Source organism: Dendrobates tinctorius, unplaced genomic scaffold, assembly GCF_039654945.1.
Source record: "Dendrobates tinctorius isolate UK_male_01 unplaced genomic scaffold, ASM3965494v1 ptg000192l, whole genome shotgun sequence".
NCBI classification, from domain to species: domain Eukaryota; kingdom Metazoa; phylum Chordata; class Amphibia; order Anura; family Dendrobatidae; genus Dendrobates; species Dendrobates tinctorius.
In genome coordinates this window covers 1,108,712-1,180,800 of record NW_027361859.1, presented here as the reverse complement: position 1 = coordinate 1,180,800, position 72,089 = coordinate 1,108,712, and the positions used below count along the sequence as shown (strand labels likewise).

General features: G+C 46.1%; 1 protein-coding gene across 1 annotated transcript; it reads right to left on the bottom strand.

The window, feature by feature from the left end:
- Positions 1-17,475: 17,475 nt before the first annotated feature.
- Positions 17,476-40,237, bottom strand: LOC141055886 (N-formyl peptide receptor 3-like). The gene is made up of 2 exons (XM_073552596.1): positions 40,164-40,237; positions 17,476-18,523 (listed from the first exon to the last, which is right to left on the bottom strand). Exon 2 carries the CDS (start codon positions 18,505-18,507, stop codon positions 17,551-17,553), a length of 957 nt encoding a protein of 318 aa, XP_073408697.1. The 5' UTR covers positions 18,508-18,523; positions 40,164-40,237; the 3' UTR covers positions 17,476-17,550.
- Between the last annotated feature and the right edge of the window lie 31,852 nt (positions 40,238-72,089).

Genomic DNA, 72,089 nt, shown 5'->3' with positions numbered 1-72,089 from the left:
TGTATGGGGTGAGCAGAGCGGAACCGTGTGTGTACAAGGTGTATGGAGCGGATCCGTGTGTAGTTGGTGTATGGAGCAGACCCGTGTGTGTATGAGGTGTATGGAGCTGAGCCGTGTGTGTATGGGGTATGCAGGCCAGAGCTGTATGTGTGCAAGGTATAGGGAGTGGAGCTGTGTGTGTACGGAGCAGAACCGCGTGTTTATGGGATATGTGGAGTATAGCCGTGTGTGTATGGGGTGTGTGGAGCGGAGCCATGTGTGTACAAAGTGTACGAAGCAGAGCCGTGTGTGTATGGGGTATGTGGAGCGGAGCCATGTGTGTACAAGGTGTGCGGAGTGGAGCCGTGTGTGTACTTGATGTACGGAGCGGAGCCGTGTGTGTTCTTGGGGTATCGAGCAGAGCCGTGTGTGTACGAGGTGTATGGAGCGGAGCCGTGTGTGTACGAGGTGTATGAAGCGGAGCCATGTGTATACGGGGTGTACAGAGTGGAGCCGTGTGTGTATGGGGTGTAAGGAGCGGAACGTGCGTGTATGGGGTGTAAGGAGCGGAACTGTGTATGTACGGCATGTGCAGAGCGGAGCCGTGTGTGTGTAAGGTGTACGGAGCGGAGTCATGTGTGTACTTGGTATACGGAGTGGAGCCGTGTGTGTACTTGGTGCACGGAGCAGAGCCGTGTGTGTACGAGGTGTAAGGAGCAGAGCCACGGGTGTATTGGGTGTGCGGAGCGGAGCCGTGTATGTATGGGGTGAGCAGAGCGGAGCCGTGTGTGTATAGGGTGTGCGGAGCAGAGCCGTGTGTGTACGGAGTGGAGCCAAGTATGTATGAGGTATGTGGAGCGGAGCCGCGTGTGCACGGGATGTGCAGAGCGGAGCCATGTGTGTACGGGGTGTGCGGAGCAGAGCAGTTTGTACAAGGTGTACGGAGCGGCGTCGTGTGTGTACGGAGTGGAGCTGTGTGTATGGGGTGTGCGGAGCGGAACCATGTGTGTATGGGGTGTGCGGAGCAGAGCCGTGTGTGTGCAAAGTGTATGGAGTGGAGCCAAGTAAGTATGAGGTATGCGGAGCGGAGCCATGTGTGTACGAGGTGTACGGAGCTGAGCTGCGCGTGTACGAGGTGTATTGAGCGGAATCGTGTGTACTTGGTGTACGGAGCAAAGCCACGTGTGTACAGGGTGTATGAAACGGAGCCCTGTGTATATGAAGTGTACAGAGCTGAGGCATGTGTGTATGGAGCGGAGCAGAGCCATGTGTGTATGAGGTTTACGGAGTGGAGCCATGTATGTACTGAGTGGAGCCATGTGTGTGCAAGGTGTATGGAGTGGAGCCATGTGTGTACGAGGTTTACGGAGTGGAGCCATGTGTGTACTGAGTGGAGCCGTGTGTGTGCAAGGTGTACGGAGCAGAGCCATGTGTGTACAAGGTTTACGGAGTGGAGCCATGTGTGTACTGAGTGGAGCCATGTGTGACGTGTACAGAGCGGAGCTGTGTGTGTACAAGGCATACAAAGCAGAACCATGTGTGTATGAGGTGTATAGTGGGGAGCATTCATACCTCTCAACCGTCCCGGATCCAGTGGGAGAGTCCTGATTTTGAGAGTCAGCCCCGCTATCCCGGCCGGGAGCTTACTTTTCCCGAGGACACAAGAGTACACGGCGGAGCCCCAAGGAGCACTTTATAACTCACACGTTCCACCAGAAGTGATGTGCTGGATGGTGACTGGAAATAAGGTAATTTCTGGAGGAGATTGTGACGGAACCATGGAGGCACTTCTGGGAATGCTTCAGATCCATCACTATGTCCTCTTCCAACAGCGCGGACAGCAGGATCGCCTTGAAATTGGGGATGCTGGCCATGTGAGCAGATCATGATATGTCCTGCATCGGGAGGCTCAGATGGGCACTAGAGTTGAGCAAAACGGGTCGAAAAATTTCAAAAGTCGCCGACTTTTGGCAAAGTCGGGTTTCATGAAACGAAACCCGACCCTAGGATGAGGTCGGCCACGAGGTCGGCGACTTACGCGCCAAAGTCGCGTTTCAAAAGTTTGTTTTGCGCTCTTTTTCAGCCAATCAGGATCCACGGACACTGTGGGCAACGTGATGACATAGGCACGGGTCACCACCATCTTTCAGAAGGGCATGCAAGTGATTGGCTTGCTTTGGTGGGCGTCACAGGGGGTATAAAAGGGCTTGCACGCCGACCGCCATCTTACTTCTGCCGATCTTAGCATAGGGAGAGGTTGCTGCTGCTGATTCTGTAGGGAGAGCGTTAGGCAGGGAAGAAGAAAAAAAAACTGCTTCTGCTGCTAGCGATTTTGCCTGTACAACACACCACTCACTGTGTGTGCAGTGCAAGGGGAGGCTATATTTTGGTGGATCAGCGGTGTTGGTTGTTAGGCTGCTTTCTAAGGCTTCCTGACGGCTGCATTGCTATTTACCCACTGCTCTGCAAACTGCTTTTTTAAAAGCAATCCCAATTTTTTTTTTTTGTCCTGCTGAGGTACTGAGCGTGCATTTTTTCACACCATACAGCGGTGCACACTCCTCACACAGTATCGTGTAACGGCTGTTATCACAGCCACAGTGAAGCTATCTGTGTGTCACTCTGTGAGAATAAGTCGAGGACATGTTCCATTCTTACAGACCTGCACCTTCTAGTTTTGTCTAGCTTTCAAACAGTTAAATATATTTGCTGTTTGATCACATTCAAAACTATAGAGAGACAGCGTGTGTCAGTCCGTATACTTAAAAAACACGGAGCTTGACAATTTTACGTACACCAGACAGCCGTGTACGTGCACGCTCCTCTCAGTACCGTGTAACGGCTGTTATCACGGCCACAGAGAAGCTATCTGTGTGTCACTCTGTGAGAATAAGTCGAAGACATGTTCCGTTCTTACAGACCTGCACCTTCTAGTTTTGTCTAGCTTTCAAACAGTTAAATATATTTGCTGTTTGATCACATTCGAAACTATAGAGAGACAGCGTGTGTCAGTCCGTATACTTAAAAAACACGGAGCTTGACAATTTTACGTACACTGGACAGCCGTGTACGTGCACGCTCCTCTCAGTACCGTGTAACGGCTGTTATCACGGCCACAGTGAAGCTATCTGTGTGTCACTGTGGAAGGATAAGTGGAGGACTTGTTCCGTTCTTACAGACCTACACTCTAGGGAGATTCCTATTCTGCCCAATTCTATATACACCTTGTAGTTTGTGATACACTAGCCAATTTCTGCCTGTGACATAGCGCTGTGATATTCAGTGGGCCTCACACAATCCAAAAGTGTCCAGTGTCCACAAGTGTGTGCAGAAATTCAAAATCTCCGTGATCCTGTAGTCACTTTTTTCACACCTGTGCCATCGAGCCTGTGACATAGCGCTCTGATATTGAGTGGGCCTCACACAATCCATAAGTGTCCAGTGTCCACAAGTGTGTGCAGAAATTCAAAATCTCCCTTATCCTGTAGTCACTTTTTTCACACCTGTGCCATCGAGCCTGTGACATAGCGCTCTGATATTCAGTGGACCTCACACAATCCATAAGTGTCCAGTGTCCACTAGTGTGTGCAGAAATTCAAAATCTCCCTTATCCTGTAGTCACTTTTTTCACACCTGTGCCATCGAGCCTGTGACATAGCGCTCTGAAATTCAGTGGGTCTCACACAATCCATAAGTGTCCAGTGTCCACTAGTGTGTGCAGAAATTCAAAATCTCCGTGATCCTGTAGTCACTTTTTTCACACCTGTGCCATCGAGCCTGTGACAAAGCGCTCTGATATTCAGTGGGCCTCACACAATCCATAAGTGTCCAGTGTCCACAAGTGTTTGCAGAAATTCAAAATCTCCCCTGTCCTATAGACACCTTGTACCTTGTTTTACATTACTATATAGTTTGTTGGATTTTGTCTACATTTCTACCAAAAATGAGAAAGGCTGGTGGAAGAGGCCGTGGAATTGGGCGGGGGTTGGCAGCTGGTAATGATGGTGTTGGTTGTGGATCTGATGGTAGTGGCAAAAGCAAAATAGGACCGAATGCAGGAGGTGTTGAGCCTGCGTCATCGTCTGGCTCCACAAGGCCTCGAAGGCTTACTTTTCTAGGAGTTGGCAAAATGCTTTTAAAGCCAGAGCTGCAGGAAAAAGTTTTGGCTTACATTGCTGACTCAGCCTCCAGCTCTATCACCTCCTCTTCTGATGTTGTAAAAAGTAAAAGCACTGAGTCGTCATTGGAGGCTCATGTTCATGAACCACACCTTTCCTTGTGTCCTTCACCCCAACCAAGATTGAAGGATGACGCAGGCCATACTACTGATTACTCCATGGAGCTGTTTTCACATACCATGCCTGGATTATCAAGTGAAATGGTGAATTACCCAGGCCAAGATGAATCTGACATGGAGTGCACTGATGCACAGCCACTGATAGATGATTCTGCTGGTACATTCACTCAGAGCACTACATTGTCCTCGCAGTGTACAGAGCCAGATTCTGACCCTGATGAGACTCAGGTGCCCCTTCCCGCACACTATACCACCATACACGGTGACACAGAGGAAGGTGCACATGACATTGAAGAGGAGGTGATGGATGACCCAGTTGTTGACCCAGATTGGCATCCATTGGGGGATGAGCTTCCAATAGCTCAGATGAGGAGCATCCACAGCAGACATCGACATCGCAACAGCTGTTATCTGGCAGGCCCGGAGCACTCCAAAGACAGGTTCCAAACATCAAAAGAGTTGCTGGACAGCTTGTCCAGAGGGTCAAAAGATCACAGCGTGCTAGGCCGCAAAATGTCTGCCAAAGTAGGAAGAGTGCAGTGTGGCACTTTTTTGAACAAAATCCTCATGATCAGGCCAAGGTTATCTGTAAGAAGTGCGCAAAGACCTTTAGCCGAGGGAAAAATCTGAAAAATTTGAATACCAGTTGCATGCTTAGACATTTAACCAGCATGCACTTGCAAGCATGGACACAACACCAAACCTCAAGTACCACATGTGCAACTGATCACAAATAAGGTAGTCAGCAATGCTACATTGTTTCCCCCACTGTAAGCCCACCGGTCAGCACAGCAGCAAATGTTGAGGTGTCGTTGCAAGGCCACAGCAGTCGGGGAATCCCACTGTTATATCAACGAAATACTGAATCTAGGCCATCAGAAAGAACACCAACTCCATCACCATCATCAACCCTCTCTCAGTCCGCCCTGTCCACCGCTACTTCCACCATATGCAGCTCTCAAGTCCAGCTCACCCTCCCAGACACTATGAGTAGGTCAAGAAAGTACTCAGTCTCTCATCCGCGTACACTGGGTTTGAACGCCCACATTGCCAAACTAATCTCGTTAGAGATGATGGCCTATCGGTTGGTGGAAAGCGCAGCTTTCCGCGAACTCATGGCCTATGCAGTACCATGCTATGGCCTACCCAGTCGCCACTTCTTCTCTCGCAAAGCCATCCCAGCCCTCCACCATCATGTGAAAGACCGCATTGTCCATGCACTCAAGCAGTCAGTGAGTGGAAAGGTGCACCTCACAACTGATGCATGGTCCAGTCGGCATGGCCAGGGCCGTTACGTGTCCATCACTGCGCACTGGGTTAATGTGGTGGACGCAGGGTCCACAGGGGACAGCGGTGGTGGGACAGTGCTGCCTATCCCACGGTATAGGAAACAGTTGGCTGTAGGCGTTCGACCCCCCTCCTCCTCCTCCTCCTCCTCCAGAAGCGAAAGCTCGTCCACAGAGCGCAGTCGTACAAGCACTCCATCTGCAGCTGCCACTGTTGCACACGAGGTGTCCCCCTATCGAGCAGCTAGTGGAAAGCGTCAGCAGGCTGTGTTGCAGATGATGTGTTTGGGCGACAGACACACCGCCGAGGTGCTGGCCGAGTACTTTCAGCGACAAACTGAGTCATGGCTGGGCAGTGTACATCTTGAGGCAGGCAAGGTAGTTAGTGATAACGGCCGTAATTTTGTGGCAGCCATAGACCTTTCAAAACTCAGCCACATACCTTGCTTGGCTCACACCTTGAACCTGGTAGTGCAGTGCTTCCTCAAAAATTATCCGGAGTTAACAGCCCTGCTCCAGAAGGTGCAAAGACTGTGCGCGCACATCCGCCGGTCGCCTGTACACTCCATTCGTATGCAGAAGCTGCAGCGATTGCTCCACCTTCCCAACCACCGCATCATTATCGACATTGCAACAAGGTGGAACTCCACCCTGCACATGGTTGAGCGGCTGTGCGAGCAGAGGCAGGCCATAATGCATTTGTGGGAGGATACACGGCCAGGCACTTTGAGAGCAGACATGGAGTTGACAGGTGTGCAGTGGTCGAAGCTGAAAAACCTCTGTAAAGTCCTTCAGTGTTTTGAGGAATGCACACGGCTGGTAAGCGCAGACGACGCCATCCTAAGCATGAGCATCCCACTTATGCATCTACTCATGCAAACTTTGACACACCTTAAGGAGCAGGCGTCTGCAGCCAATGTTGACGAGGAGGGAATCCTTGATGACATTCAGCTATTGTCTGCTCAGGGACCTCTCCTGGACGAGGTGGAGGAAGAAGAGGAGGAGGATGATGATGGGGATGATTACTTAGGGGAGGAGGATGCATCTCGTGGGGCAAGTGAAAATGTTGGCGTGGCAAGGTCTGGTACAGGGTTTGTGCGTGACTGGAGGGATGTGGATTTGCCAGAAAGTGCTCCTCCAACCAGCACTTGCAGTGCATCATTGACACCGGGAATATTGGCCCACATGTCAGATTATGCCTTGCAGATCCTAAAAAGGGACCCCCGCATTGCCAAAATGATGAACGATGACGACTACTGGTTGGCCAGCATCCTGGATCCACGCTATAAAAGCAAATTAGAAAACATCATGCCACAGGAGAACCTTGACCTACTATTGGCTAATAAACAAGCAACTCTGGTAAATCGGTTGCTTGAGGCATTCCCAGCACACAGCAGCGGTGATGGTTCTCACACGAGCCGTACGGGCCGGGGGCAGCTTGGCAGAGGTGTTCGTGGTGCACACAGCAGAACTGGCGTTGGAAACAGGGGTTTCATGACAATGTTGTGGACTGATTTTTCAAGTACCGCTCACACAACTGGTAATACTGCATCGATGGAAAGTGACAGGAGACAGCAGTTGTCAACTATGGTTACAAACTACTTTTCCTCCCATATCGATGTTCTCCCACACAGGTCATTCCCCTTTGACTATTGGGCCGCTAAACTGGACACCTGGCCTGAATTCGCACAATATGCCTTACAGTAGCTCGCTTGCCCAGCTGCAAGTGTGCTATCGGAAAGAGTCTTCAGTACAGCTGGATCAATCCTGACAGAAAAAAGGACCCGTCTGTCAACCCAAAATGTGGATGATCTAACCTTCATTAAAATGAACCATGCATGGGTTTCCAAGGATTTTGTCCCACCTTCCCCTGATGACACATAGGGTGACAGAAAAATGGCTTGCTTTGGTCCACCTCTTCCTGGGACTTGACCTATTTCGCCTTTTGCATCAGCTGAATGTCCAACATCAACATATGCCACTTTCTAAAACTCCCTAACTGTGCTGCCTCCCCCCCATGGCCGAGGTCACCACCTAGCGCACGAAAGCGTGCAAGTGCCGTTGCCCTGGACAGGTGGGTAGGCCGACTCTTGGGCGCGGGCACTGGCACAGGGTCCCTCATAGTGCAATCAAGTGTCTCTGACGGTGGTGGTGCACACCCGCCGTCAGACACACCGCCGTACTATGAGGGGCCCAGTGCCAGTACCGACGCCCACGAGTGGGCCCCCCTTGCTTGGGCAGGGCCCCAGCATTTGCAATCTTTACCTCTCCCTGCTCCTCCGCTGTGTAGTCTGGGCCGTCAAATCCATACTGTGCCTGACACCGTCTGAGCCTGCCTCCTGATGTATAGACATATATTTTGAATGTGTACACTATGCTATCCATACATGTTATCTGGGGATACGGTACCCTTTCTCACCTTTGTGCAATCACGTGCAATCCATACTGGGCCTAACACCGTCTGAGCCTGCCTCCTGATCTATAGACATATATTTTGAATGTGTACACTATGCTATCCATACATGTTATCCGGGGATATGGTACCCTTTCTCACCTTTGTGCAATCACGTGCAATCCATACTGGGCCTAACACCGTCTGAGCCTGCCTCCTGATCTATAGACATATATTTTGAATGTGTACACTATGCTATCCATACATGTTATCCGGGGATACGGTACCCTTTCTCACCTTTGTGCAATCACGTGTAATCCATATTGGGCCTGAGAACGGCTGACGAGCTGTTAAGCAAGCTACAGCACCTGTGGTTTGCACATGTAAGTTTTTCATTTTTTCAGGAATGACAGTTAGGCCTAATTCCGGAACTGCGGTTGACCTGCACTTACTGGGAAATCATCGTTCGCGGGTAATAATTGTAATCACAGATCCCCATCACTAACGTTGTTCAGCGGGTTATCTGCACCTGTAAGCGACAAACGCTGGCCTTTTCAGTGTAGCGCACATGCAGCCACGGACATGTAAGGGCATGACACACCAGTTATTGGCCAATCTCATGTGCCATAGCCTCACGTGTCCCTCTAGTAAGCCGGACTATCAGGGGCCCTGTGCCAGTGCCGTCGCCAACGAGTGGGCCCCCCCTGCTTGCTCAGGATCACAGCACTTGCAAGGTTGAAATACTGTGCAGTGAGATGGAAGATGGGGACGACGAGGAGTCCAGACTAGTACAGGGATTCCCTAGCGAGGAGACTTATTTGATTGTTTTCAAGGTTGGGACAGCAATTTTTGGGGAGCACTATACTCTGGAGAATGATAGATGGGGCCCACCATACACTGGAACATTCCAAAGGTGGACATCAGACACTGGAGCAGCATTTACAGGGCCCATTATACACTAGAGCATTAGAAATGGGGCCCATTATGTTTGGAGCATTATTTGGGCCCATAAGACAGTGGAGCTTCATCCATGGGGACCAACATATACTGTAGCATTATGTGGAGCTCATCATATACTGTTTCAAACATTATATGGGACCAATTATCCTGTATGGAGAAATAGATGGGCCTTGTCATGAGATGTAAAAAGTGAAGTATTTTTCATTGTACTATACTGCTATTTCTCTGCCGTATCGGAGCATGATGAGTTGTGGTATGTGTTAAAGGGGCGCTCTTTCGCCCAGGGCACATGAAAACCTGGAGCCAGCCCTCCCCCCCCACAACTTTAGCCAAATAACCCCCATTTTTCAGTGCGTAACTTGTATTATGAAGTTAATTAAGGTTGACAAGGTTAAGTAAGAAGAATTGATGCTTTTGGCATTCAAATGGGCACTGTAGGTGTGTTTCCTGTCCTCCTCTCACTGCCGACTTTTATTCCCCATTGACTTACATTGGGTTTCGTGTTTCGGGACGACCCCGACTTTTCCCTATAGTCGGCCGATCTTGCTCGACCCGACTTTTGGAAAAGTCGGGTTTCACGAAACGAAACTCGACCCTAAAAAACCAAAAGTCGCTCAACTCTAATGGGCACTACAATGTGAGGCAGGCTACTATAGTATTTTCATAGAACCTTTCTTTCTGTTTCTTTCTTTCTCTGTTCTTTCTTTCTCTCTGTTTCTTTCTTTCTCTGTTCTTTCTTTCTCTCTCTGTTTCTTTCTTTCTCTCTGTTCTTTCTTTTCCTCTCTAAACTTTTTCTTTCTCTCTCTGTTCTTTCTTTTTTCTTTCTCTCTCTGTTCTTTCTTTCCCCTCTTTCTTTATTTCTTTTTCTCTGTTCTTTCTATCTCTCTGTTCTTTCTTTCCCCTCTTTCCTTCTTTCTCTCTCTGTTCTTTCTTTCCCTTTTTCTTTCTTTTCTTCTTTTCTGTCCCCACTTCCTTTCTTTCTCTGTTCTTTCTTTTTTTCTCTCCCCTCTTTCTTTCTTTTTTTCTCTCTGTTCCTTCGTTCCCCTTTCTTTCTCTCTCTGTTCTTTCTTTCACTCTGTTCTTTCTTTCTTTCCCCTCTTTCTTTCCCTCTCTCTGTTCTTTTTTCTCTTTCTCTCTCTGTTGTTTCTTTCTCTCTCTGTTCTTTCTATCTAGCTGTTCTCTCTTTCTATCTGTTCTCTCTCTGTTCTCTTTCCCCTCTTTCTTTCTCTTTTTTTTCTTTTTTCTGCTTTTTTCTCTCTCTCCCCTCTTTCTTTCTCTCTCTCTCCCATCTTTCTTTCACATCTTTCTTTCTCACTCTGTTCTTCCTTTCTCTTTCTCTCTGTTCTTTCTTTCTCTCTCTGTTCTTTCCTTCAATCTGTTCTCTCTCTCTGTTCTTTCTTCCCCTCTTTCTTCCTCTCTTTTTTCTTCTTTCTCTCTTTGTTCTTTCTTTCTCTTTCTCTCTCTCTGTTCTTCCTCTTTCTCTCTCTGTTCTTTTTTTCATGCTCTCTGTTCTTTCTTTCTCTGCTTTCTCTCTGTTTTTGCTTTCTCTCTCTGTTCTTTCTTTCTCTCTGTTTTCTTTTTTCTCTCTCTGTTCTTTCTTTCCTTCTTTTCCTCAGTACCAGTCAGTGTGCTCACAGTACCAACCACTGTGCCCATAATGCCAGCCACTGTGCCCTCAGTACCAGTGTGATCAGCAGTGCTAAATGGGTGCGGTTGGGTGTGGACATGGGTGTGACTAGTTGTGAAATGGTTGTGGGCGTGGCCTAAAATTTTCCACGCCACAGCCTTTATCCCTCTTTCCCTTCTTCAAACGTTAGGAGGTATGCTAATTGTTTGGGTCTCGTGGGGTGTTTTGAGTTAGATACTTTAGGAGTGACTTCTTTTCTTGGTGAAGGGTCTATCCAACATTTTAAACAGTACAGTACCTTCTGTAAACAGATGAACAAGAAATACACTGCACTGTTATTTTGACCCACAGACACCATGAGTGCAAAAAGACAGAGCGATTTCATTAAGAATAAGAAATGAATCATGGAAAAATAAGACCTAGCACATCTTTTGGAGCAAAAAATAATAAAAGACCCTGTCCTACTGTATACATGAGGAAACGCGGTAGTTACATGATTCTATGACTCTCATAAATGACACCTCTATCAACGTGGACACTGAAGAAAATATATAATAGAAAATAGCATCACATAGGGTGATTATGTGTTTTACAATCCAAAAGGCAAATAGAAAATGATAGAAAGTCCTCGTAGGCGGTGGGTAATATGCGGTGTTGGTGGAGTGTAAATTCCACAACTGTTGGGTGGATGGAGAGCAGCCAATGCCTCTTCCATCCCCAGGATACTGGTAGCCGACCATATTGGAGATAGGAGGTGCTAAAGTTTGTAGAGAGGCAAAATCTGAAGGATTCATATTAGGTAAAATATGAGGGACGATCTCAAGGGCCCAACTTTCCATCAACCGAATATTATGGGAAAATGTATTTTAATGTAAAGAAACATATGAGACATAGAACAATGGTAATCTTATACAATATAACAATGAGGCTTCAGATGAGCAGCGAGTTTGGGGAGACAGGGGTCTCCCATTTCACACTACTTCTGTTAGTAATTGTAATGGATAATGGGAAAATTATGTTATAAAGATACAAAACAGAAAAAGCAAAACTTTACCCCTCTGGTTACAAAGCCGACACTAACACAACCTGATGGCAGATTTATTTTATTTTGTGTATTCTTGTGCTATAACATTTTATTATTGGAGCAGAGTGAAATCCGTCACATATTACTCATGTCACTTTTACATCACAAATACTTCTCAGGTTACAGACATATAAGATTATTAATAACTAGATGGTGGCCCGATTCTAACACATCGGATATTCTAGAATATGTATGTAGATTGTTTGCTAAGATTCTGCGCCAATATCACTGATTGCAGCAAATCCGTGCAGCAGGAGATGACCCGTGGCAACTGTCGGAAGATCAGCGGCCAGCGCCGCAGATCTCCCGATGGTAGTGGTGGCGTGCGTCGTTCAAATTCCACTCCAATTCGCGGCCGAACTGCACCTGTCGCTGATTGGTTGCGGCCAGCCGGGCGAGACCAATCAGCGACACGGGATTTCCGTTACAGAGAGACAGACAGACAGAATTAGACGATTATATAGTAGATTAGTAATAAGCTGTAATATCATTCCTATAAAGATGCAACAAATCCATGTCCAGTAATATTCTCAGGGCACAGGACACTTCCTACCAATTGCACACATCTCAGTGTTGGAGCTGAGGGGCGCCATCCTGTGATTGATGGATAAATGTCTGACATTTTACTACCTCTTCCATAAATGGCGTTCAGCACCCAATAACCTGTCCACACCCCCCTTTTTGTGAAGAAGCATCTGCGAAACGGCGCTCTTTGGGCGTGAGGGAGCTGCCCCTGCACACCATCCCCTGTGCACAGCTGTGTGTTATTCTCTTCAGCAGCAGCCAGGTAGCCTTCTAATATACTATGCCTCTTCCTTTCTCCCACATTATCATGGTGGTATATCAATTGTTTAGGGCTGAGCTCACTCCCCAGTATGGAATGGCAAACATTGTCTTGCACTACTGGTGACATAATATAACCGCCTCATTTATTTCTTTAAGGGTACCCAGATATTTTTTGTACTTCATTTATTCTCTGTACTTGCTGCTATATACTTGCACTGTGCACTTTAGCTATTTAGCCTGTTTATTTATATTCCTTTTCATCAACTTAGGATTAATTTAGACATACCTACAACATTGTGCTGATATGTCAACAAGTTGATAAACTAATGTTGGGCACAGTCTCCCCCTGCATTTGGAGGTTCCCCTTTTGTCTTTTACATCACGTATTTTATTTATTTATAATTAAAAATATATGTTTTAATCTTAAATGGTATGGTGCCATAAAAGAAGGAGGTGAGAAGACTTAAGAATGTTATTAATTTTATTACCTCTGTAAGAAACACAACATTATTGGGAATGTGAAATCCCTATAAAGATGGCGCTTATCAGACTGCAGATCCCTGCGAGTATGTAGGTGTAAGGGAACCTGCCATGTAATATAAGGCTAATAACATGCAGATATGGGGCTAATCTGCAGGCTAATAGCGCTCTGACACCGTGCGTCCCCCGCACTGAGAGCCCCGCTGCCAGGAGCACATGGATGTTATTCCCCCAGGCAGTATTAGGGTCTCAGTCACCGCTCTGTGCATATGAAATGGTGAAATAATGTTTGTTTCCTTCTCCGATTCCTTCACAGTCTCCATCATCTTCCAATGTTACAGGTCTCCTTTATCATGTAGAAATAAATAGAGAAGAAATATTTGGCCACAATGATCAAAGGTATGTGTGGAGAAAAAAGGGCACAAAATTTCAGGAAAAGAACATCCTGCCGACCATGAAGCATGGGGGAGGATCAATCATGGTTTGGGGTTATGTTGCAGCCATTGGCACGGGGAACATTTCATGGGTAGAGAGAAGAATGGATTCAATTAAATGAAATTTCAACAAATTCTTGGTGCAAACATAACACCATCTGTAAAAAAGCTGAAGGTGAGAAGAGGATGGCTTCTACAAATGGATAATGATCCTAAACACATCAAAATCCAAAATAGAGAACCTCAAAAGGCGCAAGCTGAAGGTTTTACATTGGCCCTCACAGTCCCCTGATCTGAACATCATTGAAAATCTGTGGCTAGACCTCAAAATAGCAGAGGATGCAAGACGACCCAGGAATCTCACAGAACTGGGAGAGATTTCCCAGGAAGAATGGAGGAAAATCCATCAAACAGGAACCAAAAGACTCTTGTCTGGTTACAAAAAGCATCTACAATCTGTGATACTTTCAAAAGGGGGCGCTACTAGGTACTAACCATAAATACTCATGGAAAAACAATGCATGCTTAGACTGTCATCTAATAGCAGAACATGCTAAATCGTAATAAGCATACTACCAGACTGTATGTACAAGGGGATAATGGCCAATGTATTATCACACCCAAAGAAAAACCGATCCAACATCCCAAATATTTATGTAACGTAGAAAAGTTTATTTATTAATAGCTAAATCAGGTACAAGGAGAGAAGGGATGGATAAAACATGCATGCCTGCACGGGCATGGGCGCACAAACAAGGATCACCAATCCATGTGGTAATAGAATCACTGTCATTTATGGATTTATTGCTAACCATAAGAGCTTACACTCTACAGGAGAAAGAGAGACAGAGAGGGATGGGGAGAGAGAGAGAGAGAGAGGACCCCGTTGACCATAAGAGCTTACAGTCTACAGGAGAGAGTGAGAGAGAGGACCCCGTTGACCATAAGAGCTTACAGTCTACAGGAGAGAGCGAGAGAGAGGACCTCACTGACCATAAGAGCTTACACTCTACAAGAGAGAGAGAACCCCACTAACCATAAGAGCTTACACTCTACAGGAGAGAGAGGACCTCACTGACCATAAGAGCTTACACTCTACAGGAGAGAGAGAGGACCTCACTGACCATAAGAGCTTACACTGTACAGGAGAGAGAGAGGACCCCACTGACCATAAGAGCTTACACTGTACAGGAGAGAGAGAACCCCACTGACCATAAGAGCTTACACTGTACAGGAGAGAGAGAGGACCCTGCTGACCATAAGAGCTTACACTGTACAGGAGAGAGAGAACCCCACTGACCATAAGAGCTTACACTGTACAGGTGAGAGAGAGGACCTCACTGACCATAAGAGCTTACACTCTACAGGAGAGAGGGCCTCACTGACCATAAGAGTTTACACTGTACAGGAGAGAGAGAACCCCACTGACCATAAGAGCTTACACTGTACAGGAGAGAGAGAGGACCCCACTGACCATAAGAGCTTACACTGTACAGGTGAGAGAGAGGGCCTCGCTGACCATAAGAGTTTACACTGTACAGGTGAGAGAGGACCTCACTGACCATAAGAGCTTACACTCTACAGGAGAGAGGGCCTCACTGACCATAAGAGTTTACACTGTACTGGAGAGAGAGAACCCCACTGACCATAAGAGCTTACACTGTACAGGAGAGAGAGAGGAGCCCACTGACCATAAGAGCTTACACTGTACAGGAGAGAGAGAGAGGACCTCACTGACCATAAGAGCTTACACTGTACAGGTGAGAGAGAGGACCTCACTGACCATAAGAGCTTACACTGTACAGGTGAGAGAGAGGACCTCACTGACCATAAGAGCTTACACTGTACAGGTGAGAGAGAGGACCTCACTGACCATAAGAGCTTACACTGTACAGGTGAGAGAGAGGACCTCACTGACCATAAGAGCTTACACTGTACAGGAGAGAGAGAACCTCACTGACCATAAGAGTTTACACTGTACAGGAGAGAGAGAACCCCACTGACCATAAGAGCTTACACTGTACAGGTGAGAGAGAGGACCTCACTGACCATAAGAGCTTACACTCTACAGGAGAGAGGGCCTCACTGACCATAAGAGTTTACACTGTACTGGAGAGAGAGAACCCCACTGACCATAAGAGCTTACACTGTACAGGAGAGAGAGAGGACCCCACTGACCATAAGAGCTTACACTGTACAGGGGAGAGAGAGAGGTCCTAGCTGACCATAAGAGTTTACACTGTACAGGAGAGAGAGAGGACCTCACTGACCATAAGAGTTTACACTGTACTGGAGAGAGAGAACCCCACTGACCATAAGAGCTTACACTGTACAGGAGAGAGAGAGGACCCCGCTGACCATAAGAGCTTACACTGTACAGGAGAGAGAGAGGACCTCACTGACCATAAGAGCTTACACTCTACAGGAGAGAGAGAGAACCTCACTGACCATAAGAGCTTACACTCTACAGGAGAGAGAGAGAACCTCACTGACTATAAGAGCTTACACCACTGTACCAGATAGGATAATCCACCAGATGTCATAGCTGTGGGGCGTTTTTAAAAGGTCCACGTGGACACGCTGCAATACATTGTCCTGCTCTCTGATGTTACGGCAGTGCGGGGAATGGTGTCGGGCAAGTTTTTTTTATTTGTGAACCACTAATCACATTTTAGAGTATGAATTCATGTGAAACCATGAATTTCAGGAAATCGGACTCACACTCGATCCTCTGTGGTTTGATCCACTCATATGTAATATATTATATGCATATATACCCCTTTCCCACCTTAGACGTATAGATACATCCAAGGTCGCCTCCTCCTGTTGCTGCAGGCTCCAACAGCAGCTGGTGAAATCACGATCCACCTGCAGCTATTAACGTGTTAAATGCCGCTGTCAATCTCTGGCATTTACCATGATCGTGCCGGAAGCCTGCCACAAACCCCGCCCATCGGCTCACGTGTCACATGACTGTGGGTCGCCGATGGGTTGTTATGACAACCCGGGGTCTGCAGGAGTCCCCTGTGGTTGTCATTGTCTGATAGCTATGAGCGCCCCACAGTGGTCGGTGCACATAGCTGTTGAGCATTTTAGTTACACATAGCAGGGCTAAAGGCCCTTCTATGTGTGGAACAAGCGATCAGAAGATCGCAGCTTCAAGTCTCTTAAGGGGACTATTAAAGCAAGTAATAAACTGTTTTAAAAATATTAAAAAATAAAGAAATAAATAAAAGTTTATATCACCCCCCATTCCCAATAAAACATTGAATAAAATATTCACATATTCGGTATCGCCGTGTTCAGATTCGCCTGATCTATCAATATATAAAAATTATTAATCCGATTGGTAATTGACGTAACGAGAGAAAAATCAACTCTGCAGAATTACGTTTTTTTGGTCGCCGCAATATTGGATTACAATGCAATAACGGGCGATCAAAAGATCGTATCTGCACCAAAATGGTATCAGTAAAAATGTCAGCTCAGCGCGCAAAAAATAAGCGCTCACTCAACCCGAGATCACGAAAAATGGAGACGCTACGGGTATCGGGAAATGGGGACTTTTTTTTAGAAATATTGGATTTTTTTAAATAAAAAAAGAACCTAGACATGTTTGGTATGTACAAATTCGTAATGACCTGGAGAATCATAATGGCAGGTCAGTTTTACCATTTGGTGAATATGGTAAAAAAAATGAATTAAAAACAGTTGTGGAATTGCATTTTTTTTGCAATTTCACCGCAGTTTGAATTTTTTGCCATTTTGCAGTACACTATATGGCAAAACCAATGGTGTCAATCAAAAGGACAGCTCATCCCGCAAAAAAAAACAAGCCCTACACGGCCATATTGAAGAAAAATAACAACGTTATGGCTCTGGGAAGAAGGGGAGCAAAAAAAAGGAACATTAAATATGAAAACTCCCAAGGTGGTGAAGGGGTTAATTGATGTGATCTACTGGGTCACTTTATTATTATTGTGGAATTACAATTTGTTTTTCACTGTTTCACTTCACTTGGGATTATTTTCTCCCCATTCTTCAGCACATTATGTGGTAACATGAAGGGAGACTTTCATAATTACATTTCATCCTGCAAAAATCCGTCCTTCATGGGGAAATAATGTTTTATGGTATTTGGGCAGAAAAAGGAAAGAAACTGGAAAAATGCCCAGTCTCCAAGGGGTTAAGAGGTGTCACATAGAGGAGATCCCAGGATTATACATTACACATCAGTAGGGCGAGTGTCTCCTGCATCTCCTCGCTCCCCGCACAGGTCATTAGGAGGGTCACCTAAGGCTCTTTCTAGCCGGGAGGGGATGGATCTGAGGAAACCGTGTTGGAAATCCGCTGTCAGAAACACATAAATGATTGGATTCAGGCAACTGTTCAGACAAGCCAGGCTGGTAGTGATAGTGTGTACTGTATAGGATATTATGTAGTCTCCATAAAGCCAGAACATTTTTAGCCAGATGTAATATGGAAACCAGCAGATGAAGAAACACGATATAACAGCGGTGATGATCCTGGAGGATCTCTGAGATCTCTGGGATCTCTTACTTTTTCTAAGTTTGTAGAAAATGGTGACATAAGAGGTGACGATGATGAGAAACGGGATCACACACATTATAACCAATCTGATCCACTGCATGGTCTGATCTAACTCTCGGTTATAAGGAGATATGTGATAATAATATAATACACACCATTCATCTAGAGAACCTACATGGTATCTATACACATAATACACCGCACCGGCCACAGTGACGCTCAGCCCCCAGATGATCGCTGCACTGATTCTCACCAGGCTACGAGATCTATGAACTTTGGCCCAGAATGGCCACATGACGGACACCCAGCGGTCAATGCTCATGGCCGTCAGGAGGAGAACACTGGCGCTCATGTTCACATTAAACAGAAACATGTTCACTATACAATAAGCAAAATCTGGGAGGTCATCAGAGAAAAGTGCAGCCCACTCAGCAATTCTCAGGGGGAGAGATGAGCAGCACAGGAAGTCGGCGATGGCCAGGTGGAGGAACCACACGGCACTGATTGTGTTCTTCATCCTGAATCCGGCAATCCAGATGACTAATCCATTACCGATAATCCCGAGAGCAAAAACAACGCTGTATAATGTAATGGACGCCTTCTGCAGAATGTATTCATAATATTTTGTCATGTATTCATCAGGTGACCTGAGAAGACAGAACAGGGCAGACATTAGGGGAATGAAGACTTTATAGTTCCATCAGTTTCCCCCTTGTACATGGAGGACGGGGGCTGACATCACAGTGGGATCACAAGGTGGAGCGGTTTTTATGTTTTTTAATACAAATGTTTCCCTGCGTTTCACCTGTAAAGTCTCTGAGGTTCCCGCGATCTCCTGCACACAGCTCGGGTTTTTCTCCTCAGTATTTTGTACAATACCTTGGTTTCTGCAGAATGCAGCATGTCACTTATTTCAGCATTTTTTCTGCATTTTTCAGCCATTAAAAGCAATAGGGGAGCGAAAAACGCTGAAAAAAATGCTGAAAAATCGCAGGTATCAGTTTTGCTGCATTTTTGGTGCCAAAACCTGATGAACTTGAATCTGATTTTTTTATGCACTAAACTTTATCAGCATGAACAAGAGACAAATGTACCCCGACAACAACGCAACAAAAACTAAGCAAAACCGGGATTTTTTGAAGCAAGTTTCTTACTGCCGAGAGAGCAGGTTTTTCCTGCAGAAAAAAATTGCATCAAAAACGCAACATGTGAACATGGACTAATATAGAAGCAACCAAGGACAAAATAAAAGCAAAAAAAAGAAATTTAAAGGGATAAAAGACATAGGCAAAATAGACGGAGAATCGGGAAGGAAAAATATGGTTTATTAAGGGACATGGAGAAAAGAGAAACATTACAAATTACAGGGATAGAAGGAAAATGAAAAAGCTTGGTCTGTCCAGACAGGCAGGGAAAGGGTTACGGGACACAGATAAGATCCCTTATATATAAAACATATAGGAGGTAGGAGGGGAGAGAAGGAATGGGAAAGGCAAGGAAAGAAAAGGGAAAGGAAGAACAGCTGTAACCAGGAGGAGACAAGACTATAGAGAAATACTGACTGTTACATAATGGAGATACTGTCTGCTGGAGTCTAATAGCGGCGCAGTTTTCATGGAATCACAGCCACGTTGCTTGGACAGTCAGACACAGCAGAACATTCATGTAAAAACAGCAGCAGAAGATACGCAACATTTACGCTACATGTGAACACGGTCTAAATGTCCAAGCAACGTGGACGTGATTCCATGAAATCTCCGCTCTCTGAGGTCTGAAGACGCTGCTGAACTCTGCGGTTTTGGTGCTTTGTTTCTCTATAGGCTTCTTCTGGAAAAAACACACATAAAACACCGTTAGGCTATGTGCACACGTTACAGATTTGCCTGTGGAATTTTCTGCTCAAATTCTTCCTCTCTTGGCAGAAAACGCAGTTAGAAATCCGCGCGTTTTTTATGCAGATTTTCATGCATTTTTCCATGAGGATTTGTAAGATAAATAATTTACCAACAAAAAAGAGAATTGTGATGTCATTTCTTTGTCCAACCTCTTCTCTTACATGCTCCATTGAAGACCATAATATCATCACACACCATGTTCTAAAGTAATGTTTACACACACAAAACTAATAGAAGTGAATCTCTATAGATATTAGTGATGGGCGAGCAGTAAAATGCTCGGGTGCTCGCTGCTCGGGTCGACCAATTGGAATACTCGGGTACTCCGCCAGAACAACAAGCCCAATGCAAGTCTATGGGAGACCCGAGCATTTTGATTGCGATCCCCCCGGGGTCCTTTTAAGGTCTAAAAACATCAGAAAATGATGGAAACACTGCTCAAATGACACGGGGACATCATGGGGATCGCCCCTGGAAGCATCCCTGATCACAGCTGTAAACAATGTTGTCAGAGGTTCATGCCATTTTTACCGGTGCACCAAAAAACATACCAAAACAGATTTTGCTGGGAAATATAAGGTACATTCTTTCCAAGTTAACCCCTTCCTGAATCCGACGTACTATCCCGTCCACGGTACCCGGGCCCGTATGACCGTGGACGGGAAAATACGTCGGGCCCTTTAATGCGATACCGCGACTTAAGTCGCGGTGATCGCATTAAAATTCCGACGCCATGTCACCTTACAGAAGATGGCGTCGGCATCCTGGGCTGCGATCCCGCCCCCCCGGCATCCAGAGTGCTGTGATTGGCTGTTCAATTCTGAACAGCCAATCGCAGCATTTCTCATTGTTTCAGCCAATCAGCTTGGCTGAAACAATGATGTCCTAGGCTGGGATCGAGTACCGATGTACTCGATCCTAGAGCCGGTGCCTGGCAATGCCAGGCATCGGCAAAAAGCACATGGATTGGCGCGATCGCCGATCTAATCGATCGCGCCAAATCGCAGTGCACAGCGGCGCTATATAGCCACTGTGCCCTGCCAGTACCGGCCCGGATCGGTGCTATATTAGCACCGATCCTAGGCTGGAGCCTGATGCAGGCCCAGCAGGAGCTGGCTGGCGCGATCGATTAGATCGGCGATCACGCCAACCACAGGGCACAGCTGCGGTCACCATGTGACCGCTCTGTGCCCTGCTGGTGACCTGGGCATGACCTGCCTAGTAATCGGAGCTGTGAGCTCTGATTCTAGGCAGTTGCCATGGTCACCAGGCAGATCAGGGATTGGTGGATCGATGTAATCATTCGATCCCACCAATGACAGGTCACAGCAGCGATGTGACCGCTCTGTGACCTGCCCCTGACCTGTCTGACCTGTCTGCAGGGGTCCTCACTCTAGCTGAGGATTCCTGCAGAGAGGTCGGACACAGCAAGAGCTCCTGTGCTGGGTATTGTGGTGCCACAGCTTGTAGCATCACAATCCCTGCAGAAAAGAAAGAAAAAACCGCCAACCGTAAGTGTTCCTGATCTCTGATCCCCTACCCAATCTATCTTCACCCCCCTTCTATCATCATCCCCCCAACCTAATCCCCCATCCCCCTTCCCCCTATTTTTATCCCCCTCCACCCCACTTTTGCGCCACCTCCGTGCGCAGCCGGCGAGCGTTGATCGGTGACGCCGTTCACCGATCAACACTCGTGCTCGCTTTTTTTCCTTAGCCCCCTTTGCGCCACCTCCGTACACACATCCTGCAGCTGCAAAACTTGGATAAGTGACACAGTTCACTTATCAGAGTTTGTACCTGCCGTTTTCCTTTTTTTTTTTTCCACCCCCCCCCCTTGCGCCACCCCGTGCGCACATCCAGCAGCCTAGTTTTGATAAGTGACACTTATCAGCTAGGGCCTGCTGTTTTAGACTTTTTTCCACAGCTTTTTCTTTACAGAAAGTTTACACCAATCACTCCCCCCCCTCACGTACACATACAGTTTTCAATAAAGTGTACACCCAAGCACCATATTTACACAAAAATGTAATCAAATTCAGCCCAACAGCGCTATTCAGTGGAGGAGGCATATGCTATACTTGCCTCCGACACTGATAGCGATTTGGATGACGATCCGACTTTTCTTTATTTTTCGGATTCTTCATCCTCTTCTTCTTCCTCTTCCCCCTCCTCATCTTCCTCCTCGGGTCCTGCGGAACCGCCACGCAGACGCTCCAGGACAGAAGGTGAGGCAGCACCCACCATGCCCGCAGCTGACCCAGTGCTCCCCGTATTGACCTCACCCCCCCGAAAATTACGAGCCACTGATTCCTGATTTTGTGGCAGAATCCGGAATCAAGTTTGACACCACCGGCCTCACAGAAATTGACTTTTTCAAAGTTTTTTTCTCTGAGGATTTTGTTAACCTCATGGTGGAGCAAATTAATTTGTACGCTCGTCAATTTTTGGAGCAAAACCCGCGTTCAACATTTTCAAACTGGTCTCAGTTGAAATGACGCAGTTTTGGGGCCTGGTCCTCCATATGGGGATACTGAAGAAGCCGGAAATTCGGCAATATTGGAGTGTTGATATTTTATACAACACTCCAGTGTTCCGAATGGTCATGGCCCGGACGCGTTTTGAGGCCATCCACAAGTTTCTGTATTATACTGATAATGCACAGTGTCCCGCACGAGATGACCCCAACTTTGACCATCTTTTCAAAATTCGGCCGGTCATTGAACACTTCAACAAAAAGTTTGCTGAAGTGTACGTGCCCCAAAGGGACATCTGCGTGGATGAGTCCTTGGTTCACTTCAAGGGAAGGCTGCGATTCCGTCAATACCTGCTCAGTAAGAGGGCCAGGTACGGAATCAAACTCTATAAGTTGTGTGAGAGTACCTCAGGGTTCATCCACAAGTTTAGAGTTTACGAAGGGAAGGACACCCGGATTGAACCCCCTGAGTGTCCTCCTTTCCTGGGAGTGAGTGGGATTTGGTGCACCCACTGCTGGATAAAGGTTATCACCTTAACACTGATAACTTTTATACCAGCATCCCACTCTACAAATCCCTCTCTGAGCGACGTACAGCAGCTTGCGGTACTGTCCGCAAAAATCAGAGAGGCCTCCCAAAGACGCTACTTGGGCAAATGCTCCGAAAAGGTGAGAGCAGAGTCCAATGTAGCGACAACCTGCTGGTGGTCAAGTACAAGGACAAGAGAGATGTCCATCTCTTGACCACCATACACGGTGATGGCAGTACCCTCTGCACTGTACGGGGTACCTCTACACAGGTCCGCAAACCGACATGTGTAGTGGGGTACAACAAAAACATGGGGGGCGTTGATCTCTCCGATCAACTCCTCCAACCGTACAATGCATTGAGGAAGGCCAAGGTGTGGTATAGAAAGCTGGCCGAGCACATCGTCCAAATGGCAATGCTCAACGCATTCCTGCTGTCACAATGTGCATGCCCCAGCGATACGTCGTACCTTCAGTTCCAGGAGGTAGTGGTTAAGGCCCTGATATTTGGCGCTCAGGAAGGAGCGGGCCCCAGTACTTCTGGAACTGAAGGTGCTCGTATTGTCCCAGGTCAGCATTTTCCGGGGGGTGGTCCCACCAACCCCAAGAAAAGGTAAGCTGCAAAAAAGGTGTCGAGTGTGTTACAAAAAAGGAATACGCAGGGACACCACCTATCAATGCGACACCTGCCCTGAAAAACCTGGCCTGTGTATGAAGGATTGCTTCAAATTGTACCACACCTCCATGCACTACTAATTTACATTAGATTAGTTGGGGGCACATCTAGATTTGTTCTTTGGGGGTCTAGTATCCAAAATGATGTCGCATGTGGTTTTTTTTCCTGTTTAGGCACATCAGGGGCTCTGCAAACGGAACATGACGTCAGCAGACCGTCAAAGTCTGCATTCCAAAACAACACTACTTCCCTTTCGAGCCCCGACGTGTGCCTAAACAGTTTTTTCCCACATGTGGGGTACCAGAGTACCCAGGACAAATTGGACAATGACTTTTGGGGTCCAATTTCTCCTGTTACTCTTGGGAAAATTAAAAATTGGGGACAAAATGATCATTTATGTTGGAACAAGACAGGATTTTATATTTTCACGCCCGGGCATTATAATCTTTAGTGAAACACTTGGGGGTTCAAAGTGCTCACCACACATCTAGATAAGTTCCTTAGGGGGTCTAGTTTCCAAAATGGGGTCACATATGGGGGGTTTCTACTGTTTAGGAACATCAAGGGCTCTGCAAATGGAACATGACGCCCGCAGACCATTCCATCAAAGTCTGCTTTCCAAAACATCATTACTTCCCTTTCGAGCCCTAACGTGTGCCCAAACAGTAGTTTTCTCCCACATGTGGGGTATCAGGGTACTCTGGACAAACAGGGCAAATTGGACAACGACTTTTCGGGTCCAATTTCTCCTGTTACTCTTGGGAAAATTAAAAATTGGGGACTAAATGATCATTTATGTGGGAACAAAACAGGATTTTATATTTTCACGCCGGGCATTATAATCTTTAGTGATACACTTGGGGGTTCAAAGTGCTCACCACACATCTAGATAAGTTCCTTAGGGGGGTCTAGTTTCCAAAATGGGGTCACTTGTGGGGGGGTTTCCACTGTTTAGGCACATCAGACGCTCGGCAAACGCGACATGGCGTCCGATCTCAATTCCAGCCAATTTTAGTTTGAAAAAGCCAAACGGGGCTACTTCCCTTCTGAGCCCTGTCATGTGCCCAAACAGTGGATCCCCCCCCCACATATTGGGTATCAGCGTACTCAGGACAAATTGGACAACAACTTTTGGGGTCCAATTTCTCCTGTTACCCTTGGGAAAATAAAAAAAATTGTTGCTAAAATATTTTTGTGACTAAAAAGTTAAATGTTCATTTTTTCCTTCCATGTTGCTTCTGCTCCTGTGAAGCACCTGAAGGGTTAATAATCTTCTTGAATGTAGTTTCAGTAGCTTCAGGGGTGCAGTTTTTAGAATGGTGTCACTTTTGGGTATTTTCTGCCATTTAGACCCCTCAAAGTGACTTCAAATGTGAGGTGGTCCCTAAAAAAAAATGGTTTTGTAAGTTTTACATATAGTAATTAAGGTTGAAGGGAGACTTTAAGTCCATCTAGTTCAACCCATATCCTATCCTAACTTGCCCTAACATGTTGATCCAGAGGAAGGCAAAAAAAACCCATGTGGCAAACAGTAAGCTTCACATTGGGGAAAAAAATTCCTTCCCGACTCCACATACGGCAATCAGACTAGCTCCCTGGATCAACGCAACACTAAGGAAACTAGTGTATATACCCTGTAATATTATACTTTTCAAGAAAGGCATCCAGTCCCTTCTTAAATTTTAGTAGGGAATCACTCATTACAACATCATATGGCAGAGAGTTCCATAGTCTCACTGCTCTTACAGTAAAGAATCCGCGTCTGTTAGTATGCTTAAACCTTCTTTCCTCCAGATGCAGAGGATGCCCCCTTGTCCCCGTCACAGGTCTAAGAGTAAAAAGATCATTAGAAAGGTCTTTGTATTGTCCCCGCATATATTTATACATTGTAATAAGATCACCCCTAAGCCTTCAATTCTCCAAACTAAATAACCCCAAGTGTAATAACCTGTCTTGGTATTGCAGACCCCTCAGTTCCCTAATAACCTTGGTCGCTCTTCTCTGCACCTGCTCCAGTTCAGCTACATCCTTCTTATACACCGGAGACCAGAACTGTACACAGTATTCTAAGTGTGGTCGCATTAGTGACTTATATAGAGGTAAAATTATGTTCTCATGAGCATCTATGCCTCTTTTAATGCATCCCATTATTTTATTTGCCTTTGCAGCAGCTGCCTGACACTGGCCACTAAATGTGAGTTTGTCGTCCACCCATACACCCAGGTCTTTTTCAGAGATAGTTTTGCCCAGTGTTTTACAATTAAGCACATAATTATACATCTTGTTCGTTCTACCCAAGTGCATGACCTTATATTTATCCCCATTAAAGCTCATTTGCCATTTATCAGCCCAAGCTTCTAGTTGACATAAATCCTCCTGTAATATAAATATATATTGTCCTCCTCTGAATTGATTACCCTGCAGAGTTTAGTGTCATCTGCAAATATTGAAATACTACTCTCTATGCCCCTTACAAGGTCATTAATAAATATGTTAAAAAGAAGCGGGCACAATACTGACCCCTGTGGTACCCCACTGCTAACCGTGACCCAGTCCGAGTGTGCTCCATTAATAACCACCCTTTGTTTCCTATCCCTGAGCCAGCTCTTAACCCACCTACACATATTTTCCCCATCCCCATTGTTCTCATTTTATGTATCAACCTTTTGTGTGGCACTGTATCAAAAGCTTTTGAAAAGTCCATATACACCACGTCCACTGCATTCCCTTGATCCAGTCTGGAACTTACCTCTTCATAAAAGCTTATCAGATTAGTCTGACAGGAACGGTCCCTTGTAAACCCATGTTGAAATTGGGTCATGAGGTTATTGGTCTGCAGATACTCCAGTATAGTATCTCTTAGAAAACCCTCCAGGATTTTACCCACAGTTGAGGTTAAACTTACTGGCCTATAATTTCCAAGTTCAGTTTTTGTCCCCTTTTTGAATATTGGCACCACATTTGCTATACGCCATTCCTGTGGCAAAGCGCAGGCATGAGGAAGCCTTCTGCACTGCCTGTGACAGATTGCTGATCTGTCACAGTGATCTGTGATGTGACAGATCAGCGATCTGTCACAGGACAGTGATGTCCCACCTGGGACTATTTAATAAAGTTAAAAAAAATAAAAAAAATATTCCCCCAAATAAATCCATTTTTTGGAAATAAAAAAAAAAAAACAAAAACAATAAAAGTACACTTATTAGGTATCTCCACGTCCGTAACGACCCGCCCTATAAAACTGTCCCATTAGTTAACCCCTTAAAGAATAAAAATAAAAAACGAAGCAAAAAATAATGATTTATTATCATACCGCCAAACAAAAAGTGTAATAACGCGCGATCAAAAAGACGCATATAAATATCCATGGTACCGCTGAAAACGTCATCTTGTTCCGCAAAAAACGAGCCGCCACACAGCATCATCAGCGAAAAAGTAAAAAGTTATAGCTCGCAGAATAAAGCGATACAAAAATAATTATTTTTTATATAAAATAGTTTTCATTGCATAAAACCGACAAAACATAAAAAAACTACCTAAATGAGGTATCGCTGTAACCGTACTGACCCGAAGAATAAAAACGCTTTATCAATTTTACCGCACGCGGAACGGTGTTAACGCACCCCCCCAAAAGAAATTCATGAAACGCTGCTTTTAGTTCATTCTGCGTCCCAAAAATCGGAATAAAAAGCGATCAAAAAAATGTCACGTGCCCGAAAATGGTACCAATAAAAACGTCAACTCATCCTGCAAAAAATAAGACCTCACATGACTCAGTGGGTCAAAATACGGAAAAATTATAGCTCTCAATATGTGGTGATGCAAAAACAATTTTTACAATAAAAAGCGTATTTTAGCGTGCGACAGCTGCTAAATATAAAAACCGCCCTAAATAGTAAATCAAACCCCCCGTTATCACCCCCTTAGTTAGGGAAAAATAATAAAATATGGATTTATTTCCATTTTTCCATTAGGGTTAGGGCTAGGGTTAGGGTTAGGGCTGAGATTAGGGTTAGGGGTGTGTTGGGGTTCGGGTTGGAGTTAGAATTGGGGGTTTCCACTGTTTGGGCATATCAGGGGCTCTCCAAATGCAACATTGCATCTGTTCTCAATTCCAGCCAATTCTGAGTTGAAAAAGTCAAATGGTGCTCCTTCCCTTCCAAGCTCTGACATGCGCCCAAACAGTGTTTTACCCCCACATGTAGGGTATCAGCCTACTCAGGTCAAATTGCAAAACAATTTTTGGGGTCCAATTTCTCCTGTTACCCTTAGGAAAATAAAAAAGTTGGGGGCAAAAATATCATTTTTGTGGAAAAAAATGATTTTTTTATTTTCACGTCCGAGCGTTATAAACTTCTGTGAAGCACTTGGGGGTTCAAAGTGCTCACCACACATCTAGATAAGTTCCGTGGGGGGTCTAGTGTCCAAAATGGGGTCACTTGTGGGGAGTTTCAATAGTTTAGGTACATCAGGGGCTCTCCAAATGCACATGACACCCGCAGACCATTCCATCAAAGTCTGCATTCCAAAACGTCACTACTTCCCTTCCGAGCCCCGACGTGTGCCCATACAGTAGTTTTCTCCCACATATGGGGTATCAGCATACTCCGGACAAATTGAACAACAACTTTTGGGGTCCAATTTCTCCTGGTACCCTTGGGAAAATAAAAAAAATGGTGACTAAAAGATCATGTTTGTGGAAAAAATACGAATTTTTTATTTTCACGCCCGGGCGTTATAAACTTCTGTGAAGCACTGGGGGGGTTCAAAGTGCTCACCACACATCTAGATAAGTTCCTTAGGGGGTCTAGTTTCCAAAATGGTGTCATTTGTGGGGGGTTTCCACTGTTTTGGTACATCAGGGGTTTTCCAATCGCGACATGATGTCCGATCTCAATTCCAGCCAAAAACGTCAAATGGCGCTGCTTCCCTTCTGAGCTCTGCCATGCGCCCAAATAGTGGCTTACCCCCACATGTGGAGTATCAGCGTACTCAGGACAAATTGCACAATAACTTTTAGGGTCCTGTTACCCTTGGGAAAATAAAAATTGGTGTGAAAAGATCATTTTTGTGGAAAAAATATGATTTTTTAATTGTACCGCTGTACGTTATAAACTTCTGTAAAGTCCTTGTGGGTTGAAAGTTCTCACCACATATCTAGATAAGTTCCTTGGGGGGTCTAGTTTCCAAAATGGGGTCACTTGTAGGGGGTTTCCACTGTTTAGGTACATCAGGGACTCTCCAAACGTGACATGGCGTCCGATCTGAATTTCAGCCAATTTTGCATTGAAAAAGTCAAACGGCGTTCCTTCCATTCTGCGCTCTGCCATGCGCCGAAACAGTCGTTCCCCCCCACATATCAGGTATCAGCGTACTCAGGACAAATTGTACAATAACTTTTGCAGTCCAATTTCTCCTGTTACCCTTGGTAAAATAAAAAGAATTGAACCTGAAATATTTTTTTTGTGAAAAAAAGTTAGATGTTCATTTTTTTTTTAAATATTTAAAAAAATTCCTGTTACGCACCTAAAGGGTTAATAAACTTCTTGAATGTGGTTTTGAGCACCTTAAGGGGTGCAGTTTTTAGAATGGTGTCACTTTTGGGTATTTTCTATCATATAGACCCCTCAAAGTGGCTTCAAATGTGATGTGGTCCTAAAAATAAAATGGTGTTGTAAAAATGAGAAATCACTGGTCAACTTTTAACCCTTATAACTTCCTAACAAAAAAATTTTGGTTCCAAAATTGTGCTGATGTAAAGTAAACATGTGGGAAATGTTAGTTATCAAGTTTTTTGTGTGCCGTATCTCTGTGATTTAAGGGCATAAAAATTCAAAGTTGGAAAATTTTCAAAATTTGCGCCAAATTTCCGTTTTTCTCACAAATAAACGCAAGTTATTTGAATGAAATGTTACCACTAACATGAAGTACAATATGTCACGAGAAAACAATGTCAGAATCACCGTGATCCATGGAAGCGTTCCAGAGTTATGACCTCATAAAGGTACAGTGGTCAGAATTGTAAAAATTGGCCCGGTCATGAACGTGCAAACCACCCTTGGTGGTGAAGGGGTTAAACACTCCTCCAACCTTCTAGCCATTTTCTCCCCCAGCACAGCTGCACCCTCCCCATTGAGGTGCAGCCCGTCCCTAGTTTTGTTGTAAAAATTAGAAATCGCTGGTCAAATTTTAACCCTTATAACTTCCTAACAAAAAAAAATGTTGTTTCCCAAATTGTGCTGATGTAAAGTAGACATGTGGGAAATGTTATTTAGTAACTATTTTTTGTCACATATTTCTCTGTTTTAAGGGCATAAAAATTCAAAGTTTGAAAATTGCAAAATTTTAAAAATTTTCGCCATATTTCTGTTTTTTTCATAAATAAATGCAAGTTACAGCGAAAAAATTTTACCACTAAAGTGAAGTACAATATGTCACGAGAAAACATTCTCAGAATCGCCTAGATCCGTTGAAGCGTTCCAGAGTTATAACCTCATAAAGGGACAGTGGTCAGAATTGTAAAAATTGGCTCGGTCATGAACGTGCAAACCACCCTTGGGGTGAAGGGGTTAATGACTTGTATATAAGGCAAAATAAATAACCCCAAACCAAAATGTTCCTCCACCACTTGGGCTATGTTTAGATGCAGTATTTTTGAAGCATTTTTCAACTTTAACATTGCTTTCAACCAAAACAAATGCATTCACTGGGAAATGTCATTGTAACATTTAACAACCCTAGCTAGCCTTGTGGTGTGTGACACATAAGCAGACACATCTTGTTTCATTTATGAAGGAGGGACTCACAGTCACAGAGCCTATTTTTACAGGGGCATCAGTCAGCATTAATCTTCTTAAATGGCCATTATTAAACAGTGGGTCTCCTAAACAGATACAGCCTATGCAGTGAGTGGATGGGCTGCCAAGAATTATGACACAGCCCTTGGGGATGTACATATTTTTTGTATTTTGGTGACGGGCATCATAACACCCTTGCCAAAACAGAGAGTGGCCGGAGCATGTCTGGATACGTTCACCCTGGTGTTCAAGTGGTGGTGGACAGTGAGGATAAGGAGAAGGAGGACAACAAATAGCCAAAATCAGGAATTGTATACCCATGTTTGGTTGTGAAGAGGTGCATGGGAATACACCTCCCAAAAAAACACTACATTGGAGTTTATGCTTCGCTGTCATCATTTGGTGGTGTCGAGAAGTCAGGCCCATTCCATCTCTTGATCATTTTTTTCTTTTTTAAGAGTCAGCCTGTCTGCATTTTCCGTAGAAAGGTGAATGCGCTTATCTGTGGTAATGCCACCAGCAGCACTAAAAACCCTCTCAGACAAAATGCTAGCTGCAGGGCAGGCCAGGACCTCCAAGGCATAGAGAGCCAGCTCATGCCACGTGTTCAGCTTGGATACCAATAATTAAAAGATGCAGATGAATCACGGAGGACATTGGTACGGTCAGCAAGGTACTTCCTCAGCATCTTAGAAAACATTGCATTCCTTGTGAGATTACCCCACGCCACAGTGCATGGGCAATGGGAGTGTGGCGCCCCTGAGGCTTCAGTCGCCACAGAGGTACTGCACCTTCTCCTAAGGTGTGGTACCCCACCATCCAGGTAAGGTGGGAACTCCCTTCCACATTCCAACACCTGCACCCCACACACAGGATAGTTCAGCAGGGACCCATCCATGCTTTATGCTGGAAAGGTCATAGGGTGCCTTTTGTGGTCCCTGAAAGATAGAACAGTTCGGAATGAAGGAGACAGAAGGATGGTGGGAAGCAGAGATAACCCTTCCAGTCCATAGCGCAAAGGCCAGGGCCCGATCCCCGAGATTGATCGGAACTTTTATATTCAGCAACAGACACCGGTGGAGCAGTGAGCCGCTAACGCCTTACTCCCATCATAGACTTGAGACACAACAGCACCTGAATAGTGAGCTAGGACTCCTTAGTGAGGAGTCCCCGATAGAGGCTACAGCTGTCTGTCATACAAGTAAGGGTCATAGGAACCCGAGACAAGAGGTACTTCAGGGAACCACGGTACTGAGGAGCTTCACACTACAAAGCGCGTTGGAGGAGACATTCAGGAAGGTACATGTTGGTGGAGTGTTGTAGGGAGAATCCTATCTTATCTGGAGGTTGGCTGAGGCCCTGACCCGAAGGACACAGTGCGGAAGCAGGTATCTGTGTGAACTGCAAACAGTGAGTAAAGCTTTGGAACCGCATACTTCGGTGTCCTCCAGTTATTCCAGCACCGTTACACCTGGGTACCTGCCCCTACACCATCTGCGCCTCCCCGCCATTACTACATCTACTCTGCCCTGGGACTACAGCTCCACCTGTGGGGAGCTTTACCATATAAGCTGCACATACCATCAGTCCCAGCGGATCTGTATGCAGCGTTGGCCTAACACCATATTTGCCAAACACCACGGGTGGCGTCACAAACTATTCTACCATTAACTACATCTCCCCATTACTTGGGCGCCCAGGGCCACGGACCGGGTAATCGCTGCTGTGACACATCCCCCTGACACCAGCCCGGTACCGAGTACCCCACAGCCCTGGGAGGGCGACCCAATTTTGGCGTCACGAACAGGATGACGAGACCCGATGCCATCGGGTTCTGTGTGCCTTGGATTTACAATTTTTGAAAATGTGCCAAAGACCAAATTTAATAGAGTGTGACATGAATCTTAAAAATGGCTGATGGCGCGGAGAAGAAGGGCGTGAAGAGATAGGAGGTCCTAAGAAAAGACCGCGAAGAGTATTGGGCCTTCCCTGCCTGAATTACTATGTGACAGATGCATGGCCCACCCCTCCCCCGAGGGGTTCGTATACTGGCTTGGTATGGAGGTGCTGGAAGACGCCGCCCCTGGAAGGAGGGGCAGAGGAAGCCAGTGGCAAGCAGAAGGGCGGAGCAAGAAGAAGAACGGCAGAGCGCCATTTTGGGAAGCAAGGGAAGGAGGCCTGCGGAGCGCGGGCCCCTGGCGCCATGGCTGACGGCTCCAACCCTGAAGCCGGCATGATTTGTCGGCAGCTACAAGAAGAGATCACCGAACTGACCACCCGTCTGCAGCTGAGAAGGGAAGCGCTGGAGAGGCTGAGACGGCACCGCGCATCGGCAGGGCTTCCACCTGCGGTACCTAGTTCCCCGGTACCCGCTGCTATACCGGACTGCCCCCGGATGGCGCTGACCTACACCTCCACCCTGACCGTGCGGCTGAGCACCACCTGCCCAGAGAAATTACCGGAGGACCTGGGAGTGGAAGCGGAGCTCCCGCTTGGACCTGACACGGCTGCGCAGGTCCCCGCAGAGACCCCTGCCGATCCGGAGCCCTCACCTGCTCCCTCATCACCTGCACCGGAGCAGTGGCCACACCGCCGGGAGACCTCAGGTATGTCAGGCGTCCCTTCACTCGAGAAGACCCGGGGTTGCCCCACCGCTGCAGCGGATGGCCAGGTTGTGCTAGACCTGGTCTGGGACCGGGAAGCTAGTCCCCAGGGGGGGAGACACCGGAACCCCAAACGGTTGTACCGCAGGCCCCAGCAGGCGAAAGCAGGTCCCGGGAGGAGGGAGAAAATGAGGCCCATTGCCGAACTATCATCAAGCAGCTGAGCACCGGGAGAGGGAGCAGCAGAGATTGGCTGTACTGGGCCCGGATCTGAAGAGAAAAGAGAGGACCCGTGCTGGGCATTACGGTTCCCAGGATGCCGCAGGATGGGGGCAGGTCCTTAATGTTAATCAAGAGCGGAGGTTTGGATTCATTGCAGACCCCAAGAGGATAAGTGACTTATTCTTTAACCGGAGGGACGTCAAATCTCACTTGCACAAAGGACACCCTGATAGAAACCTGCAACCTGGGGAGTATGTCACCTTTACCCGCCATGAGGGGCTCAGGGGATGGTACGCCCTGAATGTACGACGTATCCCTGCAGAGTTCATCGAGAGGTACCTGCCACAGAAGCCCTTCAATGCTCCTCCACCAACAGTTACCACCCAAGCTGCCAAGGTACCTGCTACCAGGATTTCAGCTGCCCCAAAGTCGACTCCAACCCGGCAGCCTAAGAAGATCTCTGGCTTGACACCGCAGGAAGAGGACTATCTAAGAATGGTCAATGACTATCTCGAATATGGTGATGGTTCCAGTTCCAGAACCCCAGGAGGGGATCACCAGTAAAAGTAAATAAGAAAAAAAAAAGAAAATTTCTACAAATCTCGTTACCCAGGAGGGTCATTTGCACCAGTTGTGCCTTTACCTTTTTTTTATCTTGTTGCCCAGTTTGTGATTGGCAGTGTAGTTTTGAAATAGAACTGTGGAGATCATAGGCGCTGATTGGTCCAAAACTTTATTGTACATAGTTTGCACCCCTTTGGGTGCTCTCTCTTGGTTTTACATATACAACCCCTTTTGTGAAGATAACGGTTTACATATAGACTCTTTGCGAAGATGATGTTTTACATATGGCCACTTTTTGAAGAATGATGTCTACCTCAAGGGACACTGCAAGAAATCCCGGCTGGGAGCAGTATTCAACACCTTTCAGAGATTCTTGTATGTTTTATGATAAAGTATTTGATAATGTTGTGTCTTATGCAAAGTAAATGTCTTTTATAGAATGTTTTGATACAGAGAATTAGAAAAGTTTCGAGATAGAATGTGAAACTTGAATAAAGAATGTGAGAATTGAATAAAGTAACAGGTGACAGGCCAAGTACAGATGGTCAGTGTCTTGCATCCAGTAGAAAGGGAGAAAGAGAAAGCGAATAATTGATAGAAAATGTGTTGAGTATAGCACTTTGAATTAAGAATTGCACTTAAAGAAAATTTTTGAGACTAAGATAGGAAGTTAGCCTGTTTGTAACGTTTAAGAAATGTGCCTCCTACATTAGGAAGATTAGATAAGTATTGTTAACCAGCATTTAAAAACTTTTGTGTGTTCCTGTATTGTTTCTTTTGTTGTCTTGCAGCCCACGGACGTGCTGTGTTTAACGTGGGGGGTATGTGGCGCCCCTGAGGCTTCAGTCGCCACAGAGGTACTGCACCTTCTCCTAAGGTGTGGTACCCCACCATCCAGGTAAGGTGGGAACTCCCTTCCACATTCCAACACCTGCACCCCACACACAGGATAGTTCAGCAGGGACCCATCCATGCATTATGCTGGAAAGGTCATAGGGTGCCCTTTGTGGTCCCTGGCTTCGTAACACAAGAGGTGCAGAGGAGGTGGGTGGAGTTAGATATAAAAGAGAGGGAAAGTGTAGGATTACAGGTCAGTCTGAAGTAAGTCAGTCGGAGGACGCTCACTCAGTGAGGAGTGAGAATCCCTTGAAGAAGGGATGAAGGAAGGAGTGCTGCAGCTGCCCCAGTGATCTGGGCCAGCTGGCACGGGGAAGGAAGAGAAGGAGAAAGAGACATAGACTTGATACTACAGATTCCATAAGAAACATAGAACAGTTCGGAACGAAGGAGACAGAAGGACGGTGGGAAGCAGGTTGAGAAAGAGAGATAACCCTTCCAGTGCGCAAAGGCCGGGGCCCGGTCCCCGAGGTTGATCGGAACTTTTATATCCAGCAACAGACGCCGGTGGAGTAGTTAGCCGCTAATGCCTTACTCCCATCATAGACTTGGGACACAACAGCATCTGAATAGTGAGCTAGGACTCCATAGTGAGGAGTCCCTGATAGAGGCTACAGCTGTCTGTCATACAAGTAAGGGTCATAGGAATCCGAGACAAGAGGTACTCCAGGGAACCATGGTACTGGGGTGCTTCACACTACAAGGCGCGTTGGAGGAGACGTTCAGGAAGGTACATGTTGGCGGAGTGTTGGTGGGGAGAATCCAATCTTATCTGGAGGTTGGCTGAGGCCCTGACCCGAAGGACACAGTGCGGAGGCAGGCATCTGTGTGAACTGCAAACAGTGAGTAAAGCTTTGGAACCGCATACTCTGGTGTCCTCCAGTTATTCCAGCACCGCTACACCTGGGTACCTGCACCTACACCATCTGCGCCTCCCTGCCATTACTACATCTACTCTGCCCTGGGACTACAGCTCCACCTGTGGGGAGCTTTACCATCTAAGCTGCACATACCATCAGTCCCAGTGTATCTGTATGCAGCGTTGGCCTAACACCATATTTGCCACACACCACGGGTGGCGTCACAAACTATTCTACCATTAACTACATCTCCCCATTACTTGGGCGCCCAGGGCCACGGACCGGGTCATCGCTGCTGTGACACATCCCCCTGACACCGGCCTGGTACTGAGTACCCCACAGCCCTGGGATGGCGACCCAGGAGGGTCTTAGAAAACTTTCCCAGAACTTTGCCAATGTTCCTCTGTCTCTGCTGGAGTGGACTTGTGTCTGTTTCGCCTGTCCTGCTTGGTTGGCCAACGAACTGTTATCTCTGCCGCCAGCATTTTGACATGGGAATTTTTTTTAATACTTCTGCAACAATGACCCTATGGTACTGCACCATTTTGGTACACCTGTCTGCCTCTGGAGCAAGAGATTGAAAGTTATCCTTGTAGCGTGGGTCTAAAAGTGTCACTAGCCAGTAATGACTGGTACCCAATATTTTGACAATACGAGGGCCACGGGAAAGGCAGCACAACATAAAGTCAGCCATGCGTGCCAGACTGGTAACAGGCAAGCCCTCCGTGTCCTCACCAACAGGACAACTGACCAAGGTGTCCTCCACGTTGGGATGACATGAGGCTGGGGTGTGTGAAATCACCTTGAATGGTTCCTTGATCCATATCCTCGTGCTCCGCGTGCAATGCATCCTCTTTCATTGCGAGCAGAGAGCTTTTCAGAATGCAGAAAAGTGGCATGGTGATGCTAATTATGGTGTTATCGCCGCTCACAATCTTGGTGGACTCCTCAAAGTTTTGGAGGATGCTACATATGTCTGACATCCATGTCCACTTCTGAGGTCTTATGTTTTGAGTCGAACCTGAAAAACGACAGCCTTGTTGATGCTGGTATTCATCAACTGCCCGCTTCTGCTCACAAATCCTTTCTAACATATGCAGTGTAGAGTTCCAATGCATGGGGACATCACACACCACTCGGTATGCCGGAATCTGCAATCACTGCTGAAGCACGGCAAGGGCGGCTGAAGCTGTAGCTGACTTTCTAAAATGTGCACACAGGTAGCGTACTTTAACCAGCAGATACGGCAGCTCCGGATAGCGTTTTAGAAAACGTTAAACAGCAAGGCTCAGCACATGGGCTAGGCATGGTACATGTTTCAGTTTGCCTCACCTCAGAGCCGCCATCAGGTTTCTGCCATTGTCACACACAACCATGCCTGGCTGGAGATTCAGCGGTGTCAGCCACACATCTGCCTGCTCTTTCAGAGCTGTCAACAACTCTTCAGCATTGTGCGGTTTGTCACCTAAGCAAATTAGCTTCACCACAGCCTGTTGCAGCTTTGATTTGGCAGTGCTGCAGTGCTTCCAGCTTGTGACTGATGAGCTCATTTTGTACATGGAGGCTGAGGAGGAGGTTGTGCAGGAGATGTACACAGTGGGGGCAACCCTGATTGAGGTAGGGCCCACAAACCTTTGCATCAGGAGAACGTGTTGCATCCTAAGCTCTGATTGGGTCCCAGCTTCCACTATGTTAACCCATCGAGATGTACTGTCCCTGGTCACAAGCACTTGTCCACGTGTCCGTGGTTAGGTATACCTTCCCTGTAACTGCATTGTTGAGGGCATGGGTAATGTTGTGGAACACGTGCTTGTGTAATGCCAGGACGGCACAGCGGGAGAAATAGTGGCAGCTGCGGACCGAGTATCTTAGGATGGCTGCCGCCATCAGGTTACGGAAAGTTTCCATCTCCACTAGCCTAAAAGGCAACATTTCCACCACAAGCAGTTGAGAAATATGAGAATTGAGCACTGTGGTCTGTGGGGCGTTACCTGCATTTTTACGCTTACATTCCAATGACTGGGATATGGACAACTGAAGGCTGCGCTGGGACAAGGACATGGATGTGCTTGATGATGATGCTATTTGACTGTGGGCAACGGCAGGTGCAGGGCACGAGGCATCTTCGCATGCACCTTGGACAGGGGATTGGCTTGCACGCACAACACTGGAAGAAGCTGTGGTATCACCCGCAGACACTGTTCCTGCAGCATGGGGTTGTGTCCACAAAGTCGGGAGCTTTGCTGCCATGTGCCTGATCATGCTGGTTGTGGTAAGGCTGGTAGTTTTGCTACCCCTGCTGATGCTGGCGTGACAGATGTTGCAAATGGCCTGCTTGAGGTTATCTGCAGTCTTTAAAAAAATAATCAGACTCAGGAAGACCTAACAGTTGTACTGGCAACTTCTGTCAGTTTGGTGTTACCGGGAACGGTTCTACAACTTCTGTCTGCAGCCACAACACTGCTTCTTCCTGCCTGAAGTGGTGTGACGCCTACCTCTCCCTGTGTGCTGCTGTCCTCGCTCTGCATGTCCTCCTGCCAGGTTGAGTCTGTTACTAGGTCATCCACCACCTCATCTTCCACTTTCCCACCCTGGTCCTCCTCCTGATTTTCCGGCAATTGGATCTCATCATTGTCCTCCTCTTGTGACCGTGACTGCTCAAAGATTTGTGCATCGCTACATGGATTATCATCTTACCCCGCTTCAAGTTGACCGGGCGAGAGGCACAAGTCTCCAAATGGAAAACTGAACAGCTCTTCGGAGTGTCCGAGTGTGTGATCAGTTGGCTCAGGGCAGTCAGCATGGTGGGAGGAAGGAGGATCAGGGTAAGGAATATGCGGTCCAGATTCACGGCTACTGTGACTTGACGACAGGGTGCTGGTGGATGAGTAAATGGAAGTATTATCCGCTATCCAACCAACAACCTTTTCACACTGCTCAGGCTTCAATAGTGCTGTCTTGCCGTGGTCCCCTAGGACTTTGGACACTAAGGTCCAGTGAGAAGGTGTGGGTGTTTATGGTGGGCCAATTTCAGCTTGCCCACGGCCTCGTCCTGCACCATCACCATCACGTCCACTTCCCCATCCCTTGCCACGTGCCTTGCTCATTGTAAATGGACTACAATATTATACACATTCACTACAAAAGAGTTATTTGGGAGGCAACTTGTATGTGATACGTGTGCTGGAAAACCACACTTTTACCTATCTGGACTTTAGGTAAAAATGTGTTTTGCCTCATCAGATTTAATAAGTACGTTAACAGACTTAAAAAAAAAAAAAAACACAATGTCTAGGCCTAACATGGCCAAATTTTTGGCAATGATAAATGAGGCCTCTTAGGGAGATACCACAACGAAAAATGTGTGGCCTGTATTTTTATTTTTTGGCTAACTAGTGCTATATATAAGTGCTGTGACACCCAGGACCAAAAAAAAGGAAAACCGGCCTAAACTGGCCAAACTTATAGCACGCACAAATATTAGCTGGCATGGAGATACCACTACGACATACGTGTGGCCTATTTTTGGCTAAATAGTGCTGTATTTAAGTACAGTGACAGACAGCAAAAATAAAATTAAATTTAGGCCTAAAAAGACCAAAGTTTTTAGCAGATGGATGCATGAGGTGTGTACAGATATACCACACTGTAAAATACGTGGCCAGTATGTATTTTTTTGGGGGGTTCAGCAAAATAGTGTCAAGAAATTGTGTAAGACACAAAAAAAAAATCTACTCAACCGTACCACATAAAAATTAAATATTTCTCTGCGCACTCAAAAGGGATGTTTGGGACCCCTTTAAAATTGCTGGATTTTCATGATGCGCTATGAAAAGGATCTGATTATTGCACTGTCAATAAGCAAATGGGGGAAAAAGGGCTCTGGATTGCTTTGCAATAAAAAAAAAACTCTATTAGCCCTTGCCAAAAAAATTTTCAAAGCCATTTACACCTGGGTCTAGGTATATACGGCCAATATATCCTACAGGTAGCAGCACCAGGAAGGGATGGACCCTTTTGATGCATGCAATGATCTATATACACACATACAGAGCCTGCAGGCCTTGCACTGATGTGTATAGAGCGACGTACACTACCCTGCCTACCTAACACTGGAACCTATATACCCTGGAATTAGTCCTTAGAAGGGCTGTTTGTTTATCTGGATTTGAGTAGTTTATGATGGTAGACCCCTCACTGACTAATAAATCCCTAATTCTGACCCTATCTCGGCAGCAGCTCTCCCTACGCTATCTCAGTCCGGAGCTGAATGCTCCGAGCAGGGCGGTGCCCTGTCTCTTATATCACAGTTGATGCTGTGCGGCCAGCCAATCACTGCACAACCACACAAAGATGGCTGCGGCATTTCATGGCCTGGCAGACAATCCCTGCCGCAGGATTGGGCCTCTGAAGTCAGCCAAAAAAGCTGGGTGGAGACCCGAGTTCCCGCTGAATAATACCGGAAATGCTCGGTGCTCGCCGAGTACAACGAGTACCGTGATACTCGGGCGAGTAACAAGTAGTGGCGAGCACGTTCGCTCATCACTAATAGATAAATCTATCTATCGATATACAGTATATCTATATACAAAGAAATCTGACCAGCACCTCCTAATGTGAACACGTGCAAGCTGACAACCTGTATTATATACAGTAGACAAAAAAGGGCACAGCAGCCCTATGCATGAATCTAGGCCATGTGAAAACACAGAACAACATTTAATTTATATTTTAATACTCAAAAATATTTTCAAAATTTTTTTAACTTACAGTAATAGATGAAAATGAAGGTTCTGATGGGTCCTGCTCCACTGTATATGCCTCTCTTTATCTATCAGCCTACAGTTATGGACACTCCTGTCCACTCCCAGGCTAAGCCTACAATTTATGGGCAGGTAGAGCTGATTACAGCCACCTGCAGGTCAATGGGAGGAGTGCAAAATCAGGCTGGAGGCAGCCAGAATCAATAGTTTAGGGTACGTGCACACGTTGCAGATTTGGCAGTACCATGTAAACCTATGGTTTATTTTCCCCAGCATGTCAATTCTTTGTGCAGAATTCGCAGCTTTTTACACCTATTCCATTATAGGAATCCGCAGGTGTAAAACCGCAGGCGAAATCCTCACAAAATCCGCAGGAAATCCGCAGGGAATGAGCAGGTAAAACACAGGTCATTTTACCTGTGGATGCGGAAAAATCCGCACCGGAATCCACAACGTGTGCACATACCCTAAATATACAGAAAACCTGGTGCTGCTGTGCTCTTTTTTGTCTATATCTATCTATAGACATATCTATCTATAGATAGAAAAAATCTGTTAGCCAGGGTCACACTTGCGAGAAACTTGCACAAGTCTCGCACCTCAATACCCGGCACTGCCGCATGCACTCGGACCGGAGCGCATAGAAGTACATGCAGCCGCACACTCCGATCCCGAGTGTCGGCGGCAGTGCCAGGTATTGAGGTGAGAGACTCGTGCAAGTTTGTCGCAAGTGTGACCTCGGCCTTAAACGCAATATCTGTTTAATTAAAAAAAGGGGAAAAATTGCGTCCCCTGGAGAGCGGTAACATCTCCCGATGTGACAGCTCTCCACGGGAGATTGTCGTGGAACACTTGATATTAAATGGATTACGTTGGAACAGGGAGTATACTGTTGGTGTTTTGTTTTTTTTTTGCAGGGGATCGAGGGCGTTAAGGATTTGCTGTATGGTGAGTATGTACTGTATGTGTGTGTGTTTTTTTAATTCAACACAGTAGCCGGATGATGGGACTACTACTGTCCCATCATCAGCTAATGCTGTCACTGTAGCAAACATAGCCGGATGGGACTAGTAGTCCCATCGGACGATGCCTGCCTACAAACAGACCTGCACACACACCCACAGACAGACACGTATGTATTCACCGCACACACATAGTCTCCACCCACACACTCATCCTCCTCCCTATCTGCAGCGTTTCTCGCACGAAACTCCACAGCAAAACGGCAGATCTTTTTAAACCTGCGGTTTTGCTGCAGATTTGAGTGACTCAATGGAAGTCAATGGGTGCAGAAATGCTGCAGATCCGCAAAAAGAATTGACCTGCAGAAAATAAAACGCTGGAAATCTGCATGTATTTTTCCGCAGCATGTGCACACCAATTCTCAAATTCCCATTGACTAACATTGGTGGAGTGCTACGCTGCAGATTTGATGCAATTGTGAGTGTCCAAAAATGCTGCGGATCCGCATCAAAATCTGCAGTGTGTGCACATAGCATTAGATTTTTAACCCCTTCACCCCCAAGGGTGGTTTGCATGTTCATGACCGGGCCAATTTTTACAATTCTGACCACTGTACCTTTATGAGGTCATAACTCTGGAACGCTTCCATGGATCACGGTGATTCTGACATTGTTTTCTCGTGACATATTGTACTTCATGTTAGTGGTAAAATTTCATTCAAATAACTTGCGTTTATTTGTGAGAAAAACTTGATAACTAACATTTCCCACATGTTTACTTTACATCAGCACAATTTTGGAACCAAAATTTTTTTTTGTTAGGAAGTTATAAGGGTTAAAAGTTGACCAGTGATTTCTCATTTTTACAACATCATTTTATTTTTAGGACCACATCACATTTGAAGCCACTTTGAGGGGTCTATATGATAGAAAATAACGAAAAGTGACACCATTCTAAAAACTGCACCACTTAAGGTGCTCAAAACCACATTCAAGAAGTTTATTAACCCTTTAGGTGCGTCACAGGAATTTTTTTGAATATTTAAAAAAAATGAACATCTAACTTTTTTTCACAAAAAAAATACTTCAGGTTCAATTTTTTTTATTTTACCAAGGGTAACAGGAGAAATTGGACTGCAAAAGTTATTGTACAATTTGTCCTGAGTACGCTGATACCTTATATGTGGGGGGGAACGACTGTTTTGGCGCATGGCAGAGCTCAGAATGGAAGGAGCGCCGTTTGACTTTTTCAATGCAAAATTGGCTGGAATTCAGATCGGACGCCATGTCACGTTTGGAGAATCCCTGATGTACCTAAACAGTGGAAACCCCCTACAAGTGACCCCATTTTGGAAACTAGACCCCCCAAGGAACTTATCTAGATATGTGGTGAGAACTTTGAACCCACAAGGGCTTTACAGAAGTTTATAACGTACAGCGGTACAATTAAAAAATCATATTTTTTCCACAAAAATGATCTTTTCACCCCAATTTTTATTTTCCCAAGGGTAACAGGACCCTAAAATTTATTGTGCAATTTGTCTTGAGTACGCTGATACCCCACATGTGGGGGTAAACCACTATTTGGGCGCATGGCAGAGCTCGGAAGGGAAGCAGCGCCATTTGACGTTTTTGGCTGGAATTGAGATCGGACATCATGTCGCGATTGGAAAACCCCTGATGTACCAAAACAGTGGAAACCCCCCACAAATGACACCATTTTGGAAACTAGACCCCCTAAGGAACTTATCTAGATGTGTGGTGAGCACTTTGAACCCCCAAGGGCTTCACAGAAGTTTATAATGCCCGGGCATGAAAATAAAAAAATCCTATTTTTTCCACAAACATGATCAATTAGTCCCCAATTTTTTCATTTTCCCAAGGGTAACAGGAGAAATTGGACCCCAAAAGTTGTTGTCCAATTTGTTATGAGTACGCTGACACCCCATATGTGGGAGAAAACTACTGTATGGACACACGTCAGGGCTCAGAAGGGAAGTAGTGATGTTTTGGAATGCAGACTTTGATGGAATGGTCTGCGGGTGTCATGTGCGTTTGGAGAGCCCCTGATGTACCTAAACTATTGAAACTCCCCACAAGTGACCCCATTTTGGACACTAGACCCCCCACGGAACTTATCTAGATGTGTGGTGAGCACTTTGAACCCCCAAGTGCTTCACAGAAGTTTATAACGCTCGGACGTGAAAATAAAAAAAATAATTTTTTTCCACAAAAATGATATTTTTGCCCCCAATTTTTTATTTTCCTAAGGGTAACAGGAGAAATTGGACCCCAAAAATTGTTTTGCAATTTGACCTGAGTAGGCTGATACCCTACATGTGGGGGTAAAACACTGTTTGGGCGCATGGCAGAGCTTGGAAGGGAAGGAGCACCATTTGACTTTTTCAACGCAGAATTGGCTGGAATTGAGATCAGACGCCATGTTGCATTTGGAGAGCCCCTGATGTGCCCAAACAGTGGAAACCCCCAATTCTAACTCCATCCTGAACGCCAACACACCCCTAACCCTAATCTCAGCCCTAACACTAACCCTAGCCCTAACCCTAGCCCTAACCCTAGCCCTAACCATAGCCCTAACCCTAGCCCTAATGGAAAAATGGAAATAAATACATTTTTTTTTATTTTATTATTTTTCCCTAACTAAGGGGGTGATAACGGGGGGTTTGATTTACTATTAATGGCGGTTTTTATATTTGGCAGCTGTCGCACGCTAAAATACGCTTTTTATTGTAAAAATAGTTTTTGCATCACCACAACATATTGAGAGCTATAATTTTTCCGGATTTTGACCCACCGAGTCATGTGAGGTCTTATTTTTTGCGGGACGAGTTGACGTTTTTATTGGTACCATTTTCAGGCATGTGACATTTTTTGATCGATTTTTATTCCGATTTTTGGGACGCAGAATGAACAAAAACCAGCATTTCATGAATTTCTTTTGGGGGGGGTGCGTTTACACCGTTCCGCGTGCGATAAAATTGATAAAGCGGTTTTATTCTTCGGGTCAGTAAGGTTACAGCGATACTGATGCTGTGTCATGGCTCATTTTTTGCGGGACAAGATGCCGTTTTCAGCGGTACCATGGATATTTACATGCGTCTTTTTGATCGCGCGTTATTACACTTTTTGTTTGGCGATATGATAATATATCATTATTTTTTGCTACGTTTTTTATTTGTATTTTTTAAGGGGTTCGCTAAAGGGGTTAACTAATGGGACAGTTTTATAGGGCAGGTCGTTACGGACGTGGCGATACCTAATATGTGTACTTTTATTCTTTTAATTTTTTTTATTTCCAAAAAATGGATTTATTTGGGGGAATATTTTTTTTTTTCTAATTTATTTGGCGATTTTTTTAAATTTATTTTAACATTTTTTTTTATTTTTTTTAACTTTATTAAATAGTCCCAGGTGGGACATCACTGTCCTGTGACAGATCGCTGATCTGTCACATCACAGATCACTGTGACAGATCAGCAATCTGTCACAGGCAGTGCAGAAGGCTTCCTCATGCCTGCGCTTTGCAGGCACTGAGGAAGCCAGCTTTCTGCAGGCCCCCGAAGGCCCCCGTCGCCATCTTGGATTCGGGGGCCTGCAGGAAAGGAGCCCCCCGCAGCAGCGCTGCACATTGCGCTGCCGTGGGGGGCTCAGGGAAGCACGGAGGGAGCCTCCTCCCTACCGATGCTTCCCTTTAACCCCCGGTACACCGCGATCATGTTTGATCGTGGTGTGCAAGGGGTTAACGTGTCGGGGGCGGTCCGTGACGCCCCTGACACATTGTTCCGGGTGTCAGCTGTGATAATCAGCTGACACTCTGCCGCGATCAGCGGCGATCACCACATGGGCGCCGATGATCGCGGTAGACGTACTATCCCGTCCATGGGCATAGGGGCCCGGGTCCCATGGACGGGATAGTACGTCGGATGTCAGAAAGGAGTTAAGAGCAGAATCAAAGCTTTTCTGTACTATTAGAAAAGCGTTGAAAACTCTGCTTCATATCTGCCCCAAAATTGCCTCATATAAGGGGGAAAACACATAAAAGAAATGCAGCAAACATGCAATAATCAGAAAAGATTGTTATTGCGCTCTGTGGTGCGGAAACCTGCGGAAAGAAGGCAGCATTTACGCTGCATGTGAACACGGCCTCAGCATTACAATATTTATGGGTTTAATAGAGAAAGATATCAATCACGTCAGTTACTGATCCCCGTAAATAATCTGATCACTGTGATGTGCGGGTCGTCACAATTACAGTGAAACCAAATGTATCTGTGTTATGTGCTGAATAGTGATGTTTATTATGTTAAAAAAAGCATTAAAATTACTATTTTTTTTTCAGTTTCACGTTTTTCATCATTATTTTTTAGTAATTTCATAGGATGAAAAAAATTATTTTTCCCCCACTAGAATACAAATCCATCCATTATACACAGCAGTGTATTTCTATCAGTATAATCTGCCTGTAGTACGGATCAAGGACACAGAATTCTCTCTGACCCTATCAGAGCTTGTGGTTCAGCAGCATAAAAGCCTGTGTGAGATGTCTTATTCCTCTGGGTTTGACACCAGGAGACTCCATGAAAACATAAGTTTGTTTTATTTGTAATTGCTTATTATTTTTACTACTTTTATAGGATCAAAAAATGTTATTCTTCACCTCAGTATACAGGGACCATAAATGTACATAGTTATACACAATGTATCTCTATGAACGTGGATAAGCTGCTTCTGGATTCATTGTCTGCTGTACAGGACAAGATAACCATATTCTCCTCCCTCCATCATAGTGGGCTGTAGCTCAGTGGTAAAGCAACATCCAGGCAACAGAGCGGTGAGTTTGTGCACTGTGGAGACCCGATCACACCGTGTGATCTGCAATATTCACCCAATTTCAGGAAACAATGTGATTGGTCGTCTGCAATTTCATTTATGCAGAGAGGAGCCCCGTCCCCGAGGAGGAGCCGTGTAGAGGGAGCGAGGAAACCATCGTATAGGTGCGTATAGAAGATGGGAGAAAAGCTGTGACGTGACAGGATGCCGGACCTCCTGCCGAATCCAAGATGGCTGGTAACCTTACATCCATTATCCAGAGTGACATATAAGAGCTCGTAGCTACAAATGTCTCCATGCTAAACTTTCCATAAACTTTAACCCCTTCTCGACATGTGCCGTACATGTACGGCGCATGTTGTGTCTCTCCCATTGATGTGGGCTCTAGCGATGAACCCACATCTTTCCTGGCACATGTCAGGTGATTATTATTGCTGATATGTGCTCCTAACAGCTGCAGGTCGAATCACAATCCACTCGCAGCTGTTAGCATGTTAAATGTCACTGTTATTCTCTGACAGCGGCATTTAATGTGATTGCGCTGGAAGTGTCACCAATCCTGCCCATTGGCACCCATATCACATGACCACAGGTCACCGATGGTTTAGCATGACAACCCAGGGTCTACAGGAGACCCCTGTGGTTGTCATTGCCGGATTGCTATGAGCACTGCCCAGCGGACCTGTTCTATGCAGCACAAGCGATTGGATGATCGCAGCTTCTAGTCTCACATGGAGACTATTGAAGACAGTGTAAAGTTAAAAGAAAATGTTTTTAAAAAATTCAAATCACCTCTCGTTCACCCCATTCAAAATAAAACAGTTAAAAAAAATCAAAAATACTCATACTTGGTATCGCTGCATTCAGAATCGCCCGATCTATCAAGAGTTAAAAAGAATTAATGCAATCGGTAAATGACGTAACAAGAAAAAAAATCAAAACGCCAGAATTATGTTTTTTTGGTTGCCACAACATTGCATTAAAATGCCATAACGGAAGATAAAAAGATTGTATCTACACCAAAATGGTATCATTAAAACTGTCAGCTCTGCAAGCAACAAATAAGCCCTCACCCAACCCCAGATCACGAAAAATGGCGACTTTTCTCATTACAAGCTTTGAATTTTTTTTTTAGCAAAAATCAGTGGGGTTCTTCAAAAGTACAAATGTGGTCCCACAAAAAAAAGCCCTCACATGGCCATATTAATGGAAAAATAAAAAAGTTATGGCTCTGGGAAGTAGGGGAGCAAAAAACAGAAACGCAAAAAGCAAAATGGACTGCAGCATGAAAGGGTTAAAGATTCTACAATATAAATGTAGAAGAATATTGCACCAGGCCAGAAAATCCCTGACAGGCTGCAGTACACATCACAACCACTAGGTGACCACAGGAGAAGACACAGCAGACACCTCCCAGATGAGGACTGCCAGCACAGCACTTCTCATGCCACTCCAGCTATGTCATTACTCTCCCCTACCTAATAGACTAACATCAGAGATAGAAACATCCCCTCCACTAATCCCCTAATAACAGGTAAAAATCACCTTTTCTCACGATTTATGTACTAACAATAATTTCAATAGCACAAACAATAAAGTAGAAAGTAAATAATGTATTTTATATAACGTTCTCATAGCAATAAAATCTAATAAATATATACAGTACACATATAAGTACATTTGACTGTATGGGAGCAGTGTGTGTACAGTATGTGACTGTATGGGAGCAGTGTGTGTACAGTATGTGACTGTATGGGACCAGTGTGTGTACAGTGTGTGATTGTATGGGAGCAGTGTGTGCACAGTATGTGATTGTATGGGAGCAGTGTGTGTACAGTATGTGACTGTATGGGAGCAGGTTGTGTACAGTATGTGATTGTATGGGAGCAGTGTGTGTATAGTATGTGAATGTATGGAAGCAGTATGTGTACAGTATGTGATTGTATGGGAGCAGTGTGTGTACAGTATGTGATTGTATGGGAGCAGTGTGTGTACAGTATGTGATTGTATGGGAGCAGTGTGTGTACAGTATGTGACTGTATGGGAGCAGTGTGTGTACAGTGTGTGATTGTATGGGAGCAGTGTGTGCACAGTATGTGATTGTATGGGAGCAGTGTGTGTAAAGTATATGATTGTATGGGAGCAGTGTGTGTACAGTATATGATTGTATGGGAGCAGTTTGTGTGTACAATATGTGAATGTATGGGTGCAGTGTGTGTACAGTATGTGATTGTATGGGAGCAGTGTGTGTACAGTATATGATTGTATGGGAGCAGTTTGTGTGTACAATATGTGATTGTATGGGATCAGTGTGTGTACAGTATATGATTGTATGGGAGCAGTGTGTGTACATTATATGATTGTATGGGAGCAGTTTGTGTGTACAATATGTAAATGTATGGGTGCAGTGTGTGTACAGTATGTGACTGTATGGGAGCAGTGTGTGCACAGTATGTGATTGTATGGGAGCAGTGTGTGCACAATATGTGATTGTATGGGAGCAGTGTGTGTACAGTGTGTGATTGTATGGGAGCAGTGTGTGTACAGTATATGATTGTATGGGAGCAGTGCGTGTACAGTATGTGATTGTATGGGAGCAGTGTGTGTACAGTGTGTGATTGTATGGGAGCAGTGTGTGTACAGTATGTGACTGTATGGGAGCAGTGTGTGTACAGTATGTGACTGTATGGGAGCAGTGTGTGTACAGTGTGTGATTGTATGGGGGCAGTGTGTGCACAGTATGTGATTGTATGGGAGCAGTGTGTGCACAGTATGTGATTGTATGGGAGCAGTGTGTGCACAGTATATGATTGTATGGGAGCAGTGTGTGCACAGTATGTGATTGTATGGGATCAGTGTGTGTACAGTATATGATTGTATGGGAGCAGTGTGTGTACAGTATATGATTGTATGGGAGCAGTTTGTGTGTACAATATGTGAATATATGGGTGCAGTGTGTGTACAGTATGTGATTGTATGGGAGCAGTGTGTGTACAGTGTGTGATTGTATGGGAGCAGTTTGTGTACAGTATATGATTGTATGGGAGCAGTGCGTGTACAGTATGTGATTGTATGGGAGCAGTGTGTGTACAGTGTGTGATTGTATGGGAGCAGTGTGTGTACAGTATGTGACTGTATGGGAGCAGTGTGTGTACAGTGTGTGAATGTATGGGTGCAGTGTGTGTACAGTATGTGATTGTATGGGAGCAGTGTGTGCACAGTATGTCATTGTACGGGAGCAGTGTATGCACAGTATGTGATTGTATGGGAGCAGTGTGTGTACAGTGTGTGATTGTATGGGAGCAGTTTGTGAACAGTATATGATTGTATGGGAGCAGTGTGTGTGCAGTATGAGATTGTATGGGAGCAGTGTGTGTGTACAGTGTGTGATTGTATGGGAGCAGTGTGTGTACAGTATGTGACTGTATGGGAGCAGTGTGTGTACAGTGTGTGATTGTATGGGAGCAGTGTGTGTACAGTGTGTGATTGTATGGGAGCCGTTTGTGTGTACAATATGTGAATGTATGGGTGCAGTGTGTGTACAGTATGTGATTGTATGGGAGCAGTGTGTGCACAGTATGTGATTATATGGGTGCAGTGTGTGTACAGTGTGTGATTGTATGGGTGCATTGTGTGTACAGTATGTGATTGTAAGGGAGCAGTGTGTGTACAGTATGTGATTGTATGAGAGCAGTTTGTGTACAGTATGTGATTGAATGGGTGCAGTGTGTGTATAGTGTGTGATTGTATGGGAGCAGTGTGTGTACATTGTGTGATTGTATGGGAGCAGTTTGTGTACAGTATGTGATTGTATGGGTGCAGTGTGTGTATAGTGTGTGATTGTATGGGAGCAGTGTGTGTACAGTATGTGATTGTATGGGAGCAGTGTGTGTACAGTATGTGATTGTATGGGTGCAGTGCATGTACAGTATGTGATTGTATGGGAGCAGTGTGTGTACAGTATGTGATTGTATGGGAGCAGTGTGTGCACAGTATGTGATTGTATGGGAGCAGTGTGTGCACAGTATGTGATTGTATGGGAGCAGTGTGTGTACAGTGTGTGATTGTATGGGAGCAGTTTGTGTACAGTGTGTGATTGTAAGGGTGCATTGTGTGTACAGTATGTGATTGTAAGGGAGCAGTGTGTGTACAGTGTGTGAATGTATGGGTGCAGTGTGTGTACAGTATGTGATTGTATGGGAGCAGTGTGTGCACAGTATGTCATTGTACGGGAGCAGTGTATGCACAGTATGTGATTGTATGGGAGCAGTGTGTGTACAGTGTGTGATTGTATGGGAGCAGTTTGTGAACAGTATATGATTGTATGGGAGCAGTGTGTGTGCAGTATGAGATTGTATGGGAGCAGTGTGTGTGTACAGTGTGTGATTGTATGGGAGCAGTGTGTGTACAGTATGTGACTGTATGGGAGCAGTGTGTGTACAGTGTGTGATTGTATGGGAGCAGTGTGTGTACAGTGTGTGATTGTATGGGAGCCGTTTGTGTGTACAATATGTGAATGTATGGGTGCAGTGTGTGTACAGTATGTGATTGTATGGGAGCAGTGTGTGCACAGTATGTGATTATATGGGTGCAGTGTGTGTACAGTGTGTGATTGTATGGGTGCATTGTGTGTACAGTATGTGATTGTAAGGGAGCAGTGTGTGTACAGTATGTGATTGTATGAGAGCAGTTTGTGTACAGTATGTGATTGAATGGGTGCAGTGTGTGTATAGTGTGTGATTGTATGGGAGCAGTGTGTGTACATTGTGTGATTGTATGGGAGCAGTTTGTGTACAGTATGTGATTGTATGGGTGCAGTGTGTGTATAGTGTGTGATTGTATGGGAGCAGTGTGTGTACAGTATGTGATTGTATGGGAGCAGTGTGTGTACAGTATGTGATTGTATGGGTGCAGTGCATGTACAGTATGTGATTGTATGGGAGCAGTGTGTGTACAGTATGTGATTGTATGGATGCAGTGTGTGTATAGTGTTTGATTGTATGGGAGCAGTGTGTGTACAGTATGTGATTGTATGGGAGCAGTGTGTTTTCAGTATGTGATTGTATGGGTGAAGTGTGTGTACAGTATGTGATTGTATGGGTGCAGTGTGTGTACAGTATGTGATTGTATGGGTGCAGTGTGTGTACAGTATGTAATTGTATGGGAGCAGTGTGCGCACAGTATGTTATTGTATGGGAGCAGTGTGTGTACAGTATGTGATTGTATGTGAGCAGTGTGTGTACAGTATGTGATTGCATGGGAGCAGTGTGTGTACAGTGTGTGATTGCATGGGAGCAGTGTGAGTACAGTATGTGACTGTATGGGAGCAGTGTGTGTACAGTATGTGATTGTATGGGAGCAGCGTGTACAGTATGTGATTGTATGGGAGCAGTGTGTGTGCAGTATGTGATTGTAAGGGTGCACTGTGTGTACAGTATGTGATTGTATGGGAGCAGCGTGTACAGTATGTGATTGTATGGGTGCAGTGTGTGTACAGTATGTGATTGTATGGGTGCAGTGTGTGTACAGTGTGTGATTGTATGGGAGGAGTGTGTACAGTATGTGATTGTATGGGAGCAGTGTGTGTAGAGTTTATGATTGTATGGGAGCAGTGTGAGTACAGTATGTGATTGTATGGGTGCAGTGTGTGTACAGTAAGTGATTATATGGGAGCAGTGTGTTTACAGTATGTGATTGTATGGGTTCACTGTGTGTACAGTATGCGATTGTATGGGAGCAGTGTGTACAGTATGTGATTGTATGGGCGCAGTGTATGTACAATATGTGAATGTATGGTAGCAGTGTGTGTACAGTATGTGATTTTATGGGAGCAGTTTGTTTACAGTATGTGATTGTACGGGTGCAGTGTGTACAGTATGTGATTGTATGGGAGCAGTGTGTGTACAGTTTGTGATTGTATGGGTGCTGTGTGCGTACAGTATGTGATTATATGGGAGCAGTGTATGTACAGTATGTGATTGTATGTGTGCAGTGTGTGTACGGTATGTGATTGTATTGGTGCAGTGTGTGTACAGTATGTGATTGTATGGGAGCAGTGTGTGTACAGTATGTGATTGTATGGAAGCAGTGTGTGTACAGTATGTGTTTGTATGAGAGCAGTGTGTTTACAGTATGTGATTGTAAGGGAACAGTTTGTGTACAGTATGTGATTGTATGGGAGAAGTGTGTGTACAGTATGTGATTGGATGCAGTGTGTTTACAGTATGTGATTATATGGGTGCTGTGTATGTACAGTATGTGATTGTATGGGAGCAGTGTGTGTACAGTGTGTGATTGTATGGGAGCAGTGTGAATGCAAAGTGTGATTGTATGGGAGCAGTGTGTGTACAGTATATGATTGTATGGGTGCAGTGTGTATACGGTATGTTATTGTAATGGAGCAGCGTGTACAGTATGTGATTGTATGGAAGCTTTATGTACAGTATGTTATTGTATGGGTGCAGTTTATACAGTATGTGATTTTTATGGGAGCAGTGTGTGTACAGTATGTGATTGTATGGGAGCAGTGTGTACAGTATGTGATTGTATGGAAGCAGTGCGGGTACAATATGTGATTGAGAGCAGTGTTTGTATAGTATGTGTGATGAACAGCACACCGCTGTTCGCCCAATACGGCGACTAACGGGGATCCCACTGCCTCCAGAACGTGACGGACAGCGGACCCTGTGTCACCACTATGTCGCAATCCCACCACTGACACCGGTGTATCAGCGGACGGAGGAACGTGACACACTGCCGCACACGGCTATCACAGGTGCAGTGGGGCTTATCTTAGTTATCCCACCACTGGCACCATGTGACAAAAATATCCAGCAAGCTAATCTCGCTCTACAATTTGCTGCAGGGGGGTATTTTGGATGCCCCACCACTGCTATCAATCTTCTAAGTACTGCGGGGATTTATGGATATCTCACTTTCTCAGTTCCACTTTGGAACTTGCAGCTCTCCGGCGCCCCCCTTACCCTCAGGTCAGTCAGGGAACTGCACCTAGGATAATTAGTCGCCGGACGGGCTGCTTGTTGTGAACCGGCAATTAGGCTTCTGCAGTAAGGGAATTATCAATGCTGTGGCCGCAGCCCCTCACTCAGCAATATAAGACCTTTCTGGGCTGCCAGCAAGCCGCAATAACCGTACACAACGCGCTGCGCTTCCACCAGCTCCTGGTTTCTCCGCTTAAGTTATAGACTCAAGGGAGGGGTTCGAAGCCAACCCGACAACTTAGTAGCGATTATCTAACAAAGGTGTATAGTTCGATTCTTAGAGCATGGAGACAGAACTAAATATTAAATCATTTATTCCCCGAAAGAGGGCAGTGATTATACAGATAAAAGTTGCTATAAAATTGAGACATTACATATGTACAGTTGCAAATATAAAATAAAAGATGGATGAACATAGAAAGTAACACTCACGGTTGTTCATGAATCTTTAGGCAAAACCATGTGGTTGAGTGGGGGGAGGAGAAGGCGGAGCCACACGTCTCCACTCATCTGGGTTCTGCTCAGCACGGACTCTGCAGCTTTTCTGAGCTGGTTTTGCCAAGGGAATGCCTTATAGACTCTGCTATGTGACATCACGGAGAGATGCATTCTGGGGTAGTCCCACCTCTCTTTTTCCAAGGTAGAAATCTTACCATAATTTATAATAGTCATAACTTAGTGAGGGAAACCCGCACAGACACATATATGGCATCATTGGTTGTAATTTGTTGAGTACAATCATTCAAGCCCAAATATGCAGTATTTCTGATACACCGTTTAGCAGGAAACCATATCTCAGGTTCTGATGATCCGAGAGTTTTGCAACAGGCACCACAGCGAAGCTGGGTCCACTCGGATCAAAGAAATATGATTGTTTCTCTGTCATGTATGGTTTGCGAGCTAGGCTTCTTTTTAACATTTCCTATATTGATCCCAGCACATTTTCAGAGAACAAAGGGATCTTTTGCCCCTAGCTAATTAACATTCCTGCTCTTCCAGAGGGAGTGGCAGGGTTGATAACACTTGGGGGGGAAGGGATTCCTACTACCTACAGTTTACAGTGTCATAGAATGGAGGATCTCTAGCACATTCCAACAGAAAACATATTTTGCAGACATTGTATATCACACCTCCCCCCTTAAGAGAGTGCTAAGGAGGCATTACCTCTCGGTAATCGGCCATGCGCACCTCAGCGGGTTCGCCCCGGCGGGACAACCCATCGGCATTGCCGTTTTCACTGCCCTTCCTGTGTTTTACAGCAAAGTCGTACTGTTGAAAGGCAAGGCTCCAGCGGAGCAACCTTCCATTGGTTCCGGACACTGTGTGCAACCAGCTCAGAGGGTTGTGGTCAGTTACCACTGTGAAGGCGCGCCCGTACAGGTAGGGCTGCAAACGTTGCAGTGCCCACACCATGGCCAGACACTCCTTCTCGATGGTCGAGTATGCCACTTCCCTTGGCAAAAGTTTCCGGCTCAGGTACAACACGGGGTGCTCCTGGTTCCCCGAGTCGACCTGGCTGAGCACAGCACCGAGGCCAAACTCGCTGGCGTCGGTCTGTACCAGAAACGGGCGACTGCTGTCGACTGCTCTCAAAACTGAAGAGCTGCACAGGGCTGCTTTCAAAGCTTCGAAAGCCGCCTCACAGTCATCTGTCCAGTTGACTGTTTGGGGTAGCCTCTGCTTGGTGAGGTCAGTCAAGGGTTTTGCAAGGGCGCTATAGTCCTGCACGAACCGCCTATAGTACCCTGCAGTGCCCAAGAAGGACTTCACCTGTTTCTTGGTCCTGGGGGTGGGCCAGGACACGATTGCGTCCATCTTTTCTGGCTCCGGACTCATGAAACCCCCGCCTACCCTGTGTCCCAGGTAGTGGACCTTGTGCATGCCTATCTGTCACTTTCCCGGCTTGATAGTCAGACCTGCCTGGTGAAGGCGCTTGAGCACCTCCTGGAGGTGCTGAAGGTGTTCCTCCCAGGTGGAACTGAAGATGGCAATATCGTCTAAGTACGCCACCGCGTACTCCTCCAGTCCCCGAAGCAGGTGGTTGATCATCCACTGGAAAGTGGCAGGGGCATTTTTCATGCCGAAGGGCATGACTGTGGACTCGTACAGTCCAAAGGGGGTAATAAAGGTGGATTTCTCCTGCACCTCAGGGCTCAGGGGAATCTGCCAGTATCCCCGACTCAAATCCATGATGGATATGTACTCGGCTTTCGACAACCGCTCAAGCAAATCCTCGATGCGCGGCATTGGGTGGGCATCAGAGGTTGTGATGGCGTTGAGCCCCCTGTAGTCCACGTAGAACCGGGTGATTCGATCCTTTTTAGGCACGAGGACTACAGGTGAAGCCCACGCGCTTTTTGACCGTCGAATCACCCCAAGCCTTAACATCTCATCGATCTCTTGGCGCATGACTTGTTGCACCACCTCAGAGATCCGATAAGGTGTTTGCCGTAATGGGGCGTGATTCCCGGTGTCCACCTCATGAACCGCTAACTCCGTCCTCCCAGGTTGGTAGGTGAACACAGCCCGGAAGGGTTCCAGGGTGGCCATCAACTGCAACCGCTGGGATACGGTTAGCAAACCACTTATCTCCATGTCCTCAATGGACCCATCAGCCTTGGCTTGGGCCAGCATGTCCAGGAGGGGATCTTCCTCTCCATCATCTGGCAGATTGCCGACCGGTAGGACGCAAGCTTCACGTTCGTAGTGCGCCTTCAGCATGTTGACGTGAAAGGCCTTGCGCCTACCCCGAGCATGGTCAAGCGTGACCACGTAGGTGACCGGGTTGAGCTGTTGGTGGACGACGTATGGGTCTTCTCAGGCTGCCTGAAGCTTATCCGTTGGCACAGGGACCAGCACCCACACCTTTTGACCCACCTGGTAGGTCCGCTCCCAGGCGTTCTGGTCGTACCAGCGCTTCTGGTCAGCCTGAGCCTGCGTCATGTTGTCATGCACCAACTGCGTCAAGGTCTGCATCTTGTCACGGAAGCGCATGACATAATCCACGATGGACACTTCTGTGGGGTTTGGCTCATCTTCCCAGGATTCTCTTATCAACCCAAGGGGTCCCCGGACTCGCCTGCCATACAGGAGCTCGAAGGGGGAGAACCCGGTCGAGGCCTGCGGAACTTCTCTGTAAGCGAACAGCAGGTGTGGGAGGTACCGCTCCCAGTCGCGCCCTTGGGTCTCAACCAGTATGCGGAGCAACTGTTTGAGGGTACCGTTGAAGCGTTCACACAAACCATTAGTCTGTGGGTGATACGCACTTGATACCAGGTGCTTCACCTGCATTTTCTCACAGAGAACCTCCATTAGGCGAGACATGAATTGGGTCCCTTGATCGGTGAGCATCTCCCTGGGAAATCCTACCCTTGAAAAGATGGTCACCAGTGCGTCAGCCACCTTATCTGCCCTGGTTGAAGACAGAGCTACTGCCTCTGGGTACCGGCTAGCGTAGTCTACCATGGTGAGGATGTATCACTTTCCGGAGCTGCTGGGGACGGCCAGCGGGCCTACAATGTCCACCGCGATTCTCTGGAAAGGCTCCTCTATCACTGGCAAAGGAATAAGGGGAGCCTTAAGAGCAGGCCCCGCCTTACCCACTTTTTGACAGGTGGCACAGGAGCGGCAGTAGTATGTTACATCTGTCCCCATCTTGGGCCAATAGAAGTGTTGAGACAGCTGTGCCTTTGTTTTGTTGATCCCCAAGTGTCCAGCGAGTGGAATCTCATGGGCAATCCGCAACAACTCAGTTCTGAACTGTAGGGGAACGATTAGCTGTCTCTCCCTCAACCACTCCTTTTGGGGATCTCCGGGTGCTGTCTCCCGGTACTATCTTCCTCGTTCCCAGAACACCCTCTCCTTATCAGACTCGGAGGTGGGCGTCTTGGCGAGACCTCTCAATTTCTCCAGACTCGCATCTGAGTGCAGAGCAGCCTGGAACTCCTTGCTGGAGGCTGCCAGAAGTGAAGTCAGGGTACCTTCCTTACTGGGATCCTCTGGAACCGGCTCTGGGTACACCTCTGGTTCAGTCTCTCTTGTAGCAGCAGAGGGTCCAGAAGACAGTGCGTTACCTGCGATCTGGGCACTCTGACGGCGTGTGACAGCTGCTATGTATGCTGCCTCCCTGGGGATTTCTACAGACCCACCAGCCGGTGCTGCCCTGGGCTCTACTTCACCATCCACCCCCAACACTTCAGGAGCAGTGCTACTTATGGGCCAGTTACCTTCCTCTGTGGCACTGGTCAGCTGCATGGCATTACCTTCCTCATGGTCCCCATGCACCTCCCCATTTCCTTGAGCATCGTTGCTTGCTCCTGCCAGGGGTTCCTCAGCCGTCTCAGTCCGCAGTGTGACGGGGCTGTGCACTTCGGTACCTGTGGACACATCTACCGTTTCAAAGAAAGGGTTAACGGGTTCAGTCGGCACAGATACATCAACATCATTATTACCATTCCTAGGACAAAAATGGTTATCAGATTGCTTTGGTACATTCACATCACCATCAGCATCATCAACATCAGGGTTAACGTTACCCTTATTATCAGATGGGGAAGGGTGTCAGGGACATAGTATGCAACCATCCGCCCCAAGTCAGTCCCCAATAAAACATCAGTAGGCAGGTTTTCAGACATTCCCACCTCCCTCAACCCGCTCCCAGCACCCCAATCAAGAAAAACCCGGGCCACTGGCAAGGGACAACGGGTGCCTCCAATCCCGGTGACAGTCAGGGTTTTCCCCTCAACAAACTCTTCAGGGGCCGCCAGTCCAGGATGGATGAGGGTTCGTTCAGCCCCGGTGTCCTTGAGGCCTGTAGCAAGACGGGCCCCCACCTGAACAAGTTGAACGTTGTCGTCAGCCCTCCCAACCACACCTCCCACCAAAAGAACAGAGGCGTTGGGCCCAGAGGCCTTGGCTGGGGGGTTCTTCGGCCTTTCCGCACAGGTGTAACTGAGGTGACCAGGCCGCTTGCAGTGGAAACACAGGCGACTGTCAGTAGCCGGCCTGCTGTTGGCAACAGGGACAGGGCCTCCGGAGAGACGGCTAGCTGGGGCACTGGGGTTGGTTGCAGGCTTACCCCCTCTCCAGCTGGTGGTGACTGGCCTCCGCGTCTCTGGCTTCCGGTTGGCCTCGTAGTTGTCGGCGATCTGCGCCGCTTTGTCCGCGTTCGTTGGTTCGTGGTCTAGGATGAACTGTCGGACCTCAGCTGGGCAGAGATGCAGGAACTGGTCTTTGATCATCAGGTCCCGTAGCTGCTCAAAGGATTCAACGGACAGTCCATGGATCCACTGGTCAAAGTGGGTCCTGAGTCCTTGCACCACATCACTGTAGCTATCGTGTGGGCCACGTTGGAGGTGCCGGAACTTCTTTCGGTATACCTCAGGTGTCAGCCGGTATTTGGCGATCAGCGCCTGCTTTATGGCGTCATAGTCGTCATCGGCTTCTGGCGGAAGAGAAACAAATGCCTCCAGGGCTTTGCCTTTTAGTCCTGGGGTCAAGTACTTGGCCCATTGGGCCTTATCCAGCCGGTACTGTCGGCATGCTTTCTCAAAGGCTCACAGAAACGTGTCCAAGTCCCCGTCCTTTTCCATCACGGGAAAATGCTCTGGCCGGGGTTTAGGACTCTGGACGCTGCTGGGCTCACTGCTTCGGGCTATGGAGGGCATCCCCCTCAGTCGTGCCAGCTGCAGTTCATAGGCCCTCTGCGCTTGGCGCTCGGCTCTCTCTTGAGCTTGCTGGATCAGCTGCATACGTCCCACATGGTCTTTGGCTGGGAGTTACTGTAGGGCCAATTGCAGATAGGGGTCCAGGATTTCCTGGCTGCCGGACTGCACCAGCTGGACCTCTGCGGCTGCACCATCGGCACTGGTGCTGCCTTCTGCGCCCTGGCTCTCTTCCCATTGCACTAGAGCCGTGACCAATTGGGCTTTGGTCTTGTTGGTGACGTCAATCTGCCTTGACGTGCACAGGGACCTCAGGATGTCCTTATTAAGCTGCTTATAATAAGATTCTCCCCGCGTAGCCATGGTTGCCACATAAAAGATAGGAAAGAAAAACGAAGAAACAGGAGGGGATAATTGCACGTACACAAAAAATGTCTCAGGACTAAAAACCACTGAGTCTGTTCTCCAAAACCTATGATGCAGGATTCTCGCAGGAACCGTGCAGGTCTTTAGTGCAAGGGATGATTGCTCAAACCAAATCACTAATGCTCTAGGATTATCCCACCGCTGCCACCAATATGTGACGAACAGCCCACCGCTGTTCGCCCAATACGGCGACTAATGGGGGTCCCGCTGCCACCAAAACGTGACGGACAGCGGACCCTGTGTCACCACTATGTCACAATCCCACCACTGACACGGGTGTATCAGCGGACGGAGGGACGTGACACACTGCCGCACACGGCTATCACAGGTGCAGTGGGGCTTATCTTAGTTATCCCACCACTGGCACCATGTGACAAAAATATCCAGCAAGCTAATCTCGCTCTACAATTTGCTGCAGGGGGGTATTTTGGATGCCCCACCACTGCTATCAATCTTCTAAGTACTGCTGGGATTTATGGATATCCCACTTTCTCAGTTCCACTTTGGAACTCGCAGCTCTCTGGCGCCCCCCTTACCTTCAGGTCAGTCAGGGAACTGCACCTAGGATAATTAGTCGCCGGACGGGCTGCTTGTTGTGAACCGGCAATTAGGCTTCTGCAGTAAGGGAATTATCAATGCTGTGGCCGCAGCCCCTCACTCAGCAATATAAGACCCTTCTGGGCTGCCAGCAAGCCGCAATAACCGTACACAACACGCTGCGCTGCCACCAGCTACTGGTTTCTCCGCTTAAGTTATAGACTCAAGGGAGGGGTTCGAAGCCAACCCGACAACTTAGTAGCGATTATCTAACAAAGGCGTATAGTTCGATTCTTAGAGCATGGAGACAGAACTAAATATTAAATCATTTATTCCCCGAAAGAGGGCAGTGATTATACAGATAAAAGTTGCTATAAAATTGAGACATTACATATGTACAGTTGCAAATATAAAATAAAAGATGGATGAACATAGAAAGTAACACTCACGGTTGTTCATGACTCATTAGGCAAAACCATGTGGCTGAGTCGGGGGAGGAGAAGGCGGAGTCACACGTCTCCACTCATCTGGGTTCTGCTCAGCACGGACTCTGCAGCTGTTCTGAGCTGGTTTTGCCAAGGGAATGCCTTATAGACTCTGCTATGTGACATCACGGAGAGATGCATTCTGGGGTAGTCCCACCTCTCTCTTTCCAAGGTAGAAATCTTACCATAATTTATAATAGTCATAACTTAGTGAGGGAAGCCCGCACAGACACATATATGGCATCATTGGTTGTAATTTGTTGAGTACAATCATTCAAGCCCAAATATGCAGTATTTCTCATACACCGTTCAGCAGGAACCCATATCTCAGGTTCTGATGATCCGAGAGTTTTGCAATAGGCACTACAGCGAAGCTGGGTCCACTCGGATCAAAGAAATATGATTGTTGTTTCTCTGTCATGTATGGTTTGTGAGCTAGGCTTCTTTTTAATATTTCCTATATTGATCCCAGCACATTTTCAGAGAACAAAGGGATCTTTTCCCCCTAGCTAATTAACATTCCTGCTCTTCCAGAGGGAGTGGCAGGGTTGATAACACTTGGGGGGAAAGTTTACAGTGTCATAGAATGGAGGATCTCTAGCACATTCCAACAGAAAACATATTTTGCAGACATTGTATATCACAGTATGTGATTGTATGGGAGCAGTGTGTGTACAGTGTGTGATTGTATGGGACCAGTGTGTGTACAGTGTGTGATTGTATGGGTGCAGTGTGTGTACAGTATGTGATTGTATGGGAGCAGTGTGAATGCAAAGTGTTAATGTATGGGCGCAGTGTGTGTACAGTATATGATTGTATGGGTGCAGTGTTTGTACAGTATGTGAATGTATGGGAGCAGTGTGTGTATAGTATGTGATTGTATGGGTGCAGTGTGTGTACAATATTGGAATGTATGAGTGCAGTGTGTGTACAGTATGTGATTGTATTGGAGCAGTGTGTGTACAGTGTGTGATTGTATGGGAGCAGTGTGTGTACAGTATGTGATTGTATGGGTACAGTGTGTGTACAGTATGTGATTGTATGGGAGCAGTGTGTGATTGTATGGGTGCACTGTGTGTACATTATGTGATTGTATGGGAGCAGTGTGTACAGTATGTGATTGTATGGGAGCAGTGTGTGTACATTGTGTGATTGTATGGGACCAGTGTAAATGCAATGTGTGATTGTATGGGCGCAGTGTGTGTACAGTATGTGATTGTATGGGTGCAATGTGTGTAAAGTATGTGATTGTATGGGAGCAGAGTGTACAGTATGTGATTGTATGGGTGCAGTTTATACAGTATGTGATTGTATGGAAGCTGTATGTGATTGTATGGGTGCAGTGTATACAGTATGTGATTGTATGGGAGCAGTGTGTGTACTGTGTGTGATTATATGGGGGCAGTGTGTGTACAGTATGTGATTGTATGGGAGCAGTGTGTGTACAGTATGTGATTGTATGGGTGCAGTGTGTGTACAATATGTGAATGTATGGGTGCAGTGTGTGTACAGTATGTGATTGTAAGGGAGCAGTTTGTGTACAGTATGTGATTGTATGGGAGCAGTGTTTGTACAGTATGTGATTGTATGGAAGCAGTGTGTGTACAGTATGTGATTGTATGGGAGCAGTGTGTGTATAGTATGTTAATGTATGGAAGCAGTGTGTGTACAGTATGTGATTGTATGGGAGCAGTGTGTGTAGAGTGTGTGATTGTATGGGAGCAGTGTGTGTACAGTGTGTATGGGTGCAGTGTGTGTACATTGTGATTGTATGGGAGCAGTGTGTGTACAGTATGTGATTGTATGGGAGCAGTGTGTGTACAATATGTGAATGTATGGGTGCAGTGTGTATACAGTATGTGATTGTAAGGGAGCAGTTTGTGTACAGTATGTGATTTTATGGGAGCAGTGTGTCTACAGTATGTTATTGTATGGGAGCAGTGTGTGTACAGTATGTGATTGTATGGATGCTGTGTGCGTACATTATGTGATTATATGGGTGCAGTGTATGTACAGTATGTGATTGTAGGGGTGCATAGTGTGTGCGGTATGTGATTGTATGGATGCAGTGTGTTTACAGTATGTGATTGTATGGATGTAGTGTGTGTACAAAACCTGAATGTATGGTAGCTCTGTGTGTACAGTTTGTAATTGTATGGGAGCCGTGTGTGTACAGTGTGTGATTGTAAGTGTGCAGTGTGTGTACAGTATTTGATTGTATGGGATCAGCGTGTACAGTATGTTGTATGGGTGCAGTGTGTGTACAGTGTGTGATTGTATGGAAGAAGTGTGTGAACAGTATGTGATTGTATGGGAGCAGTGTGTGTACAGTGTGTGATTGTATGGGAGCAGTGTGTGTGCAGTGTGTGATTGTATGGGTGCACTGTGTGTACAGTATGTGATTGTATGGGAGCAGTGTGTGTACAGTATGTGATTGTATGGGAGCAGTGTGTGTACAATGTGTGATTGTATGGGAGCAGTGTGAATGCAAAGTGTGATTGTATGGGTGCAGTGTGTGTATAGTGTGTGATTGTATGAGAGCACTGTGTGTACAGTATGTGATTGTATGGGTGCAGTGTGTGTACGGTATGTGATTGTATGGGAGCAGCGTGTACAGTATGTGATTGTATGGGTGCAGTTTATAAAGTATGTGATTGTAAGGAAGCTTTATGTACAGTATGTGATTGTATGGGTGCAGTTTATACAGTATGTGATTTTTGTGGGAGCATTGTGTGTACTGTGTGTGATTGTATGAGAGCAGTGTGTGTACAGTATGTGATTGTATGGGAACAGTGTGTGTACAGTATGTGATTGTATGGGTGCATTGTGTGTACAGTATGTGATTGTAAGGGAGCAGTGTGTGTACAGTATGTGATTGTATGGGTGCAATGTGTGTACAGTATGTGATTGTATGGAAGCAGTGTGTGTACAGTATGTGATTGTATGGGAGCAGTGTATAGTATGTGATTGTATGGATGCTGTGTGTGTAGTATACAGTGTGTGATTGTATGGGAGCAGTGTATAGTATGTGATTGTATGGGTGCTGTGTGTGTACAATATGTGAATGTATGGGTGCAGTGTGTGTACAGTATCTGATTGTAAGGGAGCAGTTTGTGTACAGTACTATTATTTATTATTATTATTATTATTTATTGTTATAGCGCCATTTATTCCATGGCGCTTTACATGTAAGGAGGGGTGTACATAATAAAAACAGGTACAATAATGTTAAACAATACAAGTCATAACTGGTACAGGAGGAGAGAGGACCCTGCCCGCAAAGGCTCACAATCTACAAGGACAGGTGATAATACAGTAGGCGAAGGTAGAGCTGGTCGTGCAGCAGTTTGGTCGATCGGTGGTTACTGCAGGTTGTAGGCTTGTCGGAAGAGGTGGGTCTTCAGGCTCTTTTTGAAGGTTTCGATGGTAGGTGAGAGTCTGATATGTTGTGATAGAGCGTTCCAGAGTAGGGGTGATGCGCGAGAGAAATCTTGTATGCGATTGTGGGAAGAGGAGATAAGAGGGGAGTAGAGAAGGAGATCTTGTGAGGATCGGAGGTTGCGTGCAGGAAAGTACCGGGAGACGAGGTCACAGATGTATGGAGGAGCCAGGTTGTGGATTGCTTTGTATGTCATGGTTAGGGTTTTGTACTGGAGTCTCTGGGCAATGGGGAGCCAGTGAAGGGATTGACAGAGGGGAGAAGCTGGGGAATAGCGGGGGGACAGGTGGATTAGTCGGGCGGCAGAGTTTAGAATAGATTGGAGGGGTGCGAGAGTGTTCGAGGGGAGGCCACTGAGCAGAAGGTTGCAGTAGTCAAGGCGAGAGATGATGAGGGCATGGACTAGGGTTTTTGCAGATTTTTGGTTGAGGAATGAACGGATTCGTGAATTATTTTTGAGTTGAAGTCGGCAGGAAGTGGAAAGGGCTTGGATATGTGGTTTGAAGGAGAGGTCAGCGTCAAGGATTACTCCGAGACAGCGAGCTTGTGGGGCTGGGGAGAGTGGGCAGCCATTTACTGTAATGGATAGGTTTGTTGGGGGGGGTCACATGAGATGGGGAAAAGATGATGAATTCTGTTTTGTCCATGTTAAGTTTCAGAAATCTAGCAGAGAAGAAGGATGAAATAGTGGACAGACATTGAGGGATTCTGGTTAGGAGGGAGGTGATATCTGGTCCAGAGATGTAGATCTGTGTGTCATCAGCATAGAGATGATACTGAAAGCCATGAGATTCTATGAGCTGTCCCAGGCCAAAGGTGTAAATGGAGAAGAGCAGGGGTCCTAGGACTGAACCTTGTGGGACTCCAACAGATAGGGGGCGAGGTGAGGAGGTGGTGTGTGAGTGGGAGACGCGGAATGTCCGGTCTGTTAGGTATGATGAGATCCAGGATAGGGCCAAGTCTGTGATGCCAAGGGATGAGAGGGTCTGTAATAATAGGGAATGGTCCACTGTGTCAAAGGCAGCCGACAGGTCTAGGAGGAGGAGGACAGAGTAGTGTCGCTTGCTCTTGGCGGTTAAGAGGTCATTGGTGACCTTAGTAAGGGCAGTTTCAGTGGAGTGGTGTGACCGGAAGCCAGATTGTAAGTGGTCGAAGAGGGAGCAAGAGGAGAGATGGGAGGACAGTTCAAGGTAGACATGTTGTTCCAGTAGCTTGGAGGCATAGGGGAGAAGTGATATAGGGCGATAGCTAGATACAGAGGATGGGTCAAGAGAGGGCTTTTTGAGGATAGGTGTGATGGAGGCATGTTTAAAGCTTGAGGGGAAAACACCAGTTGTTAGTGATAGGTTGAAGAGATGGGTTAGGGTTGGGAGGAAGACTGTGGTGAGGTTTGGGATGAAGTGGGATGGGATCGGGTCAAGTGCACAGGTGGTGAGATGTGATCTTGAGAGTAGAGTGGAGAGTTGATCTTCTGTAATGGTGGAGAAGTTGGTTTTGGAGGTGGAGGGCTGGGAAGTCAGGAGGAAGGGCTCTGGGGGTTGTTGACCAAAACTGTCTCTGATGTTATCAATCTTCTGCTTGAAAAATGAGGCAAAGTCTTCAGCTGAGATGAGTGGGGAGGGAGGAGGTGCTGGGGGACGGAAGAGAGAATTGAAGGTGTTGAATAACTGTTTAGGGATGTGAGATAGGGAGGATATGAGAGATGAGAAGAGAGGTTTGTTTAGCTGTGGCGAGTGTGGTCTTGAAAGTAGCGAGGGACTGTTTGAATGCGATGAAGTGCTCGTTGGAGTGGGATCTTTGCGAGCTTTGGTATGTGTAAGTGTGGCAGCAGATTCCAAAGCTACAGCTATTGTGGTGTTATATAGAGCAGCAGCGTCATCCGCATTGTGTAAGGAACTTATATCTGTGAGAGGGAGGAGGGATTCCGAGAATGAGTGTAGGTCAAGGTGTTTAAGATTCCTGCGAGGGTGTGAAAGTTTGTGGGGTGGGGATTGTAGACATGGAGTGAAGAGGGAAGAGAATGTGAGAAGGTTGTGGTCATAGAGAGGAAGAGGTGAGTTAGAGAGGTTAGATAGGGAGCAGAGGCGGGTGAAGATGAGGTCCAGTGTGTGGCCATCTTTGTGGGTGGCTGTAGAAGACCATTGAGTGAGGCCGAAGGAGGAAGTGAGAGATAGAAGTTTAATGGCAGCTGAGAGGGAAGTGTCAATGGGGATGTTGAAGTCGCCCATGATGATAGTAGGGATGTCCGCGGAAAGGAAATGGAGTAGCCAGGTGGTGAAGTGGTCAAAGAAGGTGGTGGCTGGCCCTGGGGGGCGGTAGATGACAGCCAGTTGGAGGTTGGAGGGGGAGTAGATACGCACAGAGTGCACCTCAAAGGAAGGGAGAGTAACAGAGGGTGGCAGTGGGATTGGGGTGAAGGAGCAGGTATCTGACAGGAGAAAACCAACTCCTCCGCCATGTTTGCTGATGGGGCGGGGGGTGTGAGAAAGGTGGAAGCCACCATATGAAAGTGCAGCAGGAGAGGCTGTGTCAGAAGGGGTGAGCCAGGTTTCGGTGATGGCAAGGAAGGAAAGTTTGGTAGTAACAAAAAGATCATGGATGTAGGAAAGCTTGCTGCAGACAGAGCGAGCGTTCCACAGAGCTCCTGTTAGTGGGACTGGGGAAGCGGGGGCTGGGTGAATGGGTATAAGGTGGAGTGGTTACGGGAGGTTGTGAAAGAGCGTGGATGGGAGGTAGAAATGACTGTGGGAATGTGGTGAGGAGGACCAGGATTTGGAGAGATATCACCAGCAGTGAGAAGGAGCAGAGAAAGTGTTAGCAGGTGGGAGCAGGAGAGGGCATGAGGGGGCTGTCTGTGTTTGGAGACAGAGGATTGTATGTTAAGGTACAGTTTTGAGGTGGAGGTGAGGTGGATGGGGAGGATTGAAGGAGAGATCAACAGTTCCTTACTAGGTGTAGGGATTAGGGGAATTAGCAGAAAGTGAAGGATTATAGGGGTGAGAGTGAAAACAAACAGAAACATTATTTACAGTGACTGTGTACAGTTACCTTCAGTTCCCTTCTGGTTCACTTCTGGTTTTAATTCTAAAATTTATCTTCACACTTCTAGGACACACTTATAGGAATCACTCTGCAGACTGAAGTCTATGTAGACTTGAGCTATGCAATATATGTACAACTAAGTGCATTCAGGTGTGAAGCAGATAGGAGTGGTCTCTGCTCATCTTGGTCAGATAATTAAGAGTGGACCATATGCATATGATCAAGCCAGAGTAAACAAGGTCATAAATAACTCTGGGGTAAGCTGGGGTTAGCTGAAAGGCATACCATGTGAATGCTAGGTGCAGAGGCAAGTCTATGTGCAAAGCTGGGTGATGTACTATGTGCTCTTCATAGACAGACAGCAGGAGAGCAGGAGAGCTGGGTGGATGAACATACCATGTGAATGCTAGGTGCAGAGGCAAGTCTATGTGTACGTGATAGTATGGGAGCAGTGTGTGTGCAGTATGTGATTGTATGGGAGCAGTTTGTAGTATACAGTGTGTGATTGCATGGGAGAAGTGTATGTACATTATGTGATTGTATGGGTGCATTGTGTGTACAGTATGTGATTGTCTGGGCGCAGTGTGTGTATAGTATGTGATTGTATGGGTGCAGTGTGTGTACAATATTTGAATGTATGAGTGCAGTGTGTGTACAGTATGTGATTGTATGGGAGCAGTGTGTGTACAGTATATGATTGTATGGGAGCAGTGTATGTATAGAATGTGATTGTATGGGTGGTGTGTGTGTACAATATGTGAATGTAAGGGTGCAGTGTGTGTACAGTATGTGATTGTATGGGTGCGTTGTGTGTACAGTATGTGATTGTAAGGGAGCAGTTTGTGTACAGTATGTGATTGTATGGGTGCAGTGTGTGTACAGTATGTGATTGTTTGGGAGCAGTGTGTGTACAGTGAGTGATTGTATGGGAGCAGCGTGTACAGTATGTGATTGTATGGGTGCAGTGTATACAGTATGTGATTGTATGGGTGCAGTGTGTGAACAATATGTGAATGTATGGGTGCAGTGTGTGTAGAGTATGTGATTGTATGGGAGCAGTGTGTGTACAATATGTGAATGTATGGGTGCAGTGTGTATACAGTATGTGATTGTAAGGGAACAGTGTGTGTACAGTATGTGATTGTATGGGAGCAGTGTGTGTAAAGTATGTGATTGTATGGGAGCAGCGTGTGTACAGTGTGTGATTGTATGAGAGCAGTGTGTGTACAGTGTGTGATTGTATGGGTGCAGTGTGTGTACAGTATGTGATTGTACGGGAGCAGTGTGAATGCAAAGTGTGATTGTATGGGTGCAGTGTGTGTACAGTATATGATTGAATGGGTGCAGTGTGTGTACAGTATGTGATTGTATGGAAGCAGTGTGTACACTATGTGATTGTATGGGAGCTGTGTGTGTACAGTGTGTGATTGTATGGATGCACTGTTTGTACAGTATGTGATTGTATGGGAGCAGTGTGTGTACAGTATGTGATTGTATGGGAGCAGTGTGTGTACAGTGTGTGATTGTATGGGAGCAGTGTGTGTACAGTGTGTGATTGTATGGGTGCACTGTGTGTACAGTTTGTGATTGTATGGGAGCAGTGTGTGTACAGTATGTAATTGTATGGGAGCAGTGTGTGCAGTATGTGATTGTATGGGTACAGTGTGTGTACAGAATGTGATTGTAAGGGAGCAGTGTGTGTAAAGTATGTGATTGTATGGGAGCAGTGTGTGTACAGTGTGTGATTGTATGGGTGCAGTGTGTGTACAGTATGTGATTGTATAGGAGCAGTGTGTGTACAGTATGTGATTGTATGGGAGCAGTGTGTACAATGTGTGATTGTATGGGTGCACTGTGTGTACAGTGTGTGATTGTATGGGAGCAGTGTGTGTACAGTATGTAATTGTATGGGAGCAATGTGTATACAAAATGTGATTGTTTTTGTGCACTGTGTGTACAGTATTTGATTGTATGGGAGCAGTTTGTGTACAGTATGTGATTGTATGGGAGCAGTGTGTGTACAGTATGTGATTGTATGGGTGCAGTGTGTGTACAGTGTGTGATTGTATGGGAGCAGTGTGTTTACAGTATGTGATTGTATGGGAGCTGTGTGTGTACAGTGTGTGATTGTATGGATGCACTGTGTGTACAGTATGTGATTGTATGGAAGCAGCGTGTGTACAGTATGTGATTGTATGGGAGCTGTGTGTGTACAGTGTGTGATTGTATGGATGCACTGTGTGTACAGTATATGATTGAATGGGAGCAGTGTGTACAGCATGTGATTGTATGGGAGCAATGTGTGTACAGTGTGTGATTGTATGGGAGCAGTATGAATGCAAAGTGTGATTGTCCGGGTGCAGTGTGTGTACAGTATATGATTGTATGGGTGCAGTGTGTGTACTGTGTGTGATTGTATGCGAGCAGTGTGTGTACAGTATGTGATTGTATGGGAGCAGTGTGTGAACAGTGTGTGATTGTATGGGTGCAGTGTGTGTACAGTATGTGATTGTATGGAAGCAGCGTGTGTACAGTATGTGATTGTATGGGAGCTGTGTGTGTACAGTGTGTGATTGTAAGGGAGCAGTTTGTGTACAGTATGTGATTGTATGGGTGCAGTGTGTGTACAGTATGTGATTGTTTGGGAGCAGTGTGCGTACAGTGAGTGATTGTATGGGAGCAGCGTGTACAGTATGTGATTGTATGGGTGCAGTGTATACAGTATGTGATTGTATGGGTGCAGTGTGTGTACAATATGTGAATGTATGGGTGCAGTGTGTGTACAGTATGTGATTGTATGGGAGCAGTGTGTGTACAATATGTGAATGTATGGGTGCAGTGTGTGTACAGTATGTGATTGTAAGGGAACAGTGTGTGTACAGTATGTGATTGTATGGGAGCAGTGTGTGTAAAGTATGTGATTGTATGGGAGCAGCGTGTGTACAGTGTGTGATTGTATGAGAGCAGTGTGTGTACAGTGTGTGATTGTATGGGTGCAGTGTGTGTACAGTATGTGATTGTATGGGAGCAGTGTGAATGCAAAGTGTGATTGTATGGGCTCAGTGTGTGTACAGTATATGATTGAATGGGTGCAGTGTGTGTACAGTATGTGATTGTATGGAGGCAGTGTGTACACTATGTGATTGTATGAGAGCTGTGTGTGTAGAGTGTTTGATTGTATGGATGCACTGTTTGTACAGTATGTGATTGTATGGGAGCAGTGTGTGTACAGTATGTGATTGTATGGGAGCAGTGTGTGTACAGTCTGTGATTGTATGGGAGCAGTGTGTGTACAGTGTGTGATTGTATGGGTGCACTGTGTGTACAGTTTGTGATTGTATGCGAGCAGTGTGTGTACAGTATGTAATTGTATGGGAGCAATGTGTGTGCAGTATGTGATTGTATGGGTACAGTGTGTGTACAGTATGTGATTGTAAGGTAGCAGTGTGTGTAAAGTATGTGATTGTATGGGAGCAGTGTGTGTACAGTATGTGATTGTATGGGAGCAGTGTGTGTACAATGTGTGATTGTATGGGTGCACTGTGTGTACAGTGTGTGATTGTATGGGAGCAGTGTGTGTACAGTATATAATTGTATGGGAGCAATGTGTATACAAAATGTGATTGTATTTGTGCACTGTGTGTACAGTATGTGATTGTATGGGAGCAGGTTGTGTACAGTATGTGATTGTATGGGAGCAGTGTGTGTACAGTATGTGATTGTATGGGTTCAGTGTGTGTACAGTGTGTGATTGTATTGGAGCAGTGTGTGTCAGTATGTGATTGTGTGGGAGCTGTGTGTGTACAGTGTGTGATTGTATGGATGCACTGTGTGTACAGTATGTGATTGTATGGAAGCAGCGTGTGTACAGTATGTGATTGTATGGGAGCTGTGTGTGTACAGTGTGTGATTGTATGGATGCACTGTGTGTACAGTATGTGATTGAATGGGAGCAGTGTGTACAGCATGTGATTGTATGGGAGCAATGTGTGTACAGTGTGTGATTGTATGGGAGCAGTATGAATGGAAAGTGTGATTGTCCGGGAGAAGTGTGTGTACAGTATATGATTGTATGGGTGCAGTGTGTGTACAGTGTGTGATTGTATGTGAGCAGTGTGTGTACAGTATGTGATTGTATGGGAGCAGTGTGTGAACAGTGTGTGATTGTATGGGTGCAGTGTGTGTACAGTATGTGATTGTATGGAAGCAGCATGGTTACAGTATGCGATTGTATGGGAGCTGTGTGTGTACAGTGTGTGATTGTATGGATGCACTGTGTGTACAGTATGTGATTGAATGGGAGCAGTGTGTACAGCATGTGTTTGTATGGGAGCAATGTGTGTACAGTGTGTGATTGCATGGGAGCAGTGTGAATGCAAAGTATGAATGTATGGGCGCAGTGTGTGTACAGTATATGATTGTGTGGGTGCAGTGTGTGTACAGTATGTGATTGTATGGGAGCAGTGTGTGTGTAGTATGTGATTGTATGGGTGCAGTGTGTGTACAATATTTGAATGTATGAGTGCAGTGTGTGTACAGTATGTGATTGTATGGGAGCAGTGTGTGTACAGTGTGTGATTGTATGAGAGGAGTGTGTGTACAGTATGTGATTGTATGGGTACAGTGTGTGTACAGTATGTGATTGTATGGGAGCAGTGTGTGTACAGTGTTTGTATGGGAGCAGTGTAAATGCAATGTGTGATTGTATGTGCGCAGTGTGTGTACAATATGTGATTGTATGGGTGCAATGTGTGTACAGTATGATTGTATGGGAGCAGAGTGTAGAGTATGTGATTGTATGGAAGCTGTATGTGATTGTATGGGAGCAGTGTGTGTGCTGTGTGTGATTATATGGGGGCAGTGTGTGAACAGTATGTGATTGTATGGGAGCAGTGTGTGTACAGTATGTGATTGTATGGGTGCAGTTTGTGTACAGTATGTGACTGTATGGGAGCAGTGTGTGTACAGTATGTGACTGTATGGAAGCAGTGTGTGTACAGTATGTGATTGTATGGGAGCAGTGTGTATATAGTATGTGAATGTATGGAAGCAGTGTGTGTACAGTATGTGATTGTAAGGGAGCAGTTTGTGTACAGTATGTGATTGTATGGGAGCAGTGTGTGTACAGTATGTGACTGTATGGAAGCAGTGTGTGTACAGTATGTGATTGTATGGGAGCAGTGTGTATATAGTATGTGAATGTATGGAAGCAGTGTGTGTACAGTATGTGATTGTATGGGAGCAGTGTGTGTAGAGTATGTGATTGTATGGGTGCAGTGTGTGTACGGTATGTGATTGTATGGGAGCAGCGTGTACAGTATGTGATTGTATGGGTGCAGTTTATACAGTATGTGATTTTTATGAAGCATTGTGTGTACTGTGTGTGATTGTATGGGAGCAGTGTGCGTACAGTAAGAAACCACTGGAGCCATAGGCGGAGGAGGACATGACTTGGGGATGGGTGGACCTTTACTCCTGCAGCTTTTTGGTATAGTGTAGATTTTTAAGCTAGAGTGATGTTGCTTTC

Bases quoted from the DNA above. Each gene is read 5' to 3' on its own strand.
- LOC141055886 (XM_073552596.1), bottom strand. From the start codon at position 18,507: ATGACAAAATATTATGAATACATTCTGCAGAAGGCGTCCATTACATTA.